The sequence below is a fragment of the Mustela erminea genome, chromosome 19, assembly GCF_009829155.1.
Source record: "Mustela erminea isolate mMusErm1 chromosome 19, mMusErm1.Pri, whole genome shotgun sequence".
Taxonomy (NCBI): Eukaryota; Metazoa; Chordata; class Mammalia; order Carnivora; family Mustelidae; genus Mustela; species Mustela erminea.
Window position 1 is genome coordinate 13,651,240 of NC_045632.1, and position 60,948 is coordinate 13,712,187.

General features: G+C 51.1%; 3 protein-coding genes and 2 long non-coding RNA genes across 9 annotated transcripts; 2 read left to right on the forward strand and 3 right to left on the reverse strand.

Moving 5' to 3' along the window:
• The first annotated feature begins 8,819 nt into the window (after positions 1 to 8,819).
• Positions 8,820 to 19,315, forward strand: LOC116579443. The gene is made up of 3 exons (XR_004281258.1): positions 8,820 to 8,830; positions 18,250 to 18,254; positions 19,247 to 19,315. It is a non-coding gene; the product is annotated as an uncharacterized LOC116579443 (long non-coding RNA).
• Positions 19,316 to 26,946: 7,631 nt separating this feature from the next.
• Positions 26,947 to 32,432, forward strand: ZSCAN22 (zinc finger and SCAN domain containing 22). Its single transcript, XM_032324842.1, is given in 3 exon segments — positions 26,947 to 28,201; positions 28,204 to 28,296; positions 31,234 to 32,432. Coding segments are annotated over 3 exon segments (1,473 nt in total). The 5' UTR covers positions 26,947 to 27,897; the 3' UTR covers positions 32,310 to 32,432.
• A 3,517-nt stretch (positions 32,433 to 35,949) lies between these two features.
• Positions 35,950 to 36,495, reverse strand: LOC116579446. The gene is made up of 2 exons (XR_004281260.1): positions 36,431 to 36,495; positions 35,950 to 36,396 (listed from the first exon to the last, which is right to left on the reverse strand). It is a non-coding gene; the product is annotated as an uncharacterized LOC116579446 (long non-coding RNA).
• Positions 36,496 to 39,667: 3,172 nt separating this feature from the next.
• On the reverse strand, positions 39,668 to 49,159 carry A1BG (alpha-1-B glycoprotein). Of its 5 annotated transcripts, XM_032324678.1 has the most exons (9): positions 48,730 to 49,153; positions 44,779 to 44,939; positions 44,658 to 44,693; positions 44,287 to 44,565; positions 43,385 to 43,657; positions 42,753 to 43,046; positions 41,770 to 42,063; positions 40,996 to 41,283; positions 39,671 to 40,643 (listed from the first exon to the last, which is right to left on the reverse strand). In XM_032324678.1, the coding sequence occupies exons 1-9, from the start codon at positions 48,732 to 48,734 to the stop codon at positions 40,636 to 40,638; spliced, it is 1,638 nt and encodes a 545-aa protein (XP_032180569.1). In that variant the 5' UTR covers positions 48,735 to 49,153; the 3' UTR covers positions 39,671 to 40,635. The 5 variants fall into 5 exon arrangements, with proteins under 5 accessions (XP_032180572.1, XP_032180569.1, XP_032180570.1 ...); XM_032324681.1 differs by lacking the exon at positions 40,996 to 41,283 and having other exon boundaries at positions 39,668 to 40,643; XM_032324679.1 differs by lacking the exon at positions 39,671 to 40,643 and having other exon boundaries at positions 40,727 to 41,283; positions 43,385 to 43,477; positions 48,730 to 49,159.
• A 123-nt stretch (positions 49,160 to 49,282) lies between these two features.
• Positions 49,283 to 59,272, reverse strand: ZNF837 (zinc finger protein 837). The gene is given in 4 exon segments (XM_032324810.1): positions 49,283 to 51,216; positions 51,219 to 51,312; positions 51,315 to 52,521; positions 59,178 to 59,272. Coding segments are annotated over 3 exon segments (933 nt in total). The 5' UTR covers positions 51,849 to 52,521; positions 59,178 to 59,272; the 3' UTR covers positions 49,283 to 50,911.
• Between the last annotated feature and the right edge of the window lie 1,676 nt (positions 59,273 to 60,948).

Sequence of the window (60,948 nt, forward strand, 5' to 3'; positions counted from 1 at the left end):
AACCATTGCCAGAGGACCCCGGCTAGAAGCCACTCACTTTTCAGGATAAAAATATATGAGTTAGCAGATGGGGACAGAGAGGGAACAGTCCCTCCATCCCTTTCAGCATATGCAAGGGGTATTTACTATAAGGAGGCAGCTCTAGAATTTGCCGTTCTCTTGAGACTGAGAAATGGTGGGGTGATTGGGTCCCACCTGAAGAAGCAGGTTGAACCATCAGCTGACTTAGGTAAAGGCAGAAAGTAGGAGCTGGCAAGCCACTGCTCAGTCTAGATGTTGGTTACGTGCCTGCTGGAGCCATTCCTTCATCCCATCACAGGTGTGAGCCTTTCACTTTCCCACACAGCTTCGCTCAGGGGCTCTCTGTGGCCATCAGGATGTGGTCTGGCCTTGAAGCCCCTGCACTCACCCACCATACCTCATCTTTCTGAGTTCATTTCCAGTCATCCCTGTGTTGTCCAAACCCAGCTTGGTTTGGTCTCCTGTCCTCAGCATCAGCTCCAGGGCCCCTCCTCACTGGCTGAATCAGAAGCAACCTGTCTTCCCCTCATGTCCCGCATGGCAGTATGAACATTGTGTTGTCATTGTCCATGTCCTTGTTCAGAGCCCACTCTGGACCCAGAGCCCCTTCTGCACACACCTGTCTGAGGTGCCTCCATAGACCCATCCCCTGGCACGTGGCTGGGACAAAATTGGGACGGAATGAGTAAGTGAACCAGGGAGATGGGGTGGGCTTGCCACAGACCCCCCACTCAGCCCCTGTAAAAACAGGGACTGTGTCCTGGCAGCAAGGTGGAGGGACAAGGAGGGATGGGCCAGCTCTCAGCAAAGGCTGCTTCCTTCCTGCAGGGAGGTCGGGCCTAAGAACCAGCTAAATCCAGCTCCATGGGTTTGAAGTCCAGCATGACCCCAAGGCACTCTGGGTCTTTACTCCCTGCCTCACGTTCTTGTCTGCGAAATGGGGATGGCAAACGCCTCCCGGCATGAACATGTTAACTTGGAGAGAAAGTATGTGCAGTGTGAGTGTCGTTCCACCAGGAAGCACCTTCCACCTGAGGCAGGTCAGTGACAGTTACAGAGTGGCTGAGGTTGGGTGATGATAAAGAAGTGCCACAAACAGCTGGCATGAACAGCCCTGCTGGGGGAGAGGGCTCCAGGTGGGAAACACCCAGCTCTTATGGGATCTGACAGTCAGGGCAGAGGCTGGCACAGCACCACACAGAAGCAGAATGGTACCCACAGAATGGCCCTGGGCGATTCACTTTCTCCAGAAGGCCAGTCTTCAAGTTCTCTGCCCATTCCTATTGATGGTGCACCTGTGTGTGTCTCATATCGAACGTCTGTCTGCAGAGAGCTGTTCAGACACTGTGCAGAGGGCAGGGGAGCTGCGGGCACTAGCTGCGGGAGGCAGAGACTGGGCCTCCAGGCCCAGCTGGACTGTCCTGGGGCAGGAGGCAAGGGGGAGTCCATGGGGCCTCGAGGCTGTCACTTCACTCCTTGGGTGGTGTGCACCTGCACTTAAATACAGCCTCACAAAACATCGCACACTCACACACCGACAGAAGACGCTCTCTGTCTTCTTTTTTTTTTTTTTTAAGATTTTATTTATTTATTTGACAGACAGAGATCACAAGTAGGCAGAGAGGCAGGCAGAGAGAGAGGAGGAAGCAGCCTCCCCGCCGAGCAGAGCAGAGCAGAGAGCCAGATGCGGGGCTCGATCCCAGGACCCTGAGATCATGACTTGAGCCAAAGGCAGACATTTAGTGACTGAGCCACCCATGTGCCCTGACGTGAGAGTTTCTTATCTCTAGTTCTCCATGTTATAGAGTCAGGTTTATTATCTCCATGCTATGGAGAATGTTGAGACCCAGAGAAGTAGAATCATCTGCCTGAGCAGGAGAGAGTAAGAAGCACAATTGGGAACTGAGATCCGCTGGGCCCCTCCTGATAGCCTGTACTTCCTATTGCATCCCCCCGCTCCTTAGCCAGTGGTTCCCAGCCTCACTTACACGTGAGAATTGCCTGGATAAAAATCTGGGTGACCAAACCAAACCCCAAACCAGTGCGATCTGGATCTGTGGTAGGCAGAATAATGCCTCCTCTCCCTGCTTAAAGATGCCCACATCGTAATCCCCAGAACCTATGAATATGATACTTTACATGGCAAAAGAGAATTTGCAGACAGGGGGTGGGGGGTGGGGAGAATCCTGGGTCACCAGGTGGATCCAGTGTCATCACAAAGATCCTTTTAAGTGAAAGAGAAAGGCAAAGAGGGCCAGAGTCAGAGAAGGAAATGAGATGACATCGACACAGATAAGAAACAAGGAATGTAGAAGAGACCAGGAAATAGTTTTCCCCTGGAGTCTCAAGAAAGAACTGCCCCTGCCACTAGGGCGATTTTAGCCCCTTGAGACCCATTATGGACTTCTGACTTCCAGAAAGATCTTTGTTGTTATAAACCACTACATTTGTGGTAATTCGTTAGAGCAATAGGAAACGAACACAGCCTCTCTAGACACAAACCAGACCAGTGGAGCACAACCAGCTGTACCCGGGGGAAAACAGGAACAATGGTTTATGGAAGTGATAAAAGAGAAATCGGGAAAAATGTGGGGCTCTTTTCCCTGGTAGGTGGGTGGAAAGGCAAGTTCTGTTTGGAGACAGAGAGGCACCAGTGATGTGAAGCTGGGCTGGAGAGAAGGCAGGGCTGAGAGCTGGAAAGCAGAAGCTGCCAGAGGTAGGGCACCTGGGTGGCTCAGTTGGTTGAGTGACTGCCTTCGGCTCAGGTCATGATCCAGGATCGAGTCCTACATTGGGCTCCCAGCTCGATGGGGAGTCTGCTTCTCCCTCTGACCTTCTCCCTTCTCCTGTTCTCTCTGTCTCTCTCTCAAATAAATAAATAAAATCTTAAAAAAAAAAAAAAAAAAAAAGCAGCAGCTGCCAGAGGTAAAGCCTTCGGTGGTGCAGAAAGGGATGGCCACAGCAGAGCCGGGAAACTGGATTAACCAGAACCACCCAGAGAGTGCCTGGTGCACAAAAGGGGCCCAATAAAAATGTGGTCTCTTGTTATGATTACTGGGGCTGAGCATCCTGGGGCTGTTCCTTTGACAACAAAAGGCAGAAAAGCACAGGGGAGGCCAAGAAGACCCAAGGAGATGAGGGCAACCAGTGCCACCCACAGGCCAAATCCCAGTTCAGTTCAAATCACAGGATTTCTTGGATTAGGACCCCTGTGGTGTGTCTACCAGTGGTGAGAAAACGAGAAGGGGCCATGTGCACAAAATACCAGTGCAGGCAAATCTATGGAGGCAGAAAGCAGATTAATGGCTGTCAGAGGCTGGGGATGGGAGAATAGGGAGTAACTGCTAGTGGATATGGGGTTTGTTTTTGGGGTGAGGAAAGCCTTCTGGAATTAGACAGGGGTGGTCTTTGCACAACCTTGCGAATATATTAAAAAGTGAACTACATGGAGCGCCTGGGTAGCTCAGTGGGGTTAAGCATCTGCCTTCAGCTCAGGTCATGGTCTCAGGGTCCTGGGATTGAGCCCACATTGGGCTCTCTGCTCAGCAGGGAGCCTGCTTCCCCCTTGCCCGCCTGCCTCTCTACCTACTTGTGATCTCTCTCTCTGTCAAATAAATAAATAGAATCCTTAAAAAATAATAAAAAAAGGGGCACTTGGGTGGCTCAGTGGGTTAAGCCTCTGCCTTCAGCTCAAGTCATGATCCCAGGGTCCTGGGACTGAGCCCCGCATCAGGCTCTCTGCTCGGCGGGGAGCCTGTTTCCCTCTCTCTCTCTCTGCCTGCTGCTCTGCCTACTTGTGATCTCTCTGTCAAATAAATAAACAAAATCTTTGAAAAAAATTAAAATTAAAATTAAAAAAAATTAAAAATTGAACTGCAGGGGTGCCTGGGTGGCTCAGTGGGTTAAAGTCTCTGCCTTTGGCTTGGGTCATGATCCCAGGGTCCTGGGATTGAGCCCCACATTGGGCTCCCTGCTCAGCAGGGAGCCTGCTTCCTCCTCTCTCTCTCTCTGCCTGCCTCTCTGCCTACTTGTGATCTCTCTCTGTCAAATAAATAAATAAAATCTTTAAAAAAAAAAAAAAGTGAACTGCACACTTTAGAAGGATGAACTTGAGGTATGTGAGCTATAGTTTAAAAAGAAGGGAGTTAATTTTTAAAGGGAAAAGAATATGGAAAGAGAACCAGGTAAAAGGGCAAACTGGCAATGGGGAGGGAAGCAATGAGAGTGTAGGTGTAAGATGAGAGAGAGGACATGCCTTAGGCCTTCTGGACGATGGGAGATAACGTGGGGCATGGAGACAGCACAGCCACCAGGGCTCTTCCGCAGGTCCAAGCTCCCCGGAAGGGCTTTGCCACACTACTTGCATTCGTACCACTTCCCTCTGGGGTGGGTTCTCTGGTGTACTTTTTAGTACACTATATACCAGGAAAGGAAGATTTTTCTACACTCGTGGCATTCATAGGGTTTCACTTCAGTATGGATCCTCTGGTGATCAATGAGGTTAGACCAGCACCGAAAGACTTTCCCACGGGTGCTACATGGACAGGTGCTACATGGATAGGACTTTTTCCCAGGGTGAGTCCTCTTGTGCACAGGGAGGGCCAAGTGCTGCCTGAAACTCTTCCAATACAAGCTGAACCTGCAGGGACTCCTGTCCACACAGGCAGCCTAGGACACAACTGCCTCTGGCATGTGCTCAAAGTTTCCTCCATGGGCACCTAACATGTGTGGTTTCTTTTCCACAGCAACGCTCTATTTTTTTATAGAGCTGGAAGGTATCCTGACACTCCTCACAACTGTTTAAAAAAAGATTTTATTCGGGGCGCCTGGGTGGCTCAGTGGGTTAAGCCGCTGCCTTCGGCTCAGGTCATGATCTCAGGGTCCTGGGATCGAGTCCCGCGTCGGGCTCTCTGCTCAGCAGGGAGCCTGCTTCCTCCTCTCTCTGACTGCCTCTCTGTCTACTTGTAATCTCTGTCTGTCAAATAAATAAATAAATAAAAATCTTAAAAAAAAAAAAAAGATTTTATTCATTTATTTGTCAGAGAGAGAGAATATAAGCAGGAGGATCAGCAGGCAGAGAGAGAAGCAGGTTCCCCGCTGAGCAAGGAGCCCCATGTGAGACTTGATCCCAGACCCTGGGATCATGACCTGAGCCAAAGGCAGACGCTTAAGTGACTGAGCCACCTAGGCATCCCCCCCTTCTCACAACTTTATTGCCTATAACCTCTCCCCATACTAGGAGATTCTAGTCTATTGACTATTCCCCAAAGGTCTATTGGGGAATGACCTTTTCTTAAAATTTTTTTACCTAGAAAAGTCTCCTCAGTAGCATCAGCGTCTTTGAAGGCAGAGCCCCGTGAGCTCTCTTTTCTGATGACCTCCCTTGTTACCGCCATGATGAACTGCAGCAGCTCTTTGAATATGCTCTGTGGTCACCGTCCTTGATCTGAAAGAAACCAAGATCACAAATGTCAACTCCGTTGACTTTCTAAGCTGAAAAAAAAAACAAAAGTATTGATGAAGTAGACAGAATTAACGGTTCAGTTCTCTACCCCTCCTTGTATATATACCCTTGGCCATATTTGTGGTTCTTCTCACTAAAGGCAGCATGGATGCCTCTTCCATGACTTTGGGTGTGGCCATGTGACTTGCTTTGGCCAACAGAATCTGAGTGGAGTTGCTAGTATGTTAGTTCTGAGCCTGGGCCTCAAGCCTGCAGGCATCTCTGCCATCACCATGAGATAAACTTGCCCTATGAGCCGTACAAGACAAATACAGCAGAGATGGACCCAACCTATAGCCTAGAACCCAGCCCAGCCCAGATTAGCCAATTCTTAGACTCATGAGAGAAAAAAGTGCTTACTGCTGTCGGTCAGGGAACTGTTGTAGCAGTTCATTACAGAGCAATAGCTGACTGACATAACTGCCAAATTAAGAGGAATAAAAGATGGGGTTTGAATTCTGGGGAGAAAATGAGAAAGAGAGAGAGGGAGAGGAGAGTCTATTCAGGAAAACCCAGAGGTCCAGAGCACTGGTCCAGTAATCCAAGAATAAGCATAAAGGTGTCTTCCAAAGTCTGGGATGTGGAGTGGAAGGGCCACGGTGAGGATGGAAAGTAAGACAGAATCCAGATAAGCAGCTTCAAGAATGGAATACCATCACTCTGCCATTCATTCTTCACAACTCTTCTTGGGGCTCTGATCTGTGCTAAGCACCAAGGATGCCCCGGCCTCAGGTCATAGAAAGGGTAAGACTCCGCTCTGCTCTAACAGCACAGACTCCTAATCTGGACAGAGAGGAAGGCCCTGAGGAAAGCTCCCGTCGACTTTCCAGGTCACCCCACACCTACTGTCAATCCAGGCTCGTTACTCCCTGGCACCTGGGTCTCCTCTGGCTGTTGCCCTCTCTCCCCTACCCTCAGAAGCCTCCCAGCAAGTATCCCCACACTCATACCAATGCCCCTTCATCCCATTACATGCTGAACTGTGTCCCACCCAAATTCGCACATTAACACCCTAAACCTAACGCCTGGTATATCCCAGAATGTGACTGTATTTAGAGACAGAACCTTTAAAGAGATAGCAAACATTAAACGAAGTCATATGGGTGGGCCCTAATGCAGTGACTGGGAGAGACACCAGGGGTGTGCTCAAGAGGAAAGGCCACATGATGACAGAGCAAGAATGTGGCCAAGGAGAGAAGCCTCAGGAGAAACCAACCCTGCCAACACTTTGATCCTGGACTTCCAGCTTCTAGAACTGTGAGAAAATAAGTGTCTATTGTGTAGGCCACCCAGTCTGTGGTATTTAGTTATGGCAGCTGTAGCAAACTAAAACACTCTCAGGCTCCTGGGCCAGCCTTGCTCTCCCCTTGGATGCTGCACTTCAACCCATCAAGCCTGTCTGTTCTGTCTTCAAAACAGACCTGTATCTGACCACTTAGCAATACTTCTACCTCTACCATCCTGATCCAACCTACCCTGCTCCCCGGGATTCCAGCAGCACTCACCTCTTAGGTCTCCCTGCCTCTACCTTCACCCCAGGAGACTTCCCCTATAACAGCCAGAGGAATCCTACAAAGAGCTAAATCAAAGCACAGTCCTCTGGCCAAAGGCTTCCCATGGCTCCCACCTCTCTCAGGGTAGACATCCAAGTCCACACATGGCCCATAAGCTCTGCCCCCACAGGCCTCCCGATTCCATCCCTATCCTTTGCTATGTCCTTCCCTCAATCCACTCCAGCTGGGCCTCCTTGCCTGTATCCGCCTCGGGCTCTTGGGATTAGCATTCCATCTACTGAAACACTCTGCCTCTTCCCTCTATTCAGGACTCAGCTAGGATGCCACCTACTCAGAAGCAGTTTTTGCATCTTTGATTACTGTCTGCCTTCCCAACAACGTCCACTCCATAGAGGCAGGCGGTGCCTGTCGTCTTCAATGCAGGTCCCATCTGGGATGGCACTGGCCCTTACTGCTCAGTGCACATCTGTGGAAGACACAAGGTGCTCATTCTGGCTGCAGGCAAAGTTCTGACAAGCAGAAGGGGCCATGATCACAGGCTGGGGTCAGTAAGCATGGGCCAGGCCAACCTCAAAGCCTCACCACACAGGCTAGGCCCCTACCCACCCTGTCCTCCGCCACCAGCCGGAGTCTCCTGCTCAGACTCTCCACAGAGGACATGTTCTCACATACAGTCACACATTCAGGCATCCACGCTATCACACAGTCACATCCGCGATCACAGTCACAGTCCCTGCACCATCACAGAGCAATTCTACACAGTCTGGGACCCTCCTGCTGTATCGGGCCCTCCTGGGTACCACCACCAGACACCCTCTCTCAATGTGACAGCCACAGCGTGCTGCAGGATTGTCACATATGGTGACTAACACAGAGAGCACACGCACAAGTTACACACACCAGAACTACCCACACACGTGGTCACAGCAAATGACACATTCACCCTAGACTGTGGGGCACCTACAGCCACAAAGGACAAACACGTGCGATCACCTGTATATGGTCACAAAAAGCAACACATGCTACACACGCAGACACCGCTCACGCCGAAACCGTCACCCCTCACCCCCACGCACCGTGCACGCTTCCACCTACCGCACAGCCCCTGGCCCAACTCTCCACTCACGTCCGCCACAATCCCACAGTGGGCCAGCCTTCTGCCCACTACCCGCCCGCACTGCAACTACCGTCGTACCCCCAGGGTGCGCAGGAGGGGACGCGGGGCTTTCTGGGGCTTGTAATCCAGGAGGACCGGAGGGCGGCTAACGGGCTGCAGAGCTTGAAACGCGAGACCCCTGAGCATTGTGGTTCCGCCCAGCCGGCGCGCCCACGGGACGGCGAGGCGCATTCTGGGAATTGTGGTCCCGGAGGGCGGGCGCGCTGCTGGACAGCGCGGCGCATTCTGGGAGTAGTGGTCCCCACCAGCGGGCGCCTCCCCGTGAGCTCCCGGAAGTGGCTCCCGCCGCGCGGGTGAGGTGAGTCTTGGGGCGGTCCGCTGGGGTCGCGGCGGGAGAGGAACCCTCCAGGCACCGAAGCCGCCAGCTCCTGCGGCGGCCTGGGCGAGGCGTGCGGGACCGACCCGAGCGCTGACCACAAGCGGCGCGACTGGAGGGCCGCGTGACGGCCGCCCCAGCCGAGTGTAGAACTCCCTGCCCGAGCGTGGCGCCAGCGGACGGGGATGCAGCCTGAGAGTGGGCTGCAGCGGCGCCACGCCGCGGGCGCGCGTTTCTGACGGGCCGCTAGCTGTGGTGTGTGGCAGGCGGGGCTGGGGGCTTGCGTTCCCGTGGGTGTTGTGAGCCGTCAGGCGTGGGAGCGTGGGGGTGTGGCTGCGGGGCTGGCGGCGTGGAGCGGGATAATGACGGGGTTCGCTGGGGCGTTGGCGCCGCTGTGAGGACATGCGGCTCCTGCCCTGACTGGGATTTGTAAAGTTTTTCTGGCGAGATAAACACAACACCAGGCAAAGTGGGTGCAAGGCAAGATTTATTAAAAACACTCCCCGGGGAAGTTTCAGGGCTCAGGGAGAAGGGGAGCCAGGAAAGTTGCGCCGGAGGAGGTGGGCACCCTCAGGGAGGTTCCGCGACTCTGAAAAGCAGAGTGGCGGAAGTCGCGCTCAAGACGGAGAGGAGGGGGCTTTTAAGGGGTCTCGAGGGGAACTCAGGGGTCTTTTGGCAAGTTTCCCTTATTTGGATATTTCGCATGCTCGTGGGGGTCCCATTGGTCCACTGGAGCCCGGGGCGGGGGTCTCAGATTCCTGCTTGGGCCTTTGTTCTCCTGTCCAAGTTCAGGTTTTGTGGCGGGAACTTTCACCATCTTAAGCAGCCCTTTCTGCCAGCCTAACGTTCCGACTTTTTGCTTAATATAATGGTGTCAGGGGCGTTGACTCAGTTCTGGCTACTTCCTGCTAAGGGGGGACGTCGTCATAGGGGTAGTCGGAAGTGGGCAGGCAAGAAGAGTAGGGCTGGAGGAGTTGAGTGACGGACACTCGGACAAGTTCTTGTAGGCGATCCTGCAAGTATCGGAAAAGACAGGGAGCAACTGAGACTAGAAGGAGGATTATGCATACAGGTCCTGCCAAAGGGAGCAGCCAGGTTACCCAGGTGTTAGGGGTCCAGGCCCCAGGAAGACGTGTCTGGCCTCCGTGCTTGGATCCGATCCCTGAGTTCTTTGGTCCTGGAGGTAACTATACCTGATAGTTTAACAAAGTAACAACATTCTTCATTTAAGTATGGGCAGATCCCCCCTTTTTCGGCGGTCAGGAGGTCTAAGGCCCATTGGTTCTGTAGAGCTAAGGCTGCCAGGCTGGTGACTTGCGTCTGTAGGGCTGTGAGGGAGTCAGCAATTCGTTCCATGTCATCATTCAGGGCTTGGGAGAGTTTGTAATAAAAGTCTATGGAAGTTCCTATCCCCGCTGTTCCAGTTGCCACCCCTGTGGCTATTCCTGCCCCTGTTATGAATGGGAGGAAGGCAGCCCTTCATCCACGGTGTTGGGGGAATAGGATGGATTGCAGCTGGGAGGACAGTGTTGGTGTGGGCCCTTGAGAGAGCTCAGAGGAGAGTGAGGTAAGGTAGATAGGATAAAAGAGGCGGGGAAATCGCTGGAAGGCTATGATTTATAAGAAAGGGCCAGCCGTATAGTAATTCGAATGGGCTTGAAAGGACCTCTTCCCCCTTCTCGGCCCCCTCCCCTTGCTTAAACAACCCTCTTTTGTTATAACGGCCCTACAGCTAAAAAAAGGCAACAGCATGTTGCAAAAGTGATAAGTAAACTTCTTAAGCCTCCTAGCCGCGTTCGCCTAGTCACGTAGGCAGGATGCATCTCTGCTCCTTGTCACGTAGGCAGGATGCATCTCTGCTCCTTGTCACGTAGGCAGGAGGCATCTCTGCTCCTAGTCACGTAGGCAGGATGCTCCTCTGTTGAGTAATAAGAACCTCGTATCCCCCTTCCCGCACGCGCCAAGTATGCCTTACATTCAAACCAGCCAATAAAAACCCTGTAACTATGCTTCTGCTTCTGTACAAACGCTTCCGCTTCCCGAGACCCCATAAAAAGGCCCTGAACAAAGGGCTGGCGCGCGAGTCTTCCTAAGACTTGATCGTCCGCAGGTACCTGTGTCAACTCAATAAACCTCGTGCTGTTTGCATCTGATCAGTGGACTCGGCTCGGTTTTTGGGTCCGGGGGTCTCCTCCTGAGAAGGGGTCCATTCCGGGGTGCTTGGGAGCCCCGGGGGGGGATCTTTCATTGGGGGCTCGTCCGGGATTCGAGACCCCCACCCAGGGACCACCGACCCACTGTCAGGAGGTAAGCTGGCCAGCGCTATATTCGTTGTGTTTGTGGTTTGTGGTTGTAGCCGGTTACTTGTAATCTTGCGTGGTGTCTAAGGTTGTGTCTGGATCTGTTATTTGTGATTTGGCGCAAGCGTTTGGTTTGGGGTTCGATCGGATCCATTTGTATTTGGCGGGGGCCAGAAGGAGCCGACGGGCTCGGACTTCTCCCTCGCAGCCCTGGAAGACGTTCCAGAGGCTTTTGTAGTCCCACCAGGTGGGACATTTGGGTCCTTCGGGACATCTATGCCCTGGGGCAGCAGGGCATTTGGAGCTCGACCGGTATCGGAGGGATACGCGGCCTTGGTTGGAGAGGGGGAATCCGGATCCCCTGGATCTCCGCTTGAGTTATTGCTTTCGGTTTTGCGCCGAAGCCGCGCAGCGCGTTTGTTTGTCTTGTGTCTGAGTCTAGTCTTTGTCTCTGTGATACTAACTTTTTTTGTTCTTGAAATTATGGGACAGACAGTGACTACCCCCTTAAGCCTGACCCTAAGCCACTGGAGCGACGTCAGGGACCGGGCAAACAACCAGTCGGTGGAAATACGGAAAAAGAAATGGGTCACCCTCTGTTCCTCCGAATGGCCCACCTTCAATGTAGGATGGCCACGCGATGGCACCTTTAACCTCGATATTATTTCTCAGGTGGAAGCCAAAGTTTTCAACCCCGGACCCCATGGACACCCCGATCAGGTGCCCTACATTGTCACCTGGAGGGCTCTAGCTTCAGACCCCCCACTTTGGGTCCAGCCCTTTGTTCCCCTTCCTAAACCCTGCTCTTCCCCTATCACCCCCACTGCCCCGCCTCCTCCACCCACTCCTACTTCCTCTTCTCTATACCCTGCTCTCACCCCGCTCCAAGACAAGTCCCCAAAACCCCCCAAGCCCGCTCCCGTTTTGCCTCCAGACACGGGGTCCCCTCTTATCGACCTGTTAACAGAAGAACCTCCTCCATACCCGGAGCCTGCAACAGAAGAGCGGGAGCCTAGTTCTCTGGCGTCACCCATTGCGGGGCGACTTAGGGATCGACGTGTGCAGCCTCCAAGCCAAGCCTCTCAGGCTTTCCCCTTGAGGGAGGGTCCAAATGGTCGGCCACAGTATTGGCCCTTTACCGCTTCTGACCTTTATAACTGGAAGCAACATAACCCCCCCTTCTCTAAGGACCCCGCCGCTCTAACTAACTTGATTGAATCTATTCTAGTTACCCATCAGCCCACTTGGGATGACTGTCAACAGCTGTTGCAGACTCTGCTGACCTCGGAAGAAAAGCAGAGAGTCCTCCTGGAAGCCCGAAAGAATGTACCAGGCGATGATGGGCGACCAACCCAGTTGCCCAATGAGATCGACACAGCCTTTCCCTTAACCCGCCCAAATTGGGATTTCGCCACACCTGCAGGTAGGGAGCACCTTCGTCTCTATCGCCAGTTGCTCATAGCGGGTCTCCGAGCAGCCGCGAGACGGCCCACTAATTTGGCTCAGGTTAAGCAAGTAATACAGGGGAAGGAAGAAACACCTTCTGCCTTCCTAGAAAGACTTAAAGAGGCTTATAGAATGTACACCCCGTATGACCCTGATGATGAAGGGCAAGCAACTAGTGTATCGATGTCCTTTATCTGGCAGTCAAGCCCTGACTGACATCAGGAGCAAATTACAGAGATTAGAAGGGCTACAGGGATATACATTGTCTGACTTATTAAAGGAGGCAGAAAAGGTGTTCAATAAGAGAGAAACTCCAGAAGAGAAGGAGGAGAGAATGTGGTTAAGAATGAAAGAGGCACAGGACGAGAGAGACAAGAAGCGGAGCAAGGAATTGACTAAGGTATTGGCCACCGTAGTTACTCAGGGACAGAACAGAGAGGGAGTCAGACTGGGAGAGCGAGAACGAAGAGGGACCAAACTAGACAAAGACCAGTGTGCCTATTGTAAGGAAAGAGGACACTGGGCACGGGAGTGTCCCAAGAACCCCAAAAGTCTCAAAGAACCTCCGATGCCCAAGCCACTGGCTTCCCTACTGACGTTGGAAGACTAGGGAAGTCGAGGCCAGGAGCCCCCCCCTGAGCCCAGGATAACTTTAAACGTCGGGGGGCAGCCAGTTACCTTCCTAGTAGACACTGGGGCCCAGCATTCAGTCCTAACCCAGACTCTAGGACCACTCAGCAATCGAACTGCTTGGGTACAAGGAGCAACCGGAGGAAAGAGCTATCGGTGGACCACGGAACGTAAGGTCCAGCTGGCTACCGGTAAGGTGACACATTCATTTCTACACGTACCAGATTGCCCCTACCCGTTACTGGGAAGAGACTTTCTAACCAAATTAAAGGCCCAAATCCACTTCAACCCGAAAGGGGCCCCAGTGGGGAACCCTTACAAGTACTAACCCTCCAGTTGGAAGAGGAATATAGACTATATGAACCTGAACAATCCTCAGAAATCCAAAATGACGCTTGGCTAAAAGAGTTCCCTACGGCCTGGGCGGAGACGGGGGGCATGGGTATGGCTCGTCAACAACCCCCTCTCGTAATCCAACTCAAGGCAACAGCCACCCCAGTGTCAATAAAGCAGTACCCAATGTCTCAGGGAGCACGCCAAGGCATCAGACCTCATATTAAGAGGCTTCTCGATCAAGGAATTTTAATTCCCTGCCGGTCACCTTGGAATACACCTCTGTTACCGGTTAAGAAACCCGGCACAGGAGATTACCGGCCAGTACAGGATCTAAGAGAAGTTAACAAAAGGGTCGAGGACATACATCCCTCCGTACCCAATCCATATAATCTACTGAGCACCCTGCCCCCTTCCCACGGATGGTATACGGTGCTAGATTTGAAAGATGCCTTTTTCTGCTTAAGACTACATCCAGTGAGCCAGCCACTCTTCGCCTTTGAATGGAGGGACCCAGATCTTGGGGTTTCAGGACAGTTGACTTGGACTCGGCTTCCCCAGGGTTTCAAAAACAGTCCTACTCTGTTTGATGAGGCGCTGCACAGAGACTTAGCTGATTTCCGAGTGCAGCATCCCTCGCTGGTACTTCTTCAATATGTGATGACCTCCTTTTGGCGGCTCACACCCAAGAAAGCTGTCTAAGTGGCACTAGAGCCCTCTTACAGACACTGGGACAATTAGGATACCGGGCCTCAGCTAAAAAGGCCCAAATATGCCAAAAACAAGTCACCTACTTGGGGTACCAGCTGAGGGAAGGACAGAGATGGCTCACTGAGGCACGAAAACAGACTATCCTCCGCATACCCACACCTACCACCCCACGACAGCTAAGGGAGTTTTTGGGAACTGCTGGATTTTGTCGCTTGTGGATCCCTGGGTTTGCAGAAATGGCAGCCCCCTTATACCCCCTCACTAAGCAAGGGGCCCAGTTCCATTGGGGCAAGGAGCAGCAACAGGCCTTTTTCAACATCAAAAAGGCTTTACTAGAATCCCCAGCCCTGGGACTCCCAGATGTGACTAAGGCTTTCGAACTGTTCATAGATGAAAAACAGGGCTGTGCCAAGGGAGTTCTAACCCAAAGACTAGGGCCTTGGAAACGCCCGGTGGCCTACCTGTCAAAGAAGTTAGACCCTGTGGCTGCTGGTTGGCCCCCCTGTCTACGAATGGTGGCTGCCATTGCCATCCTAGTCAAGGATGCAGGCAAGCTAACTTTGGGCCAATCACTTATCATCTTGGCCCCCCATGCGGTTGAAGCCTTAGTCAAGCAGCCCCCAGACAGGTGGCTCTCCAATGCCCGCCTGACTCATTATCAGGCCATGCTCCTGGACACTGATCGCGTACAATTCGGGCCTGTGGTGGCGCTCAACCCTGCCACCCTACTTCCCCTACCCGAGGCTATGGAACCACATGATTGCCTCCAGATCCTAGCTGAAGTCCATGGCACCCGAAAGGATCTAACGGACCAACCCCTCATGGGAGCGGACTACACCTGGTATACCGATGGCAGCAGCTTCCTGCACAATGGCGAGCGAAAAGCAGGAGCTGCAGTGACTAATGAAACAGAGGTAATCTGGTCCAAGAAGTTATCTCCTGGGACATCAGCTCAGCGGGCGGAACTCATCGCCCTGACTCAGGCCCTGCAGATGGCAGAAGGTAAGAAGCTGAACGTTTATACCGACAGCCGCTATGCCTTTGCTACGGCCCACATACATGGCGAAATCTATCGGAGGAGAGGGCTCCTCACCTCCGAGGGAAAAGAAATCAAAAATAAACCTGAAATACTGGCTCTGCTCAGAGCCTTGTTCCTGCCCCAAAAGTTGAGCATTATGCACTGCCCGGGTCACCAAAAGAATAATAGCCCGGTGGCAAGGGGAAACCAGCTGGCAGATCAAGCTGCTAAGGAAGCTGCCCTGGGAAAACAAAAAGAGACTGGGCCCATTCTCACCCTGGGCATAGGGCCCCCACAAGAAAATGATAAACCTATAGAGTACAGTTCTGAGGATCAGGAGCTGCTAAAGAAAATGGGGGCCACATGGGATCCACAAAAAGGGGCATATACCATGGACGAAAAGATTGTTATGCCCACTTCATATTCTTGCCACATAGTCCAATCCTTGCACTCACTGACCCATCTGAGCGAAAACAAAATAAAAACCCTCTTAAATAATGAGCACCAACCATATTTGTTACTAAGCCAAGACAAGGCGTTGCAATCCATAATTAAAAATTGCTTAGTCTGTGCACAAGTAAATACCGGAAAGGCTTATGCTGCCCCTGGAGTGCGCGTTCGAGGACATCGCCCTGGTATTCACTGGGAAATCGACTTCACGGAAGTAAAACCTGGACTTTATGGTTACAGATATTTGTTAGTTTTTGTAGACACTTTTTCAGGATGGGTAGAAGCCTTCCCCACCAAGCACGAGACCTCGAATGTGGTCACCAAGAAACTACTTGAAGAAATCTTCCCCAGGTATGGAATACCCCAAGTATTAGGCACCGACAATGGTCCAGCCTTCGTCTCCCAGGTAAGTCAGAAGGTGGCCAAATTATTGGGGATTAATTGGAAATTGCATTGTGCATACAGACCCCAGAGCTCAGGACAGGTAGAGAGAATGAATAGAACAATCAAGACTTTAACTAAATTAACGCTTGCAACTGGCTCTAGGGACTGGGTCCTCCTCCTGCCCCTGGCCCCATATAGGGCCAGGAATACCCCCGGGCCCCTAGGATTGACTCCCTTTGAAATATTATATGGGGCCCCACCCCCTATTGTAAACCTTTTTAATCCTATTGATCCTCATGTTTCTTCTCTTGCGGATCGAGCTACCCTACAAGCCCACCTCCAGGCACTCCAGATCGTTCAAAAAGAAGTTTGGAGGCCACTGGCTGCAGCTTACCGGGAGCAGCTAGAAAATCCAACTGTGCCACATCAATTCCAGATCGGCGACTCTGTCTGGGTCCGCAGGCATCAGGTCAAAAGCCTTGAGCCCCGATGGAAGGGACCCTACACCGTTCTCTTGACCACCCCGACGGCGTTAAATAAAGGTCGACGGCATCGCAGCTTGGATCCATGCCTCCCATGTAAAGCCAGCTCCTCCGGAATCAAGTGACCCGGCAAAACCCGACCTCAAGGAAAAATGGAAAGTTCAGCGCACTCAAAATCCGCTAAAGATAAGACTCGTGCGATCCTAGCACTGACTATTCTTGCTCTGGGTATTTCGTGTTCCCAAGGGTCCCCTCACTCGGTAAAACAGCTCACTTGGCAGATCTTGTCGCAAACAGGGGAGGTGGTCTGGGAAACCTCCCAACAACATACCCCCTACACCTGGTGGCCATCCCTCACCCCTGACTTTTGCCAGCTAGCGGCAGGACTTGATACCTGGGACATCCCAGATAAAAGCCACAGCGACTTAAATGTTAGCAACTTACCCTGCCCAACAATGCGCGACTACGGGTGTGCTTGTCCCAATGCTCGCTGTGAATTAGCCCACCATGATTTCTATGTCTGCCCTAGGGACGGCAGGAGTCGGGCCCAGGCCTACAAATGTGGAGGGTATCAGGAATATTTTTGTGCTGCATGGGGTTGCGAAACCACTGGAGATGCCTACTGGAACCCTTCCTCATCATGGGATCTCATAATAGTTAAGCGGGGGTTCGAGAAAACATGGCGCCGGGGCAAAAATATGGCCTTTAGTTCTGTTTGCCCTGCCGGGGACACCGGAGGGCCAATGGCAGCTGGATTATCACTACCATTATCCATAACCTTTACTGAACCGGGAAAACGGTTTTTAGACTGGACTTCTGGTCGCACTTGGGGTCTGCGATGGTATCTAAGTAGTGGTAAAAATAGGGGAGTTATCTTCAAAATTAAATTAAAAATTCAAAACCCACGGATCCGCCCGGTGGGTCCTAACTTAGTACTCCCCGCCCAGAGGGCGCCCAGCTCTCCCCAGTCAAAAACCAGCTCTCCCCAGCCAAAAGTCCTCAGACCAGCAGTTAGTAGTACAAGAGCTCCCGGGTCAACGGTCAGCGGCACACTAGTCCCTACAACCCCCACAGCTGTGCAAACCAGAGAGACCCCAGAAATACCCGGGACAGGAGATAAGCTCATTAACCTAGTGAAAGGAGCCTATCAGGCTCTCAATCTCTCTAGCCCTGAGAGGGCAAGCAATTGCTGGCTATGTCTTAATCCAAGCCCTCCATACTATGAGGGCATAGCCCTCTCTGCTAATTACGCTAACTCTACCACACCCAGCCCTATGTGTCTTGCCCAAGACCATAGCTTAACCCTCTCACAAGTTTCAGGAGCAGGGCTATGTATAGGCACCCCGCCTCTTCATATTAAAAAAACACTCTGTAATTCGACCCATAAAATATGGGCTAGCTCCTATTATTTGATCCCACCCAATGGAACCTATTGGGCATGTAACACAGGCTTAACCCCTTGTGTATCTGCTGCTGTCTTAAACCAGACTACTGATTATTGTGTGTTAGTTCAACTATGGCCTCGAATAACCTACCACTCAGATGATTTAGTTCTTAGCTACCATGAATGGAGTGATCTCAGCCGAGTAAGGCGTGAACCTGCCACCCTAGTCACCCTAGCTATGTTACTGGGGGTAGGAGGCATTGCCGCCGGAATCGGTACCGGGGCAACCGCCCTGGTCCGAACAGACCAATACCTACTTCTACATCATGCTATGAATGAAGACCTTAGGGCCTTAGAACAGTCAGTACGGGCCCTCAAGGAATCTCTAACCTCCCTGTCAGAAGTGGTGCTACAAAACAGAAGAGGCCTAGACCTACTGTTCCTAAAAGAGGGTGGCCTTTGTGCTGCTCTCAGAGAAGAATGCTGTTTTTTTGCCGACCAGACTGGAGTAGTAACTGAAACGTTAGACAAATTAAAGGAAAGGCTAGATAAGCGTAAAAAAGACTTTGAATCCCAACAGTCTTGGTATGAAGGAACTTGGAATCGTTCACCCTGGTTTACTTCCCTAATAACCTCCCTAATAGGGCCCCTAATACTCTTAATGTTAATTCTAACCTTCGGGCCATGCATCATTAACAGATTAATCCAATTCGTAAAAGATAGACTGTCACTTGTCCAAGCCGTGGTATTAACCCAACAATACCATGCTATAGGACAGCAAAATACTAGTCCCCCGTAAGAATTTACCCTGTAAAGTAAAAGATTTTACTCAGGCCAAAAAGAAAATGGGGGAATGAAAGGACCTCTTCCCCCTTCTCGGCCCCCTCCCCTTGCTTAAACAACCCTCTTTTGTTATAACGGCCCTACAGCTAAAAAAAGGCAACAGCATGTTGCAAAAGTGATAAGTAAACTTCTTAAGCCTCCTAGCCGCGTTCGCCTAGTCACGTAGGCAGGATGCATCTCTGCTCCTTGTCACGTAGGCAGGATGCATCTCTGCTCCTTGTCACGTAGGCAGGAGGCATCTCTGCTCCTAGTCACGTAGGCAGGATGCTCCTCTGTTGAGTAATAAGAACCTCGTATCCCCCTTCCCGCGCGCGCCAAGTATGCCTTACATTCAAACCAGCCAATAAAAACCCTGTAACTATGCTTCTGCTTCTGTACAAACGCTTCCGCTTCCCGAGACCCCATAAAAAGGCCCTGAACAAAGGGCTGGCGCGCGAGTCTTCCTAAGACTTGATCGCCCGCAGGTACCTGTGTCAACTCAATAAACCTCGTGCTGTTTGCATCTGATCAGTGGACTCGGCTCGGTTTTTGGGTCCGGGGGTCTCCTCCTGAGAAGGGGTCCATTCCGGGGTGCTTGGAGCCCCGGGGGGGGATCTTTCAGGCTTAAGCCCAAAGGCCCACGGGGCATAGCCCAGAGTCTGGTGTGGGCCAGGAAAGACGGGTCTCTAGGGCAAGTTTGGTGAGTTGGGCTTTGAGCAGCCCATTGGCCTTTTCTACCTTACCTGATGACTGAGGGTGGTATGGGATGTGAAGTTTCCAGGTTATGTTGAGGCTCTCAGCTACCTGTTGGGTTACACTGGAGATGAAGGCGTGTCCGTTGTCTGACTGGAGGGTCCAGGGCAATCCGAACCTCAGGATGATGTGCTCAATGAGTAGTGTAGCCACCACGTCCACTGTTTCCCGAGCCGTGGGGTAAGCCTCGATCCAGCCTGTGAATGTATCAACCAAGGTTAATAGGTAGCGAAAGGTTTTATGGCGAGGCATGTGAGTGAAGTCCAGTTGCCAGTCTTCCCTCGACTGATGACCTCAGAGCTGATGGTTAGGCCCTGGTCTGCGGATTCCTCCTTGTGAATTCACAGAGGAACAGTTTTTGCAAGCCTTGTGGACAACTTCAATTACCTTAGATAAGGAAGGATGATAGAACAATGGCTGAAGAAATTGGTGGAGAGCCTTTGGGCCAATATGGAGTGATCGGTGGTTGTCAGTAATTAAGGTGTGCGCCAGATTGCCTGGCAGGGCAATCCTGTCCTAAATGTAGTTCCATCCCTTATCTCCAATCTTTCCTCCCCATGCCTGGAGGGCTTGTGTTTCCTTTGTAGAGTAGGCAGGAATAAGGGTGGGGGGGGGGGGGTTGAAAGGGGAGGTAGAGAGAGAGATATGCGGGTTTTCTAGGAATAGCTGATGGAATAGCTGGAGACGAGAAGTCAGATGGGCCAGGGATCAGGGGCTAAGGAGGTCTGTGAGTCGGTGGGGAGAGTAGACCGTGATGGGCTGCCCTAAGGTAAGTTTGAGGGCCTCCTTCATAAGAGAAGCGGCTGCCGCTAGGGCCCTGAAGCAGTGACATCCAGTTGCTTGGGCAGGTAGGCTATAGCCCTATGCTTAGGCCCCACCAGTTGTGTTAGGAGGCCGGTGGCCGAGCCGGAGCGCTCATCAGTGTAGAGATGGATTGGTTTAGAGAGATCGGGTAGGGCTAAAACTGGCCCGGTGGTAAGGCGGTCCCCTAGTTTAGAGAATCTCGAAGTGGGATCAGTTAGGGGACCCTGGGGGGTCTCTTTAGCCGCCTGGTACAGAGGATGGGCCAGGATAGAGAAATTTGGAATCCAGTGTCTGAAGAACCTGAAAGACCCCCTTTCTCTTTCTCCTTACAGAAGGCGAAATTAAGTAACTTGTTACCTCCATAACTAGATAACGGCAAGCACGCATCCTGTGCAAACAGGATGCCCTCCATAACTAGATAACGGCAAGCACGTATCCTGTGCAAACAGGATGCCTGTGATCACCCGGTCTGTCAAGAAGGAAGACAAATGAGGAACAGGGACCTTCCGGAGTGATAATAAGTCAAGGCTGTCAAGGCTATGCTGAGAGAGCTGCCAGAGCAACCAGCTGTGTCCGTGCCTTGAACCCAACAATGCATGATTTCAAATTTACCAATCAGACCCCTGTAACCATGCATCCGCTTCTGTAAGCTTGCTTCCCGCCACCCCAACCCCGCCCTATATAATCTGCTCCCCAACCTAGCCCGGGGCGCTCAGTCTCGGAAAGGCTGATGCGTCCGCAGGCGCCTGTGTAACCAATAAACCTCTTGCAACTTGCATCCAGTGGAGGCTTGGTGTCTGCTTTTTGGGTGCGGATCGAGGGTCTTTCAAACCCAAGAAAAGATAGTATTTCATCCACCGTTTTGGGAGGTTGGAGTTCTTGGAGGAGTCGTAAGCAGTCCCCAGTAAGGGACTTAGAAGTGGGAGTCAGAAGTATGCCCAGATAGGTAACTGAAGGGGCACACAATTGGGCCTTGGAGTGACTCGATATCCCTTGGCCCCCAGGAAGTTAAGTAGGGCGGAGGTGTCATCCTGGGAGACCGAGAGGGAGGGGCTACAGAGGAGGAGGTCATCCACATATTGTAGTAGAGGACTGGCCTTAAGGACGCACTGCTGTAAGTCTGTAGTCAAGGCCTGGCTGAAAATGTGAGGGCTATCCCTGAACCCCTGGGGTAGGACAGTCCAAGTTAGTTGTCCAGAAGCGTGCATGTCGGGATCCTCCCAGGTGAAGGCAAAAAGAAAATAGGAATCGGTGCAAGGGGACGGTGAAAAAGGCGTCCTTTAGGTCCAGTACTGTAAAGTGAGAGGTGTTTGGGGGAACACAAGACAGGTGGAAGAAGGGGAGGAAGGGGAGAGGCAGATAGTTGCCCTCAATTTTCTGGAGAATGTCCCTCCTCAGTAGAGGGACTGAGCAGGAAGGAATCACTAGGAACGAGTGGGAAAAGGGGAACCCATCCAGACTACAGGTGAGGGGAAGGGTCACCCTAGGATTGGAGGAGGTCCCATCGATCCCCATAACAGTAATTGGTGAGGTTTGAGTAAGTCCCGAGTAGGAAGGCAGAACAGAGTAGGTAGCCTCCGTGTCCAGCAAAAAAGAGATGGACTTACCCACTACCTGGAGCGTAACCCTGGGCTCGGCCTGGGTGAGAGGGGCAGCCGAGTCTGGGCTTTGTCAGTTGTCCTCCAATCCAAGCAGTTGAAAGGCCCGACTTACTGTCTCGGCGGGGAGGGGCGTCCCCCACATTGAGGTGCCGAAGATACCCCGAGGTTAGGGCAGTCGGATTTCCAGTGGTCCATCAAATGGCATTGAGGGCAAGGCTGAGTTGGCAGCTTTGGATTGGGGCACTGGTGAGCCCAATGTCGCTCAGCCCCTCCTTTGAAACAGGCCCCCAGAGGGGTGCGATTGGTTGCCCCTCTCTGTTGGCTCCCAGAGCCGGCCGGCTGCAGGGCTGCTACCAAGGCTTGGGTCTGCAACTGAACCTTTTGCTGGAGTCTGGCTTGTCATTTAAGCTCAGCCGCCTCCTCACGGGAATTAAGGACCTTAAATGCCATTTTCACCAAGTCAGAAATGGGGGTCTGAGAGCCCTCCTCAGCCTTCTTTAACTTTCTCGGTATATCCGGTGCTGATTGAGATAAAATGAGTAGCCAGTACTGTGGCCCCTGCAGGAGAGGCGGGGTCCAAGCGAGTGTACTAGACGAGGTGGGGTTTTTTTCAGGGGCCTGGACAATCTCCCTAATCTTGTCATAATTAACGGCCTCATTAGAGGCTGCCCGCATGCCGGCTATGAGACATTGGACCATGTGGTCGCGGCACCAGTGGCCATCTTGGCCATCCTGATAATCCCAACCTGGTTCTACAGCTGGGACCACCTGGGCTCCAATTGGCATGGCAGCATTAGTGAGATGGACCTGATCAGGTGCTCCCGGGGAAGCAGCCTGGATGCGTTCGCTCTCCTCTGTGGTGAGGGTGGTGGTCTGGACCACATGTAAATCATGCCAGGTGAGGTCATAGGCTTGGGTCAGATATTGGAATTCTTTGATATAGTTATCAGGATTGGCGGAAAAGGAGCCCAAACATTTCTCAATTTTGGAAAGGTCTTGTAGAGAGAAGGGCTCATGAACTCGAACAACTCCCTCAACTCCAGCAACCTCCCTTAGGGGGCAGACTAAATCAGGGGAGGGTTTTCGAGCCCTAGTGCGGGTGGAGCCATGCAGACACATTCACACAGTCAGGCACTCTTCAGATTCAAACAGATTGGACACCCTCCCCTTTGGGTATCCCTGGCTAATGGGAGGTGATCAGTCTCCCCTTCCATTCTTTATGAAAGGATCTAGCTCAAGCAGTAGCCCCGGGGCTGTTAAAACAGAATTCAATTAAGCACAAAAGATGTTTACCAACAGATTTCAAAAGCATAAACCTAGTTCCAGTGACCAGCGCTCTAGTATTTTATCCCATTTGGTTAAAGACTTTGAAAGCTACCTTAAGAATTACCCATTAAAACTCTGAGAGACACAAGTAACCATCAGTTCTAGTCATCTCTTTGCTAGCAGATTTTAACAAATAACAAGAGCTTATTTGACCTTCAGTAAACTTTGATTGGAGTTTCCCGTTTACTGCGGATAAATTTGTCAGGAGTTTGGATAGGAGTGGGGAGGGAGAGAGGGAAGGGTAGACGAGGGCGAGGATTTAGAAACCCTGAACTTGGGGCACCTGGGTGGCTCAGTGGGTTGAGCCTCTGCCTTCGGCTCGGGTCATGGTCTCAGGATCCTGGGATCGAGCCCCACATCGGACTCCCTGCTCAGCGTGGAGCCTGTTTCCCCCTTTCTGCCTGCCTCTCTGCCTACTTGTGATCTCTGTCTGTCAAATAAGTAAATAAAATCTTTAAAAAAAAAAAAGAAAGAAAGAAAAAGAAATCCTGAACTTAAGGGACCTTGGGGTAAGGGATCTCGGTAAGGAGGAGGAGGAGGAGCCAGGGGCCCTCTTGTCGGTGGGTGGGTGAAGCTCTCCGGGGGTTCAGAGAAGGGAGACAGGGAGGAGAGGTCCCAGTCTTTGGGAGGAGTGGGTGGCAGGGGGGGGGAGCGGGCCAAGAGGACCTGTGAGGTGGAGCAGTGAGAGCAGAGGGAGGGGCGAGAGCACAGAGTCCAGAAAGCCTGGACATAAGGGACCTTGGCCCATCTGCTTTGGTGTCTGCAGAAATTGCCTAGGTCCATGAGAATCGGATAGTCAAATGTGCCTTCCGGAGGCCACCGGGACTGACTGTCTAATTGGTATTGTGGCCAAGCGACAGTACAGTAACGCCGTTTTCACAGGTCCTGGTCCAGTTCCAGGGTTTTAAGATTGGCCAACAGGCCTAAAACACCCCCAGGATGTTTTAGGGCCGAATTTGGATTGGGAGGTCCCCACGATTCGTTGCAGGGCACCCAAGGGCTGGAGGAAGGCGTCCCCTCGTCCACCACTGGGTTGCGGAAAAACTGTGTCAACTGCCGTAGAGGTTAGGACGTCTCCTGGCCTCTGGGAGTCACAGAAGTCACCTGGTGACCGGCGGGATCTGCCCTGAGGGGGCCGTGAGTAGGACAAGGCTTTCCGGAAGGAGGCATGGAATCGGGGGAAACTCACCATGGCTTTGGAAGTGGCGTTCGGAAAGGGAGGTCCAGTCTGGCTAGGGAAAGGAGAGAGCCTCCCCACTGAGGTGGGGGCTCAATCTCCTTCCCAGGTTTCGGCACCAAATGCCAGCCCAACAGGAGTGACACAGAGATGTCACAGGAGTGCCGGCGTGGATTCGGGGGTGTGGCTGACGCCGCGCCTGAGGTAGGCTGTGTGCGTGCGACCGTGTGGCTAAGACGTTTTGGGGCCCGCTGGACCAGGGGTACTTCGCAGAGTTTACCAAGTCTGTGCTTCGCCACGTCCGCAGCTGCAGCTGTTGGACGGTGGCCACCCACCCGACATTGTGGATGTGTCCCCAGCAGCTTCTGTGTGCTTAACCCGGCAGGAGGCTGTGGAGTCAGCCAACTGGGTATCCACCACGTGTTCGCCAAGTGCCGGCCCGCTGCTGCACGTTCGTCATGGAGCGCCTTGGGTGACCTCACAGCAGCCCTCTGAGGTAGGTCAGTTGTCAGGACAGCTACAAGTAAGAACCACTGTCTTCGGTTGGCTGAACACTCACGGATCGGGGACCTCGATCTGATGTGTGGTCAGTGCGGAGGAGGATGGGCTGAGTCGGGTCCATGTCCATGTGTCTCAGTGACTGTCATCAGGAATTTTCCAGAATAGAAGCTCCCGGTATCCAGAAGGGAGCTTGGAATCTTGGTGCACTTACTGCCCTCCTTTCCGTTGCTGCTTCCCCTCCCCTGTACAGTGACTCCCCACGTCTGTGGGTGACCGTGCCCAGCCTTTCCCGGTCCCCATTTGCTCAGCACCTGTTTACTATGCACTTGACGTAGGCTGTGCCCTGGGTGCTGTTGCTCCCGCTTGCTGGGTCTTTCTGGGGTAACGTGGTTACAGCCAGAGCTATAGGAAAGAGAGACCCAGGGCACTCACTTAGCTTGTTCCAAGCACTTGGACAGCTCTTGGAGACAAGGTAGGCAAAGCATGGTCTGAAGGAGTAGGAGAATTTAGGTGCAGAGAGAGATCGTAGAACATGAGAATAACAGGGAGGAAGGCTGTAAAGATGGCGGTTGGGGATGATGGCAAGGACAAGGTGACAAGAGGTCCAAATGAGTTTCTAGGGGCTCGAACACAGTTTTGCCAGAAGTTGCCAGCTGCCACAGAAAGGTTTCAGGATTGGGGACTTACTTTACTAAGGTTTGCTTCTCCCTGTGCCCAAGGCCATGGCTCAAATGCCAACCAACATTTGTTACCTCTTTTTTTTTTTTTTTTAAGATTTTCTTTATTTATTTGAGAGAGAGAGAGAGAATGAGAGAGAGAGAGGATGAGAAGGGGAAGGGTCAGAGGGAGAAGCAGACTCCCTGCTGAACAGGCAGCCTGATGCGGGACTCGATCCCAGGATTTCAGGATCATGACCTTAGCCAAAAGCAGTGGCTCAACCAACTGAGCCACCCAGGCACCCTTGTTACTTCTTTTTGATTTTAGCCATCTTAGCAGGTGTAAAGTGGTATCTCATTGGGCGTTTGATTTGGATTTCTGTGGTTGAGGATCTTTTCATGTTGCCTCTTAGTCATTTGTATATCTTCTTTGAAGAAATGTCTAGTCAAAACCTTTGCCTGTTCTTTAACTGGATTATTTGTCTTTTTATTATGGAATTGTTTAGATACAGGTTCCTTATCAGATATATTTTGTAAATGTTTCCTGCCATTTTATGGGTTGCCTTTTTGCTTTCTTGTTGGTGTCCTTCAAATCATGAAAGTTTTTAATGTTGATGAAGTTGTTTATCTGTCATCATTTGTTTATCTTCCTTCACTTATCTGGGAAGGCTTTGCATTTTTTCAATTGAAGTATAGTTAATGTACAACATTTTATTGGTTTCAGATGTTCAACCGTGATTCAGAATTCATACACAGTGTAAAATGCTCTACAATAAGTCTAGTTACCATTTCTTACCATACAAAGTTAATACAGTATCATGATCTATATTCTGTGTGTTATACATTACATCCCCATAACCTATTTATTTTATAAGTGCAAGTTTGTATCTCTTGATCCCTTTCACCCAGTCCCAAACCCCCTTCTCCTCTGGCAGCCCTCAGTCTGTTCTCTGTATCTATGAATCTAGTTGTTGTTGTTGTTGTTGTTGTTGTTGTTGTTGTTGTTTTTAAGATTTTATTTATTTGTCAGAGAGAGAGAGCGAGCACACAAGCAGGCAGAGGCAGAGAGAGAAGCAGGCTCCCTGCTGAGCAAGGAGACCGATGCAGGACTTGATCCCAGGACCCTGGGATCATGACCTGAGCCGAAGGCCGCCACTCAACCAAATGAGCCACCCAGGCGTCCCTGAATCTAGTTTTCTTTTGTATGTCCACTTGTTTGTTTTTTAGATTCCACATGTAAGTGAAATCAAATGGTATCTGTCTTTCTCTGATTTATTTCACTTACCATAATACCTCAGGGTCCATCCATGTTGTCATAAACGGCAAGATTTTATTCTTCTTTATGGCTGATATATATATCTATATCTATCTATCTACATATGTTACGTATATGTATGGCATCGTATGTGTATCATATGTATCATGTATATCATATGTATCATGTATAGGTATCATATCATATGTATATTGATATATATGATATATATATGCCACATCTTCTTTAACTATTCATCTGTTGTTGGACATTTAGGTTGCTTCCATATCTTGGCTATTATAAATAAAGCTGCAATGAATATAGGGGTGAATATATCTTTTCAAGTTAGTGTTTTCATTTTCTTCAGATAAATGCCCAGAAACAGAATTGCTGGATTGTATGGGTAGTTCTGTTTTTAATTTTTTGCATTATTTTTTAAGTTTGTGCAGAACACTGACCAAAGTTAACTATACATTGGGTTACAAACCAAGTCTTAGCAAATTTCAAAGGATTAAAAATAACTAAAGCACATTTTCTGAGCACAACAGTCTTAATCTGGTAATCAGCAATAAGAAGATAACTAGAAAACCCCAATAGTTTGGAAATGAAAGAGTGGATTTCTAAATAACCCCTGGGTCAGGAAGAAACTACAACGAAAATGAGAAAATATTCTGAACTCATTAAATGATAACGAAAATGCAACATCGAACTTATGGGTGTGCAGTTAAAGCTTTGTTTAGAAGGAAATTTATAACCTTAAGTAAATGTATTAGAAAAGAGGAAAGGAAGAAAGGCTGAACGTCAATTATATAAGTATCCATCTCAGAAGCTACAAAACAATTAGCAAATAAAGTGAGTGAATGACTATGTGTAGCTACCTGGGGAGTATGTGTGAGGGGAGGGAGATCTGGTTCTGTGTAGGAAGAGCACTGTAAGCAGACCAGCTGTGGGCTTAGGCTGCCTTGGTTTACAGCTCAGCAACTCCCCATCCCTTCAGTATCTGGGACTCTTTGGGCAACTCTTCTCCTTTCTATCTGTTTTCATATCGATACAATGGAAAGGAAGTTCCCACCTCCTGACTTTGTTGTGAGTTTTAAATGAGTTATTGTATACAAACATTTAGAACGGTGCTTAGCACCTGATTATTTTGAGCATCTGTGTCTCTGTGAGAATGATTCACATCTCACAGGCCCCCAGTCTGCATCTGCCCTGCTCTACAGGTACAGGTACGAGCAGAGCCCCAAGTTCCACACGATGACAAAGTTCTGGCATTCCTGCAGACCCAGTTCCAACACTCCAGCCCTCCTGTGCCTCCCTTTTGTGCTGCTGCTTGATGGCCATCCCCAAGAGTCCTCTGAGCCCAGTGCCCTGGGAACAGGAAGGCTTCCTCCGTGTGAAGGTGGAGGACGAGGAGGCCACCCTCTCTGAGATCCAGGAATCTAGCCCTGGCCACACCGCCCACCCTGAGGCTGCTTGTCTTCGCTTCCGGCGCTTCTGCTATGAGGAAGCATCCAACCCACATGAGGCCCTGGCCCGGCTGCGTGAGCTGTGCCACCAGTGGCTGCAGCCCGAGGCGCACTCCAAGGAGCAGATGCTGGAGCTGCTGGTGCTGGAGCAGTTCCTGGGGGTGCTGCCCCCAAGATGCAGTCCTGGGTGGGTGCCCAGTTCCCCAAGAGTGGTGAGGAGGCTGCCGTGCTGGTGGAAGGTTTGACTCTGGCATTCGGCAAGAGAGGTGAGGGGGGGCAGCTGGTAACTGTTCACAGCACACTGAGGGCAGAGCCCGGACTGGAATGTGGGAGTGCAGGGTTTGGGCTTGGGGTCACTCACACATGCACTCGTCACCTTTGTACTTCACCCAGACTCTCACACACTGTGCTAAGCAGATCTGTTTTGATTGCTAATGACCAAAATCCCAGCCCAAACTGACAGGCAAAGTAGGGAGGCTTTGTGGCTATATTCAGGAGCTCTGTTGATGGTATCAGGACTCTTTTTCTCATTCTGCTTCTCAGTTGGGTTTTCTTTTCTTTTTTTTTTTTTTAAGATTTTATTTATTTATTTGACAGAGAGAGATCGCAAGTAGTCAGAGAGGCAGGTAGAGAGAGAGAGAAGCAGACTCCCTGCTGAGCAGAGAGCCCGATGCGGGACTCGATCCCAGGACCCTGAGATCATGACCTGAGCCGAAGGCAGCGGCTTAATCCACTGAGCCACCCAGGCGCCCTCAGTTGGGTTTTCTTACATTAGTTTCTCTCTCTCTTTTTCTTTTCCTTTTCCTTTTTTTTTTTTTTTTTTTTTGAGAGAGAGAGAGTGCACAGGAGAGGCAGAGGAAGAGGGAGAAGCAAACTCACCACTGAGCAGGTAGCCTGACAGGGGGAGCTCAATCCTAGGGCCTGGAGATCATGACCCAAGCCAAAGGCAGACACTTAATCAACTGAGCCACCCAGGTGGCCCTAGCTTTACTCTTAAGCAGCTTCTATCCTCATTGGAGATAAAATTGGCTCAGCAACCCAGACTTATGTCTTACCAGTGTAGAAATCCCCAGGAAGAACAGTAAAAGATTCCTGGGCTGAGGCCAGCTGAACTGGTTGGGGTCTTGTGCTTGTTTTTTGGATGACCAGATCCCAGGGACTAACATGAGCAAGGAAAACCAGGCTGCTGGGGGCTGGAAGCCTGTGAGGGTGGGGGCGGGAGTGACAGAAATACCCGGTGTCTCCTTGTGTCTTCTCTGATTCCTCCCTCTGCTGGCCCTCTAGGATCTGGCTGAGTCAGTCTTGCCCTTAACTAGAGTGGGCACTGTTGCTTTGGGGGACCCACAGCAATAGCCCAGCCCAGGGAGGGCCTGTAGGATGCAAAGAGGATGGCAGGACAATCGAGAGCAGGGAGTGAAGGCTCCTCCCAGAAGGGCCTGGCCCAGTGTGGCCAGGCCTGATGGTAGCATATAGCATGTGTATGCTGGGACCTGGGAGGAGGCGTGCTGTGAGTAGGAGGAACAAAAGTATGATCAAGGGTTGGTAGATCCAACCACTGCTCCTCTTCCTCCTGGTCATGTGACTTTCTTGTGCCTCTGTTTCCCTGTCAATAAAATGGGAATTGTAGTCATAGTACCTACCTCAGTGTCAATGCCTGGCACAGATTAAACACAATGGAAACTGGGGCTGTTAGGATGATTTATTTTTTAGCTCCTTAAGAAGCAGACTTTTCTGGAGAGGGTAGTCATGTGCTTTCCCTTGGCCCCATCAGCTGTGCCTAGGCAGAGGTCATGGGGACAAGGGTAATGACCCCATCTTCCTGCAGGGTTGAGGTTTTCAGAGAAAAGGCAATATGGCACTGAGACAAGAAGGACCTGGCAGTCCAGGCAGAGGGAATGGTGGGAGGTGAAGGGCCAGTGGTAAAATAAGGACCAGTGAATTCTGGAAAGGGAGGTTGTGTGATATTTCTAGAATAGAGGAAGAAAGGGAGATGTGGGACCAAGCATGTGGCTGGAGAGGCTGGGGAGTTAGGAGGACATCTGTAGGCTTAGAGGAAGAAAGCTGAGATCTACAGTTGAAATCTCAACTTGGCTGCTAGCTAACTGTGTCATCTTGTACCAGTTAGTTACTCAAGGACTTCCTTCATCTGGGCCTGTTTCCTTGTTGAAGTGCTGTCGTTGCAGTATGTCCTTGTGAGAGCAGACTGAAGCTGAAACAAGGCAATGGAAATGACCCACTTGGAGACTAGCACATAACAAGAGTCCAAGAATGACCAGCACCCCTAGGAGGCGAGCGGCGGCGGTGGGTCCCTCTGACACAGGTGGGGAAGCAGGGCCAGACAAAAGCAAGACTGCGCAAGGCCCTGGAGCTGGCCAGCGGCAGAGCTGGGGCCCCACTGTGGACTCAAGCAGCAGCTATATGCCTTCTTCCATCTCTTCCTGGGGTCTGTCCAGTGCACGATGCTATTCACTGTCCCCAGGTGCCCTGTGCACCCCTCAAGGATCAGTTCAGCTCAAAGGTCAGTTCAGACATGCCACTGACTCATACACAACGCAGTCTCCAGCTTCCTTTTAACCATACTCTGCCTCCACAGCCATTTAGAAAGAGTGGGCCTCAGTCCTCCTGGGGTCTTAGGGAAGCCAGGCGGGTGTGTCACCACTCACCCTCAGCAGCACTTGTCTACTTAGGGCTCGAGGTAGAGTCTGCTATAGGAAACTGCACAGTTGTGAGCATCTGGAATTAATTCCCACATTCAGCCAGTATTTACTGAGCACCTGCAGAAAATGCTCAGTAGGTGTCTAGGTCCACGGGGAAGGCACCAAGAGCTGGGGCCTGCCCAGGGGGAGCAAGTATGCAGGCACTTGGCGAAAAAGAACCCTTGTGTGTGCTTACTTGCTCTCGCTCTCACTCTTTCAGTTCAGTTCAACATCAGAGTCTTCCTTCTGACACTTGAGCAAAAATCAGCAGCCTTGAAGAATGAGACTTGTGGGGAGGGGGAATTGAAACCTGTGATTCAGTTTTTGATGGTGTGGGAGGACAGCCCTATGCCCTTTTGTCATCCAGGACACCAAATGAGAAACTTTCCTTTGGAAATGGGGCCAAATGTCAGGAGTGGCTGTGTCTCCCTTTACAGAGTCAGACCAGGCCGAGTTGGGGAGCCCTGTATGGAAAGAGTGGTGACACTGTGGTTTGGATTGTTTCAGGATGGGACCCAAAAGCCAAGCTCTCAGAGGCAAACTTCAAGCAGAGTGATTTGGAAGAGTCAGAGCCATTAGACAGGGCCACTGAAACCCTTATGGGAGGTATTTCTCTGGGACCCACCTTTGGTGATGCTTGTGAACCTGAGGGCAGCTCAGAGAGGCAGGCAGGACTCTCGGGGGAAACCTGGATGAAGTCTGTCTCCCACAAGATGTATTTGAGGGAAACTTCAGAGCCTCACAAGGATGTTCCCATTGACCAGCCCAGCTGTGAATCTGGTGCCTTGGGGAATAGTCCCAATGTGTGGCCAAATTTCACCTCAAAAGAGAAGATACCGGAAGAGAAATTTGATCCAGTAGATGGTGATAGGACAGAGCCTCCATGCATATATTCAGGGAGGCGGTCTTCCAAGTGTGGTGAATGTGGAAAAACATTCCAGAGCCCCTCAGCCCTCGAGACACATCAGAAGAGCCATTCTCAGAAGAAACCCTACACCTGTAGTGACTGTGGGAAAGCTTTTAGCCGGAGCGCTCACTTGGCCCGGCATCAAGTCATCCACACCGGGGCAAAGCCCCATGAGTGTAAAGAGTGTGGGAAGGCCTTCAGCGGGGTCACCCAGCTAATTCGGCACCAGAGGATCCACACTGGAGAAAAACCCTACAAGTGTGGGGAATGTGGCAAAACCTTCAGCCGCAGTAGCCATCTCACTCAGCACCAGCGGGTGCACACAGGGGAGAGGCCCTATGAGTGTGATGAGTGTGGGAAGGCCTTCAGCCAGAGCACCCATCTGACTCAGCACCAGCGCATCCACACTGGGGAGAAGCCCTACAAGTGTGACGCTTGTGGGAGAGCCTTTAGTGACTGCTCAGCTCTGATCCGCCACCTGAGAATCCACTCCGGAGAGAAGCCATATCAGTGTAAGTTTTGTCCTAAGGCCTTTGCACAGAGCTCCTCCCTCATTGGGCACCAGAGGATCCACACGGGAGAGAAGCCGTACAAGTGCAGTGACTGTGGGAAGGCCTTTAGCCGCAGCTCAGCCCTCCTGGTTCACCTGAGAATCCACATTACAATCCTGCAGTAACCTAAGAAAGCCCTTGGGACACAGAACAACTTCCTCTCGGAGGATCAACATCTAAAAGAAACCCTGGGGTGCCTGGGTGGCTCAGTGGGTTAAAGCCTCTGCCTTCAGCTCAGGTCATGATCCCAGGGTCCTGGGATCGAGCCCCACATCGGGCTCTCTGCTCCGTGGGGAGCCTGCTTCCTCCTCTCTCTCTCTCTGCCTGCCTCTCTGCCTACTTGTGATCTCTGTCAAATAAATAAAATCTTTTTAAAAAATAAAATAAAATAAACCCTAAGTTCCAAAGGAACAGAGAACAGGGTGGGTGATTGATAGTACCCTAAAATGATAAGGTGCTTCAGGGCAGACTCTGGGGCTGTCTGGGAACAACTCTGGGTTTGGAGACCCAGATGGAGGCACCTGATGAACACAGAGCTATTCAGGCCAGCAGGAGAATCTTCCAGAAGGATCCTGCCTCTCTCCATCCCCCACTCAGGCCCATCTCAGAGAAAGGACAGCTGAGCTGAGGACCTGGATTGGTCTTCAGAGCCGTGACAACTGGAGTAAAGTTTCTTTCGGGACTCAGTGGTCCCAAGATGCTCTGGGCAGAAAGGCTCCAGCTTCATGTTCCAATGTAGCTGCTCTTAACCTTTTCTTACTTCTTAACTTACCTGGTAAGCTGAACTTCCCTCTTAGCTTTTCCTCTCCCGCTTAGCCCAGGAGGGATGCCAGCCTGTGCTCACCTCTGTGCCTTCACACCTACTCTTTTGCTTCACCTGTTCATGTCTAACTCCAAGGCCAACCTGTGGGGCTGCCTTTTCTGTGAGGCCTTCTCCTGGCCCCCAGTCTCTCTCACATTCTCCCTAATCAAAGGTGTGACATGATGCTTGCACAGCATCTGTTTCTCCTTGCCCTCTTCTTCTATATCCCATCAGTCATCAGCCCTGTTGGCTTTACCAAAAACTCACCTCTAATCCGCCTTCACCACTGTCACCTTCTGTGAGCCCTCATCACCTCATCTGGATCGCACCTGGGGTCTCCTACCTTCATTCTCTCCTCTGACTTCCCCTGATATTTCATTCTCCACACCAGCCTCCAGGGGGCTCTTTCTGCAAGCCAGACCTGATTGTGTCACTCCGTAGTAGAAAGCTCTCCAGTTGTGTTTGAGGAGTTCATTATAGATCCTGGATATCAACCTTTTGTCATTTGCAAATATCTTCTCCCATTCCGTGGGTTGCCTCTTTGTTTTTTTTACTGTTTCCTTTGCTGTGCAGAAGCTTTTGATTTTGATGAAGTCCCAAAAGTTTAGTTTTGCTTTTGTTTCCTTTGCCTTTGGAGACATACCTTGAAAGAAGTTTCTGTGGCTGATATCAAAGAGATTACTGCCTATGTTCTCCTCTAGGATTCTGATGGATTCCTGTGTCACATTGAGCTCTTTATCTATTTTGAGTTTATCTTTGTGTACGGTGTAAGAGAATGGTCGAGTTTCATTCTTCTACATAATAGCTGTCCAGTTTTCCCAGGACCATTTATTGAAGAGATTGTCTTTTTTCCACTGTATATTTTTTCCTGTTTTGCCGAAGATTAATTGACTATAGAGTTGAGGGTCCATATCTGAGCTCTCTACTCTGTTCTACTGGTCTATATGTCTGTTTTTATGCCAGTACCATGCTGTCTTGGTGATCACAGCTTTGTAATAAAGCTTGAAATCAGGTAACGTGATGCCCCCAGTTTTATTTTTGTTTTTCAACATTTCCTTAGCGATTCAGGATCTCTTCTGATTCCATACAAATTTTTGGATTATATCAAAAAATGGGCAGAAGATATGAACAGACACTTCTCCAGTGAAGACATACAAGTGGCTATCAGACACCTGAAAAAATGTTCATCATCACTAGCCCTCAGGGAGATTCAAATTAAAACCACATTGAGATATCACCCTACACCAGTTAGAATGGCCAAAATTAACCAGACAGGAAACACCATGTGTTGGAAGGGATGTGGAGAAAGGGGAACCCTCTTCCACTGTTGGTGGGAATGCAAGTTGGTGCAGCCTCTTTGGAGAACAGTGTGGAGATTCCTCAAGAAATTAAAAATAGAACTTCCCTATGACCCTGCAATTGCACTCCTGGGTATTTACCCCAAAGATACAGATGTCGTGAAAAGAAGAGCCATCTGTACCCCAATGTTTATAGCAGCAATGGCCACAGCCGCCAAACTGTGGAAAGAACCAAGATGCCCTTCAACGGGACGAATGGATAAGGAAAATGTGGTCCATATACACTATGGAGTATGATGCCTCCATCAGAAAGGATGAATACCCAACTTTTGTAGCAATATGGATGGGACTGGAAGAGATTATGCTGAGTGAAATAAGTCAAGCAGAGAGAGTCAATTATCATATGGTTTCACTTATTTGTGGAGCATAACAAATAGCATGGAGGACATGGGGAGTTAGAGAGGAGAAGGGAGTTGGGGGAAATTGGAAGGGGAGGTGAATCATGAGAGACTATGGACTCTGAAAAACAATCTGAGGGGTTTGAAGTGGCGGGGGGTGGGAGGTTGGGGTACCAGGTGGTGGGTATTATAGAGGGCACAGATTGCATGGAGCACTGGGTGTGGTGAAAAAATAATACTGTTATGCTGAAAATAAATTAATTAAAAAAAATCAAAGAGCAAGTGCCAGGTGTTAAACAGAAAGAAAAAAGAAAAAAGAAAGCTCTCCAGTGCACCCCCTTCTTTGGCAAAGCTTCCTGAATGGGTTACAAGTATGCCAAGACATAAGTCTTGGCCCCAAACAACCTCTCCAGGTACCCTTATATGTGTATGTGAAAACTGTCATTTTTCTGTGTGCAGTGATGTGAAAATGGTTTCAGAGAACTGCCCTTAGGGATATATGTCAAACTCCTTCACCTGCCATTCATGATCATTTGTGACCTGACCCCCCGTTCATCTCCTCCTGTGGTAGCCCCACCTTCCATACACTAGCCATGTGGAACTACTTGTGGTTCCTGAAGAAGCCATATTTCCCCCCACCTACGTGCCTCTGTACCTTTGCCTGCAAACCTCCTCTCCTTTCCTCCCAGATGTTTCACATATCCCTCTCTAACAAAGCCCTCCCTACTTCCTTGAGCTGACTTCAGCTTGCCTTCTTTGCTTCCAGAGCACCTTCTTAACTTCTCTTTAACTTCCTACCATGTTGTATTTACTGCTTCCAGAGCTTACAGTCTGTGTTTCCCAAAGACACTGTGAGTATCCAAGAGCAAGGACCATGTCTTATCCTCAGTATCTGCAGCATAGGATGCAGTAAGCTCTGACCAGTGTCTGTTGAATGATTATACCGTGACTGGTGCCTTCCTGGAGGCAGTTGCCATGCTCCACCCTGCGACCTGAGAAAGGTTGCTGTCTCCCTGACACCGTGCAGGGCAAGAAGAATCTTATTTTCCTAGAGCCCCAGCACTCAGACAAGCCTGGCATACAGTGGCCTCAATAAAATGTTACCATATTGAGTCTGCCCTTTATATCGCCCCAGAATTCCCTGGACTCAGCGGTTGCCAGCATGCTGTCAGTGCTCTCTGGCCTCCTCTCACAGTTCTGTATCCCTGCCCCTCTTTCAGGGTCCATGTCTGTAACTGGATGTCACCGCTTCTGTTCTTAACTTTTAGGGTGTCAGTCTTCCTCACTCTAATGACCCTATCACATTCACATGTTAGCCATTTGACCTGCCATACTGTTTTGTACTGTACCATCTCTCCCAGTGTTTCTCCCTGTGTCTTGAACTCATTCCCTCTGTGTCACAAGTAAGCAGAGTCACACAGACCAACCAAGGAGTGAGGTTCAGAACAGGAAAGTTGAGACCCAGGAAAACAGATCTTGTATCAGTATCTCTGAGAAAGTCCCAGATACGCCTGCACACAGGCAGACTGCCACTCATAGTGAGACCAAGGCTGAGAGACTCAAAGTTGACAGACATAGGGAAAAGCTCAGAGATGAGAGATACACATTACTAGTGAAATGATCACACAGGCCTCCAATAAGTCTTCAGGCAATGGAAAGATATGGGCCTAAAGTCAGGCTGCCGAGCCCTACTCCCCAGGGCTGCTTTTGGGACCTCAGATTAGTGACTTCCCTGAACCTCAGTGAACTGCTCATCTATAAAGCAGGAATAAGATGACCTGCCTTGTGTAGGACCCAATCCAGGGCCTGGCGACCAGCTTGCAGTGTCCATCTCCACCTCTTTCTGCCCCCATTTTCCTTGTCTTTGGCACAGAAGAGCTGAAACTCCACTCCCTGGTTCTCTAAGCATCTCCACCGCCCACTTTGTCATGACATATGTGTCTTCCCATGTTTTTCTAAAGGGGGAGGAAATTGGGAAAAAGGAATCTTCATTAAGGATCCACATGTGTTATTCACTCTGCCAAATAACTTATGTACATCATCTCACAACACTCAGGGCAGGATGACCATCCCTGTTTTACAGAGGAAGGGACGTGGCCAAGTTTTTACTGCCAGAGACTGGAAGCACTAAGATTTGAAAGTCTATCCAAATATATCAGCAATTTTAAGAAGCACCACTAAGTTCAACAAACCAAGTAAGACAAATACTAACATTGAATTTCCTTCAAATCCAGACATATGTTCTTTAGAAGAAACACATTTAAAATGGGCAGGTTGAGGATAAAAGAATAGAAAAGGATACACAAGGCAGATGTGAATCTGAAGAAAGACAACAGAGCTATATTAATTTCAACAAAATAGATGTTGACACGAAAGCATCATTAGGGTCATAGGATTGCTATGTTGTTTTGTTGGGGGGCTTTTTGTTTGTTTTTTTGTGGCATTTCTTGTAATAAATAGAACATGCATTAGGAAGATGGGATAGTTTGGAACCAGACAGCTCATGACATCCGTATTAGGGAACAGAATCATGATAACTGATAAGACCATACATGTAGTTGAAAATGCTGCCACATTCTTTGTGATAATAGCAGAGAGAATATTTGAAGAAGTAATTACTGGAAACTTTTCAAATTTGGAAAAGGTCTCAGTGTACAGGTTCAGAAAGCTCATTGAAAAACAGTGTTATCTCGAAGAAATCCATGCCTAGACACATCATAATTGAACTGAAAACAAATTTTAAAATTTTGAAAACAGTCTGTGAGGGACGCCTGGGTAGCTCAGTTGGTTAAGCAGCTGCCTTCGGCTCAGGTCATGATCCCAGGGTCCTGGGATCGAGTCCCATATCGGGCTCCTTGCTTGGCAGGGAGCCTGCTTCTCCCTCTGCCTCTGCCTGCCTCTCTGTCTGCCTGTGCTCGCTCGCTCGCTCTCCCTCTGTCTCTGACAAATAAATAAAATCTTTAAAAAAAAAAAAAAAAGAAAGTAAAAAAGAAAACAGTCTGTGAAAAACTATGCGTCCTGTAAAGATCAGTGCAAAAGATTATGGGTTTCCTGTCAGAAACAGTGAAAACCAGAAACAGTGAAAACCAGAAGGCAGAGAAACAACATGTTTAAAGTGTTGGGGGAAAAAACCCTGGCAATCCAAAATACTATATCCAATGAAAATACACATCAAGAAGGGGAGTAAAATAAAAACATTTTCAAATTAGGCAAAACTAACAATCTTGCCAGCAGGCTGAACAGTGATTTTGGTAGAAGGGAAGTGACAACAGAAAGAAAATCGGAACTTTGGTAATCAAGAAAGTAATGCACTGCAAATTTTTGTTCTTTAGGAAATACATGAATGTTTTTTTAAAAAGATAGACATAGGGGCGCCTGGGTGGCTCAGTGGGTTAAGCCACTGCCTTCGGCTCAGGTCATGATCTCAGGGTCCTGGGATCGAGTCCCGCATCGGGCTCTCTGCTCAGCAGGGAGCCTGCTTCCTCCTCTCTCTCTCTCTGCCTGCCTCTCTGCCTACTTGTGATCTATCTCTGTCAAATAAATAAATAAAAATCTTTAAAAAAAAAGAAAAGACATAACTGTTGAAAACAAAACTTTGGCAGTGTTAAATGTATGTTGATGTAGTATGTATGACTACAACATAAAGAGGGGAGAATATAAAAATTCATTCATTGGGGGTGCCTGGGTGGCTGCCTTCAGTTCAGCTCATGATCCCAAGGTCCGGGGTCCTGGGATCGAGCCCCACATTGGGCTCCTTGCTCAGTGGAGAGTCTTCTCCCTCTGCCTGCCACTCCCTCTGCTTGTGTTCTCTCTGTCAGATAAAATCTTTTTTTTTTTTTTTACATTTTTATTCATTCATTTGACAGAAAGAGATCACAAGTAGGCAGGGAGGCAGGCAGAGAGAGGGGGAAGCAGGCTCATTGCTGAGCAGAGAGCCCGATGCGGGGCTCAATCCCAGGACCCTGAGATCATGACCTGAGCCGAAAGCAGAGGCTTAACCCACTGAGCCACCCAGGCGCCCCTGTCAGATAAAATTAAAAAAAAAAATCAAAATCATTCAGTGATATATTTGAGATTTGTATATTTTTATGCATATATATTATATCTCAAAGAACCATTAGTGTACAAAATTTTTTTAAAAAATTAGAGGGGAGGGCAAAGAGACCTATGTAGTGATTTCTATATTTCACTGTAAGTGGTATAATATTAATTCTATGTAGACTGAAGAATGAGGTACACATGTTGTAATCCCTAGAGAAACGTCAGAGACAGACAGACACACACACCTATGCAAAGAAATAAGCCCAATAAATGAATTACAATGAAGCTCTATGGGCACCTGAGTGGCTTAGTTGGTTAAGCGTCTGCCTTCAGCTCAACTTATGAACCCAGGGTCCTGGGATTGAGCCCCACAGTGTGTTCCCTGCTGAGTGGGGAGCCTGCTTCTCCCCCTGCCTCTGCCACTTTCCCTGCTTGTGTTCTCTCAAATAAATAAATAAATAAATAAATAAATAAATAAATAAATAAATAAAATTGGCAGGGCAATTATTTTTTATTCACATAGAAGTAATTTCCTATTATTTAAACTAATACAGACTGGTTTTTAAGCCTAATAATGAGCTGTTACTGATGTCTACTCCCAAGAAATCAATGATCTGTGTTTCCTGAAGAAAGTGAAAAAGAACAAATTAATTCAGAAATAGAAGGAAGAGAATAATAATGATACAGGTAGAGATCCACAAAGTAGAAAAGAGACCATAGAAAAAATGAACACGGGCACCTGGGTGTCTCAGTGGATTAAGCCTCTGCCTTTGGCTCAGGTCATGATCTCAAGGTCCTGGGATCGAGCCCTGCATCAGGCTCTCTGCTCAGCGGGGAGCCTGCTTCCTCTTCCCACCTCTGCCTGTCTCTCTGCCTACTTGTGATCTCTCTCTGTCAAATAAATAAATTAAAATCTTTAAAAAATAAAAGAAAAAAAATGAACAAATCCAAAAATTAATTAGTTATTTGAAAAGATTAATACAATTGATAAATCCCTAGCTAGACTGACAGAGGGAGATATTGGGGGGTGTAAGAAGGGACACAATATCAAACATAAAAGAGGTGACATCATTACAGACTCTGTAGGCATTAAACTAATACAGGAATTTTGTGACTAACTCTATACCAGGAAATCAGACCACTCAGCTGAAATAGGCAAGTTCTTTAAACAAAACTTACCAAGTATTAGTTGAGAATGCTGATACAAAGCTTCTGGTATGCCTGTATCTTGAGGGCCAAGCTCTAAGTGGACTGGGCAATTAAATGTCCAGAGGGGTACTGGGTCAGGCAAAGGACCTTAGATAGATCTGAGGGGACATGGAAAGAATAAAGAGGAGTCGCAGCCCTACAACGGTTTCAATCTCAGTGTGAGAGACCTAGCCTTTGGGCACATACTCCAGCACCATCAGCTGGTGGCCACTCAGTCCAAAAAAGAGAACTACAAAATGTAGCCTTTCTGAAGTCCCTCCCAGTGTGGGGACCAATTTGGTCAAGGTAGGGTTGGGTTTTTCTGGGGAGCTCCCTACCCAGACCTGCTAGGGACCAGGCCGATGTGCCTGCGGAGTAGGGGGCTGCTTGAAGAAAGCAAAAGGTAATCTTGACAAATGTGGCCCCAAGTAGCCAGTCCATGGCCCCTATATCCTCAGGATCCATCCCAGAGCCGATCTACCTTTAGGACACAAGATCCCAGACCACTTCCCTCATCCCTGGAAGTATGGCCCCTTGCACCATGGCTGCCATAGCCAAGGACACCTTTTAAACTCTCCACATTTTTATTGATTTCCAGGAGGAATGAGGGGCAGTCCACCACTTCCAGGTGAGTCCAGCCTCTAGCTGCGGTGTGAGGCATCAATTCCAGACTGGAGAAACTACTTGCCAAAGATACCATTAGCAGCGTGAGTCTGCAGCTGGATCAACTTCCTAGACAATTTGACAAAACAGAAGTGGTAGAGGAGGGAGGCATCAGGTGTCCTCCCTGGTGAAATCAGGGCAGACCTCACTGAGACCCCTCAGGAAGTAATTAGCTTGGTCAGCTGCCAGCCAAGACCCCTCCCACAGGTGGGCCTCCCTCCAGGTGCTCTAGCTGACCAAACCACTCTCTGCTCCAGGGCCTTTCCCTGCTTTCAGTTTCCCTCGTAACCCCAGCAGACTAGCCACACTAACCAGTGTGTTGGGAGGAGGTGCAGGGAAGGGGCCCCTCCTGGCAGAGGGCACAATCTGGGCAAAGGCAGGAAGGAGGAACCCAGCTCACAGAACCAGAGGAAAAGTTCACCTGCCACCTGGAGCTCCACTGGGTCACTGAGCTTAGACACAAAGGGTTTGGGCGACCACCACCGGTAGCGGCAGCTGTAGTTGGCCGCGTGCTTCGGCCCCACATAGGTCACTACAAGGTCTGCTGAAGGGTGGCTGGACCAGAGTCTGGCTATAGGCTCCTCTTCACCTGCCCGAAGCAGCTCGAAGGTGACCTCAGGCAACTGGCCCTCGCAGCGCAGGATGGCATCGCGGCCTGGAACCACTGCCCCACTCCACAGGGGCCGGAGCTGTGGTCTGGGAGGGGTTCCTGGCCAGAACAGCTGGGTCAGCCCAGTGAGGTCGTCCCCTCAAGTAGCAGCTGCCCCAGCCCCTCAACGCCTTCCTTCCTCCCACTAAACCCAGGCCTGCTGGCGGCTCCATCCCTCCAGGATGCTACCCTGTCCTCACACACCTCTCCTTTTACTGGTTCTGAACAGACGCAGCTCCTCCTCTTGTCCTCCCAGTCACCCTCTTCCCCAAGACCTTGCAAGTTCCCTAGACTCGGACTTGCTCTGAGTCTTCCTGGGGCCCCTAGCATTTGGCAGTCAGGGCCTCAGGACAGTGTCCCCAAAGGAAGAAATGGCCAAGGGAAATGGTGTTCCTGGCAGAGAGCACAGGAAATAAGCCAGATGCGAGGTGTGTACCCCAGCCGAAGTTCCGTTGGTCCGAAGGGTCTGCTGTGCGGGCGGAACCAAGGCCCGGTGCACTTCTCTTCAGCACCCTTATTTGCTCCCGGTTCCCGCCCACTGCTCACCGGCTACACGCAGCTCCAGGGGCGCGCTGGGCGCTGAGCCCTCGAAGGGTGGAGCCGTGTCCACGTAGACGCAGCTGTAGTTGGCAGAGTCCACCACCGAGACGTCCCGCAGCTCGAAGGTGGCCTCTGTCCCCGCGGGGCTCAGAATACGGTACACTCGGCGCTCGGCATCCTCGCGCATCAGGGCGAAGCGCAGGCCAGCCCGGGGCGCCCGGCACCGCAGCTGCACGAGGGCGCCGGGCGCGGGGTGCAGCATCGCGGGCTCGGCCGAGAGCTCCGGCGCTGGGAGCGTCTCTGCGGGGAGGACACGGGCTGATCTGGGCGCGGAGGGGAAAGCTTGGGCCTCTCAGGCGATCCAGCCTCGCGCCTTCTGCCCGCGAGAGTCCGCGCAGCCCGCTCTGCTCCCTCCCACGAGGCCCGCTGGCCCCGCTCCGCTTAAAACCGCACAGCCCTCCAGGCCTCGCCGGATCCCTCACACAGTCCTACCCTATTCTTTATTAATTTGTCCATTAAAAAAAAAAAAAAACACGTGGGGAAGGAGTTGACTTTTGTCATCAAGCCCACAACATGCGGTTGCAAGAGCACGCATGCTTCCCCGCAATTCGGGATCCTCTCTTGGGGTTGAGACTCCCTGTCCTTGGCAGGTCCTGCAGCCCCAGACTGGCTCCCTTCAACAAACAGGCCTCTGGCGCCCACTCACACCCGGGAGACAAGAGGAGACCCTGGGCAGGTGGCAGCACCTGCCGGTGCCAGACTTGTGTGTTGACCCAGTTTTTCTTGTTGGAGCCTTGGGATTGCTGAGCTAATTGTCGTATTCTCAGTTGGGGAAACTGAGGTCAGGCAGACGAGCTGGGATTGGGCCCCAGCTAGAGCCCTGCACTTCTGGGGGTCCCCTTCCCTGCATCCTTGCTGCTGCTCCCCACCCCTGCAGCGGAGTGGCTCTGGCCCTGCCAGCCCCATGGCCTCGTGGCTGCCAGGCTTACCATCGCTCAGCAGCAGCTCCACGGGCGCACTGTCCGGGGACCAGATTTGCTCGCCACGCAGCCTATAGCGGCAGGTGTAGAGACCTCCATTTCCTAGAGCCACCGGGTTCACTTGAAAGAAGACGCGGTCTGGGCTGGTGGAGCCCCTGGGTACCAGCAGCTCCTTCTCGCCCTGCCGCAGCTGGAATTCCACGCCGCTCAGGGGAGCCACGCAGAGGAGGGTCACGCCGGCTCCCCTGTGCAGGACAGCTGCAGACTGTCCCTGGAAACTCAGCGTGGGTGGCAATGGTGCTTCTGCAAGGCAGGGAACGTCCCTGGGGCTCGAGTCCCCAATAGCTATCCCCTCCCACCTTGGGACTGTTCCTGAGAAATATTCGCTCAGCCAGACCTCCAGACCTCTGCCCTGCTGTGGCAGTCCCAGGAACACCTTTCTTTGTGGCCCATCCCCAGGCCACCCATGGCGCCACAGTGTCAGTGTTCAGGTCAGGTGTGATCCACCCAAATGTGTGACCACTGTTTCCCAGACCTAGTCCTGGGCAAGGGTATTCAGGGTTGAAATCAAGGTAAATGCAGTTCTGTCCTCCAGGAACCTCCCACCCCAGGAAGCCCTCTGGGATGGTCTGCACACTCACCCAGCTCCTCAACTGTCACAGTGGCACTGGGCTCAGAGGGTATGCCTGCTTCGTGGGTCCTGTAGCTGCAGCTGTAGTTGCCTGGGTGCAGGACTGTGAAGGTGGTCTCTATGTCCTTCGGGGCCTCAGCCACTTCCAAAAACTGATCATCGCCTTCCCGCCTCAGCAGGAAGGTCACACCACGAAATCCCCCACGGCACACCAGTTTTGTCTTCAGACCCCGTGTGATCCAGGACACCGGCTCAGGTGAGAGCAAAGGTGGGGATAGGGACTCTGCGTGTGGAGCAGGGTGGGTGGAAGGGTCTGAATTACTTGGCCCAAACAGACTGGGATCTCCACACTCATGGAAACAGGTGGGAGGGGCACCTGGGGGCTCAGTCAGTTGGGCCTTGGACTCCTGGTCTGGCTCAGGTCATTGGGCCGGGGGGGGGGGGGGGGGGGCTCCGTGCTCAGTGGGGAGTTTGTTTAAGGATTCTCTCTCTCCCTCTCACTCTGCTCCTCCCACCATGCACATGCTCTCTCTCCAAAATAAATAAATCTGAAAGAGAAAGAGAGAGAGGGAGGGAAGGAAGGAAGGTAGGAAGAAAATGAAAGGAGAGAAAGAGGAAATGTGCTGGGCTTTTCCCAAGCGATTTCTGGGGATTCAGTTATTTATTCCTCACAACCTTCCGGGATCAGTGCAAACATCACCCTCATTTTACAGATGAGGAAACAGGATCAGAGATGTCAGATGACTCGCCAAAGGCCACCTAGCTGCTCAGGGACACCCCTCCCCACCCCCACCCTCATGTCAGAAAAGTAGGACCAGGAGAGTGAGGAGTGGAGGAAAGGAGGAAGGGAGGCCCACCCCGCACGCAGCCCTTTCCCCACTGTCTCGCGCCTCCATTAAAGCCTCCGCACACCTGCTCCGGTCACCTCCAGGAGGTTGCTCAACTGGGTCCATCCGCTCTCCAAGCCAGAACGGCAGCGGTAGAGGCCCCAGGTGTCACTCGTCACTGCTCCTAGTGGGAACCGGTGCTCCATGGTGGGTAAGTCGAGGTGCACAAGTTCCTGGGTTACCCCATCTTTGAGCAGCTCAAAATCCAGGGTCTTCAGGCGGGCCTGGCACACCAGCATCAAGCCGGCCCAGGGCTTCAGCAGCGATTCAGCCTCTGCCCACAGGTCTGGCCTGGGATCAAATACTGCGTGGCCAGTGGTGGTCAGTGTGGGGCTCCAGGACAGGGGCTCACCTCTGCAGGTGCCCACTTCCCCCCAAGACCCGACCCGGCCTCACCTACTGCCGCCTCAGTCGCTGGGCCCAGTGAGAGACCTGTAGAGAGGGCACCTGTGAGGCCCCCATTCCTGTCCCTTCTCCTCCCTCCTGCCCCAAGGGAACGCAGCCCCAGCAACCTCACCCCAGAGCATCAGGAAGGCCCCAAGTGTGGACATGATGGCCAGTCTCCCTCCAGCCAGGGACTCTCTGGGATGATAAAGCTCACGTGAGGCTGAGGGCAGCAAGGGGGCAGCAAGGGTCATTGACCTCTTCCCTATCATTTGTCCTTCCAGAAGCGGGGGCCTGCAGGGCGTGGGGACAAAGGGCAAAACTCCAAGGTCTTTGGGAGCCTCATCAATAACTATAATCAATAATTATGTATAATTATAAACTAAGCAATCAATAATAAAAATGATTTTTAAAATAATATAATAAAATAGCAAACTACAGCAAATAATACATTAGCAATTAAAATGACTTAAAAAATGAGAAATACAATTTTATTTATTTATTTATTTATTTAATTTTTTTTAAAGATTTTATTTATTTATTTGTCAGAGAGAGAGCGAGAGCGAGCACAGGCAGACAGAGTGGAAGGCAGAGTCAGAGGGAGAGGGAGAAGCAGGCTCCCTGTGGAGCAAGGAGCCCGATGTGGGACTCGATCCTAGGACGCTGGGATCATGACCTGAGCCGAAGGCAGCTGCTTAAACAACTGAGCCACCCAGGCGTCCCTATTTTTTTTTTTTAAAGATTTTATTTACTTATTTGACAGAGAGAAATCACAAGTAGACGGAGAGGCAGGCAGAGAGAGAGGAAGGGAAGCAGGCTCCCTGCTGAGCAGAGAGCCCGATGCGGAACTCGATCCCAGGACCCTGAGATCATGACCTGAGCCGAAGGCAGCGGCCTAACCCACTAAGCCACCCAGGCGCCCCGAGAAATACAATTTTAAAACAAAAATTAAAATAATGTAGTAATTACTAATTGATCAAGGAAATTTTCAGTTTCTAGTGTTTGTGGGCCCTGCCCCAGGGCTCCCAGGGAAGCTATACTTTAACATTTACTAAGATCAAAATGACTGCACAAAACCTCAGAGCACGGGCTCTATGTCTGCCTAGAGCACACATTGTATGTCTACTTCATTAAAACAACAAAAACAAAACAAAAAGGAGCATTCCAAACTTAAAGGTAAGAAAAACAAAAAACCACCCTGGGTCCCAAAAGATGAAAGTCGTACAGGCTTGCACATACTAAAAACACAAGAAAAAGTCTGAAACTTTCTGGAATGTCCTTCAACATGATGATTTGTAACTCTTTTTTTTTTTTTTTAAGATTTTTATTTATTCAACAGGCAGAGATCACAAGCAGGCAGAGAGTCAGGCAGAGAGAGAGGAGGAAGCAGGCTCCCTGCTGTGCAGAGAGCCCGATGCGGGGCTCAATCCCAGGACCCTGAGATCATGACCTGAGCCAAAGGCAGAGGCTTAACCCACTGAGCCACCCAGGAGCCCTTTAACTCATTTTTTAAAAAAGATTTTATTTTATTTATTTATTTAAGAGAGCACGCATCAGTGGGGGGAAGACAAAAGGAGGAGCAGACTCCCCACTGAGTACCCCTGGGATTATTGCAGGACCCTGGGATCAGACCTGGGCCGAAGGCAGACACTTAACTGATGGAGCCACCCAGGTATTTGAGCCCTCTCTTCTTTGTGCAGACTGTATCCTGGGCACCTGCCCTAACTTGGGCTGGAATAAAACTCTTCCTTCTCTTTAAACATTTTTAAAGGGTTTGTTCATTTTGCATCAACATTTCTTGGCATACTCAACAGGATGTCAGAGCAACTCGCCTGAGAACACGTGGGGATCATCTAGAACTCAGCGCTTGGTGCGAGCACAGGCCCTCTGTGCCCCTCTGGCTCCTTAGCACCTCACAGGTGTTTCTGGTGAGATGTCCTGATATCTGGACTTCTTCAGTTTGGGTTGACAGTCATGACTTTTATTTGAACTGTTCAGGGTTACCAGTGATGTCCTCTAGGTAGGAATAACCTGGGAGGGGGGGAAGTCGATTGGTTGGTTATTTTAATTTGGCATTATACTAATGGATGTTATTAATATATAAGGCTTAAGTAAATTTTCTCGCTAGAAATATAAGAGACTAAATAACTCAGCTCCAAAGAGAAGGGACACAGGAATTTCCCATCTCATAAGGTAAGTGATGATTGGCTCATGCAGGGGTGCCCACATAAGGATTAGTCATGCATTGCTCCCAAACCCTCTATGGTCCTAGACCTTCCAAGGAGAAATGGAGACACAGAGTGTACCACGGCCATTCAAAAGTAACACTCACAAGCGGCACCCTCTCGATCCACCACTTTTAATATCCTTAGATCTTAGTCAAGCCTTATCCTAAAAATAAAACCCAAACTAAAAGGAGTAGGGAACTGTGCTTCAAAAGCCAGACCAACACCCAGAAAACGAATGACCACCCATGGGAAACCCAGGCAGGCTACCTGTGCATATGCACAGAGCCTACACTTGCAGGTGCTGACTTCATTGGGACAGGTAAGCATAACCTGAGTGGGGTTCTTTTGACATGTCTGAACTAGTTTATTTATGTGTGCAATTAAAGAAAGCCAACTGTAAGACTAAGTAACCAGAAACTAGGAAGCCATTTGGTTGAGTCAGTGAAGTCCCCAACTTGTGGGGAAGAACCAGCAATCCCAGAGGTACTCTGGGCTTCATTTGGTTTGTCTGTTGCTACAGTTTTTGGTATCTTTGCATACGACCGGCCATGTTCTAACTGGAAATGGAAAATAACTAATAAATGGATCCATAAATTATAATGCTATCTTACAATTAGATTTGATTTAATAGGGGCGCCTGCGTGGCTCAGTGTGTTAGGCCTATCCCTTCGGCTCAGGACATGATCTCAGGGTCCTGGGATTGAGCTCCATATTGGGCTCTCAGCTCGGCAGGGACCCTGCTCCCCCCCGCACCTCTGCCTGCCTCTCTGCCTACTTATAATCTCTCTCTATCTGTCAAATAAATAAATAAAATCTTTTTTTAAAAGATTTGATTTTATAAAAGGGGGATATTTGGGAATTGGGTCTTTAAGGTCCTGTGCACAAATAAGAGTGAAACAAAGGCTAAGTTTTATTTGCATCTTGTTTGTATACATGTATCTATGTGTGTGTTATAAATGGGAGGTATTTCCTCTATCTCTGGATGGTATAGCTAAAACCAATTTGTAGAGGAGCTCTATTTCATTGCTTTAAAGGCAAGTCCTTGTACAAACTGGGCATGCTAAAACTCAAAAGGTTAAAAAGTAACCCTAGTGGTTTTTTTTTAAGATTTTATTTACTTATTTGACAGAGAGATCAGAAGTAGGCAGAGAGTCAAGCAGAGAGAGAAGAGGAAGCAGGCTCCCCGCTGAGCAGAGAGCCCGACACGGGGCTCCATCCCAGGACCCTGAGATCATGACCTGAGCCCAAGGCAGAGGCTCAACCCACTGAGCCAACCAGGTGCCCCAACCCTAGTGTTTTCAAGTTCACGTGATCTGGGATAAAATTACCTACATCCAAACTTGTATGTTACTCCATAATAAAAATGCATCATAGGAAGGAACCAGAGGAACAAAAATTAAGACATCTGACCCCCTTCCCGATGGTCAGAATAATGAGGGAAAGGAGGAGGAAGATAGGCAGACATCTTAGAAATCCTAAATTCGCACCCCCTCCTCCAAGCACAAGCACCAGAACCAATGTCCAACCCACTGCCTGCTCTCCTTTCAGAGGGCTACAAAATACCCAGAGGAAAAGACAGGAGACACAAATTTTTTTAGGATTTTCCTTTTAAGTAATCTGTATACTCAACATGGGGCTTCAACTCAGAAACCTGAGATCAAGAATTGCTTGGGACACCTGGGTGGCTCAGTCAGTTAAGAGTCTGCCTTTGGCTTAGGTCATGATCCTGGTATCCTGGGATCTTCGGCTTCCTGCTGATCGGGAGCCTTCTTATCCCTGTCCCTCTGCTGCTCCCCCATTCCTGCTCACTCGCTCTCTCAGATAAATAAATGGCATCCTTAAAATTGAGTACTTACAACATCCAACCTGGTTAGCTGAGGAAGGCCTGTGGAGACAGCCAGGCTGGAATCCTGATCGAGAGGCCTGAGCAGAGTGTCCTCCCCTCAGGTGAGACTTCTCCAACTGACCGTCCCCATAAGGCCCTATTTATAGGGCAGATAAGAGGGTTTGAAATTAAACGTGTGTTTGCCTACGTGCAGTTTGGAGCAAGCTGCATTTCCATGTTATCATGTTTCTGTATTTTCAAGGAGCCTGGGTGTCTGCCTCCCCTCCCGGATTCCAATCTGGGGGGCCAGCCCAGCCTGGAGCAGAAGGAAGCAGGAGACAAGATTTGTAGCTCTTGGCCCCCAAACCAGAAGGGCCAGTTCTGACCTGGAGGCAATATAATATACTTCAAACCAGCAGGCTCCCAGGGTTATTCACACAGCACAAGGCTCACAAACAACTTTTTTTTTTTTTAAGATTTTATTTATTTATTTGACAGAGATCACAAGTAGGCAGAGAGGCAGGCAGAGAGAGAGAGGTGGAAGCAGGCTCCCCACTGAGCAGAGAGCCCAATGCGGGGCTTGATCCCAGGACCCTAGCATCATGACCCGAGCCGAAGGCAGAGGCTTTAACCCACTGAGCCACCCAGGCATCCCATCACAAACAACATTCTTTAGCCTGCCTCTGTACAGACACATAAGCATACCCGGCACATACACAGTCCGGGTGGCTGGCTATGTGGGACAAATCGCAACAACATCCATCTGTACAGAGCATGTACATTACATCTATGTTTGCTCAATACATGTGCGCCATCTTTCCTCATAAATAATCCTACATTTCCTTACCCTTTTATCAAGATCTATGTCAAGGATTGTTTGGATTTTTCCTTCCTGTCTGTTCAAGTCTATTCCAAGGTTGCATTTGTTCCTTCAAACTGTACTTACTGGAATTCTTTTACCATCCCTGGATCTTTGTTATAAATCTGCAAAACCAGAAGATCTAAGGCAGGCACACGTACTATGTCTGCTCATCAATTGGACTTTAATAGAGAACATATATCACTTTTAATCTTCTCACCATTTATGTTACAATAGGTTCCCCCCAAGTGATGCCAGCAGGCCACATCCAGGGACCCAGAGGGGGTCCCCCAGGACCAGGTAAGAGGGTCCTTGACGTCATGTAGGCTCAAAATTAAGCCCAACCTGGCAAGAGGTGAGAGCAGAATTTACTGAAGATAAAGAGATAGCAGATGCAGACAGAGTGTCTGGGAGACTCAGAAAGGAAAAGAGCATGAGGAGTGTCTTTGTTTGGGGCCTGGGGGCTTTTATGGAGGATGAAGATCTGGTGTACGTGCCCCCCAGGCATCCAGGAAACCTGGGAGAGCATCTTAGACTATCTGACCAAGAAGGATGGGATACAACACTGGGCTGGATCAAATGTAACTACCCATATGGGCCAACTTGCAAAGACTGGGTTTAAGGTGTTAGATTGAGTAGCTTGAGGGAGATTTTTGTTTGGTAGGTTGACCTGGACTCACAGTACCCTAAATTGGATGAGGCCAAATCGCTAGAACTTTCCCGGTACAACATGGAAGAAAGAATCCAAGGGCCTAGGGGCATAGGAATGTTGGCATAGATTTGTTATGTGTGATCATACAAATTCATAGTAAAGAGGAGGACGGCCTTGTTTTAATGACATTGCAAAACAGGTTAGTTGGGAGGGGACCTGCATTCCTGAAAAGTGCCAGTGCGCTCCAGGCCAGTTTGGCCTTGGGAGATGCTGCCATCAGGACTGATTTCAGAGATCAAAGGCCAGCTTAACAGAGCTCAAGTGACAGAGCCCCGCAGAGATGTGCACACTAGCCATCACCGGTGGCAGCAATGAGGTGGTGATCAGGATGTTTGAACCCTCAGAGGGGCTGCTTCTGTAGGAAGAGGTTTAGGATGACTTCGGGGACTTAAAGAGTCTCATCTTCAGGGATATTGTTCTTGCTAGTGCTTTTTCTCTCCTGGTATGCAAGGACCGCCACAATCGCCTCATTTTCATGTGGCAGGAACAACAGCACACTTTCATGGCTTGCCTCAAGGCTATCAACTCAACTTTCTTTTTATCTGTTGTAATCTCTGTAGAGATCCTGATCAGCCTGACTTCTGACAGGACATCACACCCATGTGTCATTGCTACTACCCGGATGACATTGGCTGACTGGACCTAAGGAGCATGATGTAGCAGGTCCATTAGACCATTATGTGAGTTAAACACATGCCAGGGTCTTAACCTCCTCTGTCGAGTGCCCAGGGATCCAGAACATGTTAAGATAGCCCCCTTACCGCAGTCTCAGCAGATGTAGGGCTTCTCACCTGAGTGCAGGCGCTCGTGCTGGCGCAGCTTGGAGCAGCCGCGGAAGGTCTTGCCGCACTCAGGGCAGCCGTAGGGCAGCTCGCCAGTGTGCGCACGCCGGTGCTGCAGCAGGCCCGAGCGACCCTTGAAGGCTTTGTTGCACAGCGGGCAGGTGAGGGCCTGGCGCTGCTGTGCGTGTGCCGACGGTGACTCAGGTTCGAGCGCTGGTTGAAGGCCTTGTCGCACTCCGGGCACGCGTAGGGCTTCTCGCCCCCGTGTGCACGAGCCGGTGCTCCACAAGGTGCGACAACATGGCAAAGGCCTTGGCGCACTTTGTGCACTTGTATGGCTTCTGCCCGGCAACGGGCACCCGTGGAGGCCCCTGGGTCCCCTCGCCACAGTCCCCACAGGGCAGGTACCCTAAGAGGCAGGACCTCTGGGCCAGGGCCCGGCTGTGGCGGTGGTGCTCGGCCCAGTGCGTCTTCTGGTGGCGGTGGAGGCCGGAGCAGCTCACTAAGGCCTTGCCACACTGGGTGTACTCATAGGGTCGCTCACCGGTGTGGATGCGCTCGTGCTGCAGCAGGCTCGAGGTGCGTGGAAAGGCCTTGCTGCACTGGTCGCAGACGTAGAGCCGCTGCGCCGGGGGGTCAGGAGCACTGCAGCTGGGACCTGAGACCTGACCACACTGAGGACACATTAAGGGGCCCTCGGCCATCTGCGGCTGCTTGTCGGAGCAAAGGCGCTCGCCACACTGGGCACAAAGGTGGGGTGGCCATCCACACCGTTTCCTGAGCAGCCGGCAGGGCATCTGGGTCAAGCCCTCGTGGCAACGGCAGGCCTGGGGCAGCTCCTTCAGGGGCTTCTGCTGAAAGAGGGTCACTTGGAGCGTCTTTGGGAAGGCCTGGGTGCCTGTGCGCTGTTCCTGTGACCCATCCTCTGTGTGGACCTGGCACAGCTGGGTCCTGGGACAGCACCAGCACAGCAGCTGGCCTCCACAGTGATCACACACCAGGGGCTTCTCCTCCGGAGGTGTTCTGTGATGCTGTGCCAGGCAGCAGTTACAGCTGGAGGCCCTGGTATTGACTGGGCACCAACAGGGGCCCTCCCCAGCATGTGGCCCCTGGGGAATGATTAGGTCGGGGTTCTGAGAGGAGGTGGGGCCACATGGTTCTTTTACCAGGGGTCCCACTCCTGCACTCTGGCAAGTCCCTGGACTGGGGCTCACACCAAGGCCCCAGCTCCAGGAGTCCCTGCCTTGGGGAGCCGTCTTGCCACCTGCTGTCCCTCCATGTAGGTCTCCCTCCTGAGAGGGGTGTCTCTTGGCTGGGTCCTCTTGCCAGAGGCCTCCACTCCATCTTGGGCCTCTCCTCCTGGCCCCTGTAGGCTCCCTGGAGATCTGCCTTGGGGATGCCTCCCTGCCTGGAGTTCTGGGCCCAAGCCTCCATCCTGGGGCCAGCCCCCAACAGTGTCCTGTGTAGGATCTGGAAGAGCAGAGGAGAAATGGAGGTTGGCAGTTCCCGGGAGGGGAGAGGTGAGAACTGCCAAAGAATGATGACCCCAGGACTGATGGGGTTGCTCCCACCTTTTCGTAGCCCAGGGAAGAAAGAAGAGAAATGACATCAGGACGTGAGAACACTGGAACCTCCTGCCCTGACTCCTGACATCTGCCACGGTCTAGGATGTCACAGAGGCCCCAGAAAGCACCATCCCTACTCTTCACCAGTTGCTGGAGCACCATCATCCTTGACTTGGGACCTCAGCAGCCCCTCCCTTTAGCAAGACATACCCCAATTACTCAGCTGCCCACTCCCCAGAATCACGGTCCAATCCCAACCACCAGCTTCCTGGCAGCACACCCTACTGACTCCCTGCCTTGACCTGGCCCAACCCTCTTCACCTGCCATCAGCCAGTTCTTCTGGGAGGTGCGAGGTAGGGCTCATCCGACAGCAGGGCTGGACACCAGCTGTGCCCCTCCCCACTTCTACCAAGCAACGTTGGTTCTCTCAGGTCTGGCAGCCTGAGAAACAGGCACGATAAATGTAAAGTGAACAGCCGATCTTGGGGGCCCTGATCATTCTAGCAGCGACCAACACCAAGAAGGCCCAATGTCTCCTGTTACTATTTCCAAATTCCACTGTGGCTGTTAATTTTCTATTGCTGCTGTAACAAATTGCCACAAATTTAGTGGCTTAAAGCAATGCGAATTTATTAGCTCACAGGTCTGGAGAGAAGTCCTGAAGCCGAGTTTAAACAGTGTTGCTTCCTTCTGGAGGCTCAAAGCCTGGATCTGTTTGCTTGTCTTTTCCAGCTTCTACATGCCACCTACTTTCCTTGTCTCATGTCCCCGTCTTCCATCTTCAGAGCCAGCAGTGAAACATCAGACTGCCCCTCCTGCCTCTTCTATACAAAGACACTGTGATCACACTGGGCCCACCATAAATAATCCAGGATAATCTCCCGTATCAGGATCCATTATCATACCTCCTAGTCCCTTTTGCTGTGTGATTAACAGTCACAGGTTCTAGGGACTTTGGGGGAAGGTGGGGGGTGTTCTGCCTACCACAGTGTCTTTTTCTGAGCTCTTTGTATGCTTTACTGGGAAAACACAGTGTATGAATCGAGATGCCACTTAGGTGAAACAAAACTGAATGTTTGGTCCACAGTCATGAAGGACACACAAGCAGCTCAGAGCAGTCCCATCTGGGTGGGGGCTTGCTTGGCAGGAGACAGTGAAAACATGTAGAGTGGGATGGGTGATTCTGATGTGCAGCAAACGTACAGGGAGAGGTCAGGCTGAGAAGGCCCACCTGGGGGGTTGGAATATAGAAAGGAAAAGGACAAGGGGCACCTGGGTGGCTCAATTGGTGAAATGTCTGGCTTCGGCTCAGGTCACGATCCCAGGACTCTGGGATCGAGTCCTGTGTCGGGCTCCCTGCCTGGCAAGGAGCCTGCTTCTCCCCCTGCTTGTTCTTTCTTATAATCTTTCAGGGGCACCTGGGTGGCTCAAGTGGGTTAAAGCCTTTGCCTTTGGCTCGTGTCATGATCCTGGGGTCCTGGGATCGAGCCCCGCATCAGGCTCTCTGGTCAGTGGGGAGCCTTCTTCCCCTTCTCTCTCTCTCTGCCTCCCTCTCTGCCTACTTGTGATCTCTCTCTCTCTCTCTGTCAAATAAACAAATAAAATGTTAAAAAAAAGAAAACTTTCATTAACAGTGGGACGCTGAAGGGCCCGCATTAAGGGTCGTTTGTCTGGTCACATACTCAGCAAGTAAGCCGTCGGGGGCATGCTCCGAAGAAACGAAGGTGGCAATATGGACAGGACCACACACTGTGACCTGACGTTACTCAGACAGTCCTCACTCCAGTCACATGTGGTACTACCAACCCTCCTGTGACTTTCAGGCCTGTGTGAGTCTGGCCTTCAACCCAAGGTAGGTGAGGCCACCTTTCTCCAGCTGCACCTCAAAGCCACTTAGTGTCTGGGTGGACTAAGACTTCACAGGGCCACATTCAGACCCAAAAGGAGATCAATCCTTGCTGGCTCTCTCTTCCATGGGTGGCACCGATGGGGGCTAGGGAATCCAACATCTTCCCCACTGTGGCAACTACCACTATGTGCCTTTGTTTCTCCACCTGACAATTTAGCCACCTAGAGCTTGAAACCCAAACAGAGGCGCTCAGAGCCCCCAGAGTAAGAGACTTCAAGCAAGCAGGAGGACATCTGGGGGACACTGAACATGGGCATTTTGTACCCCAGTGCCAGACTGTCCATGGTGTCCTTATAGAGGGAGGCAGCAGGAGGATGTGAGGGGCACGTCTCTTTCCCAGACATTTGTGGATCTGAGCCCCAGGATATTCTCCCCAGGTAAGAAATGGTTACTATCCTACCCCGATACTATGTTTCTGCCTGTCTGCCCTGAGACTGGACTATGCAGCTCTCCAAAAACAGGCGTGGGGAATGACATGGGCTAACTAGGGAGCAAGCAGCTGTGGGCTCCACGTGCCCACCTGTGCTGACTACCCTAACAGTAGGTGGGCAGGAATCTAACCCGCAACGGACACCGTGCCCAGGGTTGAAGGACAGTGACTGCTGCAGAGTCCTCATTGGACCCACCTAGGGAAGGTCAAGGGACGAGCTTTCTCTGGAATATGCAGCTTGCTGTGCAAATACAACAGACAAGCTGGGGGTCCAAGTTTCAGAAGGTGTCCCTTGTACACTGGCATTGGCAAAACCGTTGTACTTTGTACGCTGGACCCACTGTGGGTAGACTGACCAGCCTCTTCCAGCTAAGGCTTCACACTCAGACTTTGTCCGAATGAGGACATTTGGGCAGGAAGACCTGGCAAAAAAGGCAATTGCACAACGCATTCCCACGCAGCTAGTGGGAGTGGAAAGTGATGCAAACAGCTTCTGTGAAAAATGGCCTGGCAGTTCCCCAAAAGGTGAAACACGGTGTCACCACATGACATGGCAGTTCCACTCCTAAGTATCTCTCCAGGAGAAATGAAAACAGGCTGTCAAGCAAAAACTTGCACATGGATGTTCATTATAGCATTTTTCATAACAGCCAAAAGGTAGAAATAACCCAAATGTCCAAAAACTGATGAATGGATGAACGAAATGTGGCGTGTCCACACCAGGGAATATTACTCAGCAACAAAATGGGATGAAATACTAATACACGGATGGGCCTCAGAAAACATCATGCTCAGTGAAAGAAGCCAGACACAAGACCACAATGTATAATTCCATTTATGTGAAAACCCAGAAGAGGCAAATCCACATACACAAAGGATAGACTGGTGATTGCCAGGGGCTGAGAAAAGGAAAAATGGGAATGGAGAATAATGGTTTCATGAGTATGCAATTTCATTTTGAGGTGCTGGAAATGTTTTGGGATTAGCCAATGGTTGCACAACACAGTAAATATAGTAAAAACTAAAATATGTTAATAACCAACCTCAACTGTACACTTCAAAATGGTTCATTTATGTTACAGGAACTGTATCTCAAAAAACAACAAAGGAAAGCGCCTGCAGCACAAAGCATTCCTGCCTCTGGTGTGCGGCAGAGCCCCAGAGGTAAGCCTGCCTGGCCACACCCTGGACATCATCTGAGCCCCCGGCCGGCCATAGGGACAGGGATGCATGGGACAGAGGGGTGTGTGTGTGTGTGTTTAACAATACTTTCATAATGAGAAAAACAAGGTCTTCAAAACTGCTAGGTAAAAATAAAATATGAACTTCCCCCACATGCCCAAGTGGATTGTACACCAAGCAGAGTTTCCACATCAGCGGCTTAACCTCTGTGTTAACAGCATTCTCCCCTGGACCCAGACTTCTCTTCAACCAAGTGTCTCTTAATCCACTCATCTCAAGGAGAAAACTCTTGGTAGGAAGCTAGACACACCTGCTGTACCAATGGGCATCAAGCTGGGGCCCAGGGAAATGCTTCATGGTGTCTTGAGGCCCAGGGCACTGTCATCACTGATTTACAGATAGGAACAAAGGCTGAGAGTTGGCGAAGGAGCTCGCACCCCATTCTGACCATGGAGCCGTCCTCCATACCAAGCTAGCCACTGGCTCTCCACCGCCATCCACAGAAATCACCTTTTGCCTCTTACAAGCCTCCCTTGCATCCCCACCCCCAGCCTCTGCCTCTAGGCATGCAGGTTCTGCAGGGTTCCTTGGTCTGCCTCCCCAAAGCCAGGCTGACTCCTTGCAGTGGCCAGGCAGAGCTATTGGAGAAGCCATAAGCACTAATATGGGGACGATCCTTTCTTTCCTCCTCATACAACTGTAACTCCAGGGTGAACTCTGGCTGCTCACAGAGAAGAGGGGACCCTCACAGTGAGTGTTGAGCAGCAGGAAGGCAGGTACCCAGATTTCTGTTTCCGAGGAGGAACCAGGACTTCTATAATCGTACTTTCTGGAAGCCCCACAGCCAGGATCTGGCATGATACCAAGTTGCAATGCCCCAGATGTGAGGGACAGCAAGACCTGGGTGCCCCAGGTGCCAGCAAGACCTCTGCCCCAGGGCTTCCAGTAAATGCTGTCCCTGCAGGGTCATGGTTGCTGGCCTCATATCCTGGTTTGCACAAGAACCTGGCAGCCAGAACAGGACTTTGTGGAACTCAGAATGAGCTCTTGGAACCTCAGGAATCCAGAGGCCAAGGACCCACCAGAATGGGAGAATACATCTGGGACAGCCTGACCAACCCAGGACAGCCAATCACCATGGAATCAGTGGACAGGGCAGAGGATGGGTGCCCTGCAGTGTGATGTCACCCAGGACTGGGTAGGTTCCACCAAAGGAAGGTGTAGTGGACTGAATGGTGCCCCATCCCAAAAGCTACCTATACACCCTAACCCCCAGAACCTGTGAAGGTGACTGACCTTAGTTGGGAAAGGATATTGCAATGAGATCATCACGCATTCCCTGGGTGGGGCCTAAATGCAGTAACAAGAATCCTTGTAAGAGAAAGACAGACAGAGTGCGAGAAAAGAGGTGGAAGCCAACACTCGAGTGATGCAGCCACAGCCCAAGTGACCTCTGAAACCATCAGGTGCCACGACAATTGCATGGGATGGTCTCTGCCTCAGAGCTTTCAGGGCCTGGAGCCCTGATGATGTCTTACTTCAGACTTCCTGGCCTCCAGAACTGAGAATATCTTTCTACTGTTTCAAGCCACCCAGATGGTTGTAATCTGTTATAACAGCCACAGAAAATCAATAGAGACTGGTCCAGCACCCCTCATAGGATGAGTGGGTTTAGGTGTGGGGGCCCTCCTGATCTCTGGTGACATCCAGTCCCATGTCTGCTCTGTGCAGAGGGTCAGGTAAGACTGGGTGGTCCCAGGAAAAAGCAGCAGCTCCCACCTAGCAGGAAGAAACCCTGAACTCACAGAACGTGGGGACCAAGGGTCACCCATTAGCCATGTTCACAGGGCATCTCCCGACTGTCCCCAGACACCCGCTCCCATAGGTGGCTTCCTCGGCCCATCTACCATGACAGAAACCTGCCTCCCGACGTCGGACACAGCAAGTGGAAGCTGCTGCCCACGGCCGAGGCTCCCTGCCTCCCGGCCTGCACCTCCAAACTATCCTACCTGTACCCGGAGGGCCTTCAGTCATGGACCTGGGACCGGAGGCTAAGCTCAGCAAGGGCTCCCGGGAGCGGGTCTCCCCGCTGCACAGCGGCTGTCCCAACTGTTCTGTCAGTGCCTCCCCATCTGCCCCGGGTGAGCTTGCCCCGCAGCCTGAGCGCTCCCCCAGCCTCTCTAACGCTCTCCGGGCTGCCGGTGGACGGGACAGGACACACAGCGGCCACCGCCGGGCAAGCAGGAGGCTGAGCAAGGGACGTAGCCCGGGCCAGCCCGGCAGAACCGCACGACGACAGCACGTGGGGAAAGGCTGGCAGGGCGACCGTCCTCCGCGTCGGGACACATCCCACTGAGACCGAGGGCCGTCTGCCTGCTCCACGGGGCGGTGCGCGGGCCGTTGCGCGGACGCACTCCGAGGGCGGGTACGCCTCCGCGCTGCGCCTGTCCTGGCGTGATGCGCCCACTCTCGGGCCGCCTAGGGTCAGGGCCGTTCCAGGGCGCGGGCCAGAACGCACGAGGAGGAAAGCAGGGTTAGTGCGGGGACAAGAGACGCACGCGAGGCGGCGTGACAGCGGGGGAGGAGCGGCTCTCCGGCCTCCCGGCGACCGGAGCGGCGGGACCGGGCCTGACGAGGAGCCGGCGCCTGCACGCAAGCCGAGGCCGACGGGCGGGCCGGGGGCTCCGGGAGGCCAGTGTCCTCAGCAGGAGGCTCGGAGCTTGATTCTGAGAGCCGCGACGGTGGGGTCCGGGCCTGCTGCCTCCGCACGTGGGGCTCAGTGTCCACGCTCCGGCCGGCGCGCGCGGCAGCCGAAAAGTGGAGCCGATAGACCCGTCCGGAACTGAAGGCCCGACCTGCGGTGGCCAGTCGGACCCCTGGGCGAGCGGACCGGAAACGCGCGAGGCAGGCCTCCGCCCAGAGCCCGCGCGCCGAAGGAGGGGGCAGGAGGCCGGGGGGAGGTGGGTGGAGGCGCGCTGAGTGCCCGGAGGTCCAGGCCTAGCGGGCTGGAGTCGCGGGTACGCGCCGAATGCCACTTACTCGCTCGAGGGCGGCCCGCACGGGTCCCCTGGTCCCCTCCCCGCAGGCGGCGCAGAACCTGACACCCTCCGCCTTCGGGCCACCGCGGCACTGAGGGATTAGAGCCCCTGCGGGAGAGAGCCGGAGCCCTCGCGGGGCCTGCCGGGAAACGTAGTCCCGGCGCGCTCCCGCGGTCCGACCCCTGGACTCCGGTTGTCATGGCAAACGCGGCCCTCTCCGCCCAGTCAGCGAGGTAGGGTTTTTGCGTCGTCGGCGAGGAGACAGCAGCCTGGACTGACTGGGGCGCTTCCGCCTGTCACAGAAATGCTCCGCCTTCCGTCTCCGTAGAAAGGAAGAGTGGGGCTGATGCTGGAGGCAGCACTAGAAGAGTCCTCCCCGCACACGCTGGTCACCTACGGGGGTGCTTCAGGAGTGAGAACCCGGGTCCCCAGGGCACTGGAGAGAAAGTGGGGTTCCACACCAGGAATCCAACTCCCTCGGCTTGTCAGGTCTCTGGACTGGCCTCATGCCGAAGCCAGAGCCCTGGGAGTCTGTGCCCCAGAAAACTGTCGCGCCACCTGCCACCCCTTCATGCAAGTCCCTCTGCCGAGGGCAGTATTCCGCCGGGAGCTTGGCTTCACGACAGGTTTCTCCTGAAGTCCCAAGGCACTGGGGACTGGGAATCAGCCTCAGGGCGTCTTCACTGCGCAACACCTTGGGCCGGAGCCTCCATTCTGGGGCTGGCCTTCGATTCAGAATCCTAACAGCAAGATCTGGGAGCGCCAAAGAGAAATGGAGAGGCTGGCAATTCCCAGGAGGGGAAAAGGGTGCAAAGGAAGCAAACCCCAGCAGATGAGGGGGATCTTAGATGGCTTGAACAGATTTGCTAGTCCAGAAAGCTGTTAAAAGGTGGGAGACATAAAGAAGGCATTTCGGGGGCGCCTGGGTGGCTCAGTGGGTTAAAGCCTCTGCCTTCGGATCAGGTCATGATCCCTGGGTATTGGGATCCAGCCCAACATCGGGCTCTCTGCTCAGCGGGGAGCCTGCTTCCTCCTCTCTCTCTGCCTGGCTCTTTGCCTCCTTGTGGTCTCTGTCAAATAAATAAATAAAATCTTTAAAAAAAGAAGAAGAAGAAGAAGGCGGCATTTCGTCAGAAACTGAAGGCAGCCAGCTCAGTGGATGTGGTAATAGGGGGTCACCTCTTTCTCTCTAGGCTCCGTTAGACTGTCTGCTCTCACCTGTCAGACCACGGGCCTCCTGCTGATTTCTGCCTCTCTCTGACCTATCCTCATTATCAGCTGCCCTGTACGTACTCCAGACTGCCCACGTGACAAGCCACACCCAACGCTAGCTGTTGGATGGCTGTGTCAGGCTCATGATGGGAACTGTTGCTGACCTGGGTTTAGAGTCCCATGCATGTGTGTGGTAGATAGAATAATGGACCCCCAAAGATGTCCACGTTCTAATCCCCACTCCTGGTGAATATGTTACCTCATATGGCAAAAGAGACTTTGCAGATGTGATTAAAAATCATGAGATAGGGACATTATCCTAGATTTTTCAGGGATCCAATATAATCACAGTAGTCCTTACAAGAGGGTTGCTGAGAGAGTCGGGAAGGAGATGTGATGATAGAAGCAGAGGTCAGCGTGCTGGTAGTCACAAGACAGTGAATATGAGCAACCTTTAGGACCTGGGAACGGAGAACCTAGATTCTCCCCTGGAGTCTCTGGAAGGATTGCAGCCTGCTAGAAGAGGATTGTGACCTCTCTCTGTCAAATAAATAAATTTT

Coding starts and splice junctions, on each gene's coding strand:
- A1BG (XM_032324677.1), bottom strand. CDS start 44,917: ATGATAGGGAAGAGGTCAATGACCCTTGCTGCCCCCTTGCTGCCCTCA. Junction 42,064..42,752: donor GGAGCTGCTGCTGAGCGATG/GTAAGCCTGGCA, acceptor TCCTCCCCGCAG/AGACGCTCCCAGCGCCGGAG. Junction 41,284..41,769: donor CCTGGAGCTGCGTGTAGCCG/GTGAGCAGTGGG, acceptor TGTTCTGGCCAG/GAACCCCTCCCAGACCACAG.